Raw genomic sequence first — 60,948 nt, 5'->3', positions numbered from 1 at the left:
TATTTGAAAAGGTTAGAAATGGAACTTGACAACATAGTCAATGGCCATTTTCAACTTACTGATAACAATCTCTTGTGGTCTGTCTTTCCAATTTTTTTTAAATTTGAGTTATATAAATAGTTTTATTCCATACTTCAATATCTTTGATTTTGAATAATTAATTAATGTTATTGAAAATTTGATAAATTTCCCTGATCACTTTTATTACATTCTACTATATACAATATTATTTGTTTTCCGTAGATGGTATTCTTGCCAGCTACTCGGGACCTTCATTTTATACAGAAACGAACTTTACAACAAAGAGGTATGTTTCAATACAGAAAACTTAAACGTTTAGTGTACTGACAAATATTCTATGTTTGCAATTAAGCATTGAACTTTTATTTTTTGAAAGAGGTAGTCACAGAACTGCATTGGTGTGTGTAAAGAAACTGAGTAACGCGCATTGCGGGAATTTGTTTGCACACATCACACCTTTGCAACTATAAAACTACATCTTTCAAAAAAACTTATTCAATGCTTATGTTTACATTTTTGTAACTCACTGCCTGTCTGCAAATGTGAATTGTATTTCAAAATTCCTGTATTATCCTCCAGGTTAGTTATATGTAATGATATAAATTTCGCTTGTAAATAGTGCAAAACGCCCACCATACTTTTAATATGATATATCTGCTATGTATAGAGTTTCTGTCCTTGCACCAGGTTTTACGCTAAAATTCATGAAAAATCAAATGTATTATTTAAAACTTGATTTAAGTCTTGACGCATGAACCACACAATACAAGTGCAGGGTCAAAACTGTTCTAAAACGTTTTATGAATTAAAAAAAAAAAAATCATATTTTAATACTCATATTCGTAAATCTTCATTTATCTTGACTGCCGTCTAAAACTTTTATTGAGATGTATCGTATACTTTTGAAAATATTTACATAAACATAAGATTACATTTCGACTCTCGCCGCACTTTTTTGACGTAACTTTACGTTCCATATTTCCGGTGAATCCAGAAATTTATTATTTCTATTTGTTTAACAATTTTATCCACACTATCAACTTTTGCTAGAACCTTTATCAAAATTATCTGAACTGTTTTATACTTCAGTTCCATATTAATTTCTTTTCGTTTAGTGTCAATTTGATCGAGGTTTGATGATCTTCCACATGCTTACTTCAATCTAGCAACTGTGTTTCTTTTGACTTCAAAATACAAAGTATTCCATGCAACTTTTCGATCTTTATAAAGATTTTTGTGTTTTTTATCTGTATCTCAAAGAATCCAACGTCTGGTGTTGACATTTTATTAAGTCATCAACCTTTTCAACATTTCAACAGAGAAAGCAGAAATGAGCAGAGAATCACGTCACTTACTCTTGAATCCATTGAAATATAATATCTACGCACAGCGATAAGTTAGTTAAAAATCAATTAAAAAACAATAAAAAAAAAAAAAAAAAAAAAGGCCGGGCCCTCTATTGCAACGCACAGTTTAAGATACTTGTAATTATAAAACATGAAAATTAAGAAGCATGCAAGAAATTTAAAAGATTTATGGATGAACTGAAAATGGAAAAAATTAAAAAAGACTTGTAAAGTTGTTGTCGCGCGCCGATAAGAAATATAATTTTGTGTTTATCTATACTTATAAATTAATACATTTTGCAAATAAAGTCCGAAACTCCTGCACCAGAATTCTTACTTACTCTTCTAAGAATACACACGATACAAGATGATGTCCGTAAACTATATTTAGATTTCACTTGCATTGTAAGTATCGTACATTAAATTAAAAGTCTACTTTTATTTTCTATAAACAGCCATGAAATAGCAAAAACGTGAGTACGGTGGCATTTCCGGTTGGCGGATCTAAGTTACTGGCTATTTTTAATGAAACTGACAACATACAATCGTTTATTTATTTCATTAAACGTCATTACTGTATAATTCAATCAAAACTTGATTTAAATGATATAAAAGAAATAAGTTGTGATAACCGATTAAAAAGGAAAATGTGCAAATTATTTCCGTCATTCACCGATCGTAATATTGACGGAAGCTTCTAGAACATCATGTAGCATCGAGCCCGATGTTAAAAAGAAAATAGCTGCTTTAACAAAAAAAAAAAAAGCTTTTGTGTGAATGGTCATTGAAATCATGGTAAATCATTGATAACACTGTAAGTTGTGAATATATTTATATATCGAAAGATTATTACTTATATTTAGTAGGTTTTCCTGATAAATTTATCGGTAAAATTTGTATATATTCCTCACTGAGAGCATCGTGGCAACGAACCCGAAGTACAATTTGTACTTTGTAATAAACTTGCTTACATGAAAAGAGAAAATTAATGAATAAGGCATTGTTCAAATACAATTATGCTGTTAAATTTTGTGCTTTAATCAATACATTTCAGTTTTTTCTGAATATAGTCTTTTGTGTCAAATACTCGGCCTATTCCAGTGGCGGATCCAGGAATCTTGAAAGGGGGGGGGGGCAGTTTGATGATTTATTAAATTTTATGTATATTTTGGACACAAAACGGGAGGGGGTCTGCCCCCTCTAAATCCGCCAGTGTACTCATAGGGCGTTATATAAAAGCTAATTTTTACACAGGTACTTGGGTCTTGGATTATAGATATGTATGTACCTTATTGATATGTAAAAAAAAAAAAAAAAAAAAAATGAGGTAAGGTACAGTTTTTACATATCAATAAGGTACATACATATTTATAAACCAAGACCCAAGTACCTGTGAATTTTTACAAAAAAAAAAAAAATCAATTTCTCAGCAAAATGTGCATTTCTTGACGGAAATGAAATAAGAGCATCTGAAGTACAATATCCATAACACAATATATACAATATCCATACATGTAACATAGTATATAACAGGTTTCACAATAAACGTCAATTAATGAAATTATTTAAGTTTTACAAAGGTGGGGGTGGAGACGTACTTCTACTTCATGCTGGATTTTGAACAAAGTATTTCTTCCTGCTATAAGCCTGTAGGCTGTCAGTAAAAACTATGTATATTATGTATATGTATAAATGTATACACAATATATATATATATAATTGGATTTTTTCTGTCGGTAGTGGTATAAATTCAGTTCCCCGCGCTTGCGCGGGATTTCATCTAGTTTTTATAAAACGAAGGACAGAATATAGTCCACGAACTTTGTCCCAATAATTGTAAAGCAACATTGACATATGATTGCGCCCATGGGAAAAGGGCCCTTATGGCAATTTTTACACATTTTAAGTTTTACATGGATATTAATAGAGCAAGGTTAGAAGTTGCCAAATCTGAATTTTTATGGCCCTAAGTCAACTCTAAGTAGGTTTTTTCTTCATTTATATCAATGATACTTTAACAGGTAAACAATGACGTCATGTTACTTTCGCACCAACGTCAAAAGTTTTCAGAGTGAACATGACTTTCACTTTGCATTGTAATGTTACTACGGTAATAAATGTATGTTATTGAGCATTTCCAGAAACATTTTTGAGTCATTGTCTCTTTTAATAATTGTATAATGTAATAATAAATAGTTGTATTAACTATTATCCATCATGCAGTGGTGTATAGAATTATGAGTGTTTGTTCGTTTGATTGTTTTACAATTCACTATACTGGAATGTCAGGAAAACCCGAGAAGCAAGCGGCTTCTGTTCAATATCAATTTATTCTCTCAAAACCAAAGTATTTATCTCGTGTAATAATCGTTTGAGAAACCTGCAGTACTTGTAGTTAACATGAGTTTAATAGCATACGAGGGTTGTTAAAATCTTCCTACATTTTAGGTGTGCAGGGGGGATGCCTTCCCACCACCAACCCCATAACCTCAAAATACGTCATTTGGTTAGGTTTGAAATAATATTGAAATAATTCCTCAATTTATTTTTGCACCCTGAACTCTCTCCTTACGTACATGTATATGAGCAGGGTAATTTTCAAAACAAACAGCGATCATGAGCTCCACATGCCTGGAACTGGAAACTTAACTGCTATCAAATCTAGTTAATCATGAGAAAAATTGCGTCCTAGTATAACGATTTTGTTTGATTTTGTAAAATTAAATGGTTTTAGAAGAACATGTATACACTGGGTATTAATAGATATCGGGTATTTTATTGTCATTTCAACAAATTTTATCCGAACTTTGAATGAAATCAATATGTCATTTTTTAAAAATTAATATCAAATAGATTTTTCTAAGAAATAAATCATAATTGTGACATGACCCGGCGAGTTTTCCTTTGAAGTCAGCCGTACAATAACTGCGATACAGAACACTTTTAGTGGGCATTTCTTATGCAAATGAGCAGAAACTGTACTGTATCTGCAAAATATCAACGATATTTTTAGTGATGACGGAAAACTGAATCCGTATATTAAATAATATAAATAAGAATCAATCAAATCGCATGATACGCTGTTAGTATTTCCAAATTTGAAATGAAGTAAGAATAGAATTTTACAACCTAAAGTTGCCAGTGGAGGATTCAAAAATTTTAGAAAGGAGGGAGTGGGGGCAGTACACAAAATGGTTTTCTTCCAAAAAAAAGAAAATGTCCAAACTGCAAAATCGGGGGTTTCGTGGGGGGGGGGGGGGGGGGTTCATAATCAGGCCTGACACTATATGTGCGTGATCGTTTCGTGTTGATAAATTAAAAGTGTATACAAGTTAAGCAAACATAATTTACGAAAGTCAAAAAGAAAAAAATCAAAAGGGGGAGGGGATACCGACGCGCGCGAGTGAGTGCTGGATCTGCCTTTGGTTCCTCAATACTTTGTTTCAAACATGAAGGTAATATGCACCCTTTCTTACATCTGTTTATTTCAATTTGGAGCCAAGAATACAACCTCCCCGGAACATTTTTGCTTCAAATACATTCCCATATATGATTCTTATGTATCAAAATGTTTTGCACTAAATTCGTAGCTTAGATTTAAAAAAAAAAAATCAGCAACAGCTTAATAGAAAGGAAAAAACCTACGCAATCAAATATAAATTAAATTTTGCGAAAACATATTATATAATGCATCTCATAATTATAATTATTCAAATTGATAGATACCTGCACGTCGACCTCTCTCGGCATTTCAGTTGCGATTGCTTAAAATGGGGTACTAAATCAACTTTCTGCAAAATCATCTGATTGGTTGAGAGATATGTACCTAAATACACATGTAAATTAGCGAGGTCATAAGAAAGGTCATGTCACAAGTCATTTAGAATACACGTTTCCTACTGTATCGGAGATACAGGGCGGGGCCCGCTCTCGGCTTAAGCCCCGCCCTGTATCTCCGATACAGTAGGAAACTCGTACTTTAAATATAACATAATTATATATATGTTGTCGTTATGAATCAATGACATGCAGATTAATTAATAGAATTTTTTCGGCGGGGGGGGGGGGGTGTAAAAATTAATTGAAAGTTTTATATATCCAGTCAGTTAAATGCGACTGGTTCATAATATTCCTTGACTGGCTGAGTTTTTAAATGACAAATTTTTACGATGTGGCACACATTTAGGTACATGTAAATATTGTTATGTGATGGTGTGTGTAGAATCCCCCCTCCCCCCTCCCATTTCTCGCGGCTTCTTTATCGTATGAAATTCTAATGTTATTGTTTTCAAATGTTATTGTATATGAAGTTTTACAATATAAAAATTCCATTCTGGCCCCATGCCAGAGACTTGGATATGCTTATCCTTGTAAAGCTTTACAGATACACTGTAAAGTAGTTAGGTCCCGGTAATATAAAATGACCCTGGTCCTCTACCCCGGTCTCCTTGCACTACCACAAAAATAAAAACTTGCAAACATAGTCTTTTGTGCAGTATATTTTTAGAATTTAATTTAATTTGTACAATGCATGTTTAAATACAATTTTATCTTAACAAGATTTATTTCAAGAAATCGAAATAACAAAATCAGCCCGTTTACATAATTCAACGACAAGTTAAGCAATATCATACTAACCCGATAACTGAGATTATTATTTCAATAAGAAACGAGTTTTATATTGATAATAGAACTGTAATGACATTCTATGAATGACAAGGATTACATATATTTGACTTTTAAGTGACTAAAAACTGCAGATAAAGCTAAAACCTTTGAACTTTTTTTATGCACAACACGAGTACCAAAATGTTATATTTTCGAGTTACTGAAAATAAACAGACAGCAAAAGAAAAAAAAGATAGAGATTTCTTTTCATAATACGATATTGTTGTGTTTTTGAAAATTCGCCTTTTCATTAAAGTTTCACATTTCACATTGTGTAAATAAACTTGATTTAATGTAACATCTCTCTCTCTCTCTCTCTCTCTCACACATCAGGTATACATACATGTAAACTTTTTTTTAAGCTAGAACAATTAGAACAATGCTATTTCATTCGGTAGTTTTTGTTTGTTTTCAAGTACTTACATCGGAAGTGGCAACAACAAAAATAAGACGAAACAATTTTTTTTTTTAAATTTCATTTTATTTTATTTAAATTTATGATCATTATTACTGAAAAAAATTAAAAATTCAAGTTATTTTAAAAAATAATTTCATGTTAGAATAAATAGAAGCACATGTAACAGATTTAAAAAAAAAAATGAAAGTCTGGTTCAATGTAGCATCTATTTCTTATTCTATATATTTTTTTCTCTTTCACTTTGACAGCAGCTAGTTCCATGAGCTTTCAAAAATACTTTTGAAGAAAATATAAATATAATACTTACAATTAAAACGTTTTTTAACTGATGATAAGTAAGATTTTTGAAAAATATTTTTTATACTACGGAAGCAAATTTGTATGAGTATGCTGATTTTGAATGGTGTTAAAAAAAAAAGAAAATCCCTCTCTGGTACGTCTCTAGTATCTTGCTTGTCAGAGTTACCTCTCTTGTTTTTATTTATAGTTCTTAAAAATAATATCACGTCTGTCATTCGTTCGTACTTTTGCTAGATTTGTGAAAACTTACAAGAATACTTTTCATTTCTGTTGGAAGAAGTGTGATCAGTTTCAAATTTTTGGCAATTAAAGCATTTTACAACAAAAATTTATGCACGATGTACCAATGCTTCAATGTTTACATGATCGATGTGTTGAGAATGGTGGGGCGGATCTTATACAGGAAAACGACTTCCTCTGCAATATTTTGATAATATACCCGTGTCTAACAAATAACTTCAATTTGTCTATATATCAAAATCGCATTCGTTCATCCATATTCAATTATCCAGAAAATCACCTAGTCTGAAGCTTCTATACATGTATGTGTATAGGAAATGCATAGCCCAGATCAGAGACGTATAAAGCTACAATAACATGTAGTAAAGAAACGGGTCTCGAATAAAATTCTAAATACATGTATTTTAATTAATATCAGTGGACTAGAAGATCAAGACCTGAATTAAAGATATAAATGAAAATAAATAATTATTTCAATGTTGAGAACAAGACTTGAGCTGGACGTGTCAAAACGTAAATAAACACGTGGATAAAAAAATCTGCGTCGACGCTCACCGTCTGCAACGTCATATCTTTATGACGTTATTTCTCTGTTTTAACAAAATTGCCATAAGGCCCTTTTGTCATGGGCGCAATCATATATGCTGGACCAACATTGAACATATATTTTTTATGTCATCATTTACTCAAGAATTGGCCAAAGTTGACCCAATCATAATGCAATATCATGCACTGAACAATAGGCCAACGTAGACACACCATACAAAACTAATAACTATTTTGACAATGCAGAACAATGGGCCAACATTTAAACTATTCGACTTCTTAGGGTCAACGTAAATGTAATATGCGCAAGTGCATTGTTTTTAATTACGCCATAAATGTAAAAATACTGTGCACTGGGCCAACGTTGACCCAACCGTATAGGACCAATTAAACTTTATTACTATACATATATGATAATAAGACACACTGGACCAAAGTTAGCCCAACCACATGAGGCCAGTTATCCAAATATCACCAATAAGTGTACGTTTTCAAACATTTGCCCAACATTGGGCCGTCTTTGTTATGTCGATATCAACTTACAACCAACAAGCCAATTAGTTACCAACGTTGGGCCAATATATGCATGCTGACTGGGTATTTCTCTCCAAAATAAAGAAGAGAGAAGGCCTCATTTTGTATATTTTGATCGTCAAATATACTTAAATATAGAATCTCCTACAACTGGATCATACAAATAAGCATCCCATCGTGCTGTAATTTTTTGACTTGGTTTTGCCTCTCAATTTCTAGGTACAAGAGAAACATTTCTCCTGTCATCCCTGGGTTACCTGTAACTGTGCTGTAGCTGTGCGATCCGGTCGAGATATTTTTACTGTAGACGTTTGTAGAGGAGAAAAGGCAATAATCAATTTTCCACTCTGTGATGACAAAATACTGAAAGTCAGAAAGCAAAGTGATCGTGTGTATAAGGTAATTAGTTCATTAGTAATTATTTCATAAATTAAATTCTTTCAAGTGACTAGAATAAATAAGAGTATGTAAAACAGGAAAACTTAAATGCTTCAAGAGCTCGATTCAATGTACGCTTTTATTTGGGAGCTTACGTTAACTATGGACTTGTGCTTTTTGCTGATCAGAATATATCCATTGTCTAATTCTTCAATTTAAGATAAACGAAGTTTTTTCCATTAGCAGAAAACTTTTCTCCTCTATAGCCAAAAGACGAATAATGTTATTTTAGTCTCGCAGACTATTAGGAGATCTCGCTTATGATAATTATATGTATTCCTAGATATATAATAAGACACCCTGAAAGGGACTATAATAACATTCAAATCCCACAAAAAATTACTCTTCGCTTCAAGAAACACTATGAAACATGAAAAATAACATATTAAATGACTAGGTGAATATAGTGAACAGTGAAATACAAATATATTTCATAATTAATTGCTCAATATTCAAATCAACCTAATAGATTTTTTTTTCCATTTAGCAAAATTATTCCATTTATTTTATATTCGTTTATCCAAAGAGTTTTGATACTTGTTATATTTTGCTGATAAATAAAATATTGGTCATAATGTTATGAAAAATTGAGGTATTTCCGAGAAATACTCAGGGACACTAGCATGAAAAGTGGGTCATTGACCTAGCTAATTGAAAATGAATAAAAATGCTACAATTATGGGTTTACACTGTACAGAGTTGGTTTTTCATTCTTATCAGTGCAATTTTTTGTCCTCTGAGTAAAAGTCATCTTCAATTCGAATACTGGGTGACGTTTTTCATACTAATTGTTAGGTCATCATTTTAACACTGAATTGTCTACAGATTTTACCGTTTGCTCAATCATGATAATGAGCACACGGCGGGTGTGGGGTGTGACCGGTCGGCAGGGAATGCTCACTTCTCCATGGCACCTGATTCCACCTCTAATGTTTTAGAGGCCCGTGTTTGCTCTGCTCCCGATTTGTTTTGTTTCAATGGACTTTTGAGCTTTATTTGCGTTAGGTATCTCCATAATTCTTTTCAAGCAACTGTTTAATTTCGATAATAATAAACTGGCTTAAAACAAAGGGGGGGGGGGGGGGCTGAATGACAAGTTGAAGGTAACGAACAGTGATGAGTAAAATATCAGAAAACCCTTTTACCTCATAGTTGAGGGGTTTGAGACTTCGAAGCTTTGCGATAGTGAAATCGACATACTAGAGACAATTTATCATTTTTTGTCTCTGTTAGGATGATTTATATATTGTCTCGTAAAGCAGCCAGTGTTTTACAATACTCTTGAGGAAGGGAAGGAAAATCAAAAGATTTGTTTTCTTCTGATATTGTAAATCACTTTTTATAAGCGAGAACTTTAACGATTTGCGTTGTTGGTGACGTAATTTTCAAGCAATTTTACGAATTTTAGTTTTGGAGCATCAATACTTAACAAACTTAACCCATGTTCTCGTTTCCACTTGAAATACTAGAGGCATCAAATCTTGGGCAGACAGCTTACAAAAATATCTGAATTTATTTTTTTTTTCTTTTCAAAATGTGTATAAACATGTTGCAACCAGTTTTGCCAATGCATGCTAAATATTTTTCACAAATTTCTGTCTTAAATATTTTACCAAGATGTCACAAATTCCATCGTCATAAATAATCATAACATTAAAGAGTAACATAATATTGTGAAAACGTATCAGCATACAATAAAGACATATAAACACATTCCAAGAAAGTGTCACACATGGATAACTTATGACCTGACATTTTAGCTATAATTATTTTATGAGAAAATTTTTTTAAAAATGTAACTACTGACTGCAACTTTCCCATTTTGAATGCTTTCATCAACTAATATAACAAGTTTCATAGGAAGAAACAAGACCTTTCAGTTAAAGCTAAAAAGCGGTTATCAGTGACTTTTAAGTGGTTATTCAGTCACTGAATAGCAAGTACATTTCAGTGACCTTTCCGTTCCCTTTCCGTCGTTCTTCAGTCGCCTTTCAGTCGTAATTTAACGACTTTTTGTTAATTTTTCAATACTTATTCCATAATAATTTAATAAAATTGTTCTCATCTTTATATGTGTTTCTGTTTCCTAATTGAGATGGGAATATTCAGGTACGTAGAACTGTAATGACGAGATGTTCAATTGTCTTAAAATTGTTTACTATAATGTTAAAATGTTAAACTGTGATTTATAAGACTATAACATTTATGTCTAAATATAATTTTATTGATACTAAAGATAACAGTTTATCTGTGAACTCAAAATTCAGAATGATTTTCAAATCTCTACTTTGTAGCATGAAAATTGATTTAGAAAAAGAAAATTATTCAAATGATAAAAAATAATGATCCATTATTCGTATCTGAATTTAATTCACTGATATGGAATTGTCTAATATTTTCTTACTGTAAAATCTCTAAATCAGTGATAAATATTTTCACAAGCTTATTCAATTTAATAAGTTGTGAATAAACAATCAGTTAACTTGAAAAAAAAAAAAAAAAAAAAACTCGAGGATATCGGTCAAAATGCTCTTAATATAAACAAGGAAAAATTTTTCTTATTTTTTTTCTAGATCTTACATATAATTTTTCACTATTCTTATGTCCATCTAACACAGTGTATAATGCGGTTATTTTTCATAGAAATATCTATATATAGTTTATTTAATACCATTATTAGAGAAAAACGTGAAAATAAAATCTCTTAGTTAAAAAAATAAGCCGATTATATAATAAAAAAAAAAATACAACTAAAAGATAACTGAAAGGCCGCTGAAATGTATCTGCCATCCAATCGACTGAAAGTTCATGGAAAGTCACGGGAAAGCATCATTTCAGTGACCTTTCAATGACCAGTCAGTGGGCATTTGGTCATCATTCCGTCGACTGAGTGGTGTAATTTCATCCTGTGTTTATTTTCATGATTTTTTTTTTTTGACTTGTCATTTTGAATTCATTGTATTCATTGTGTATCCATTGTATATTTATCATTATATATTATTTATTCATTTATATTATATTAAGCAAGAGATGAAACATGCTGATGAGATTTTGTGATGCATCCAAATTTTTTAAAACTATTTTTTTTACTTTTCAACCTTACTACAGTTAGATGCTGATATTTATTTTTTTAACACATATGAAGGTCGTACTGCCAACAGGAACCATCGTTGAAATTTCAATTAGAACTTGGAATAGAGTTTTGATTCTAGACGTAATAATCACAGCGTCAGCATCGGATGTGAAGAACAGTCGCGGCCTGTGTGGAATATTAGATGGAAGCTCTGATAATGATTTTCTTGGGCCAGACAACGTTACCACATACTATGACAGTGATAGTTTTTCCAGATCTTGGCTGTAAAACTTAATTTGTTACATATTTGTAAAATGAATTCGCAAAATTTACATAATTTATAAAGACAAAGAAAACGGTCTTGGTCTCTAAACATATTAATTCTGAAGAAGTTTAAGTGAAGTCCGATATTTTTCATATCATTGTATGTGCAGTGCAGGTTAGGTGTAGATTTATTGCAGTATAATGGCTTTTGTTTTAAAAAAAAAGATACCATTTCTTGTTACAGGGTGAACGACAATGAAAATTTATTAATTGAAAGCAACGCCATGTACAAAGGACTGAAGTCTATTTCACATACTCTGACGCGAGTTTGTAACTGTACAAATGCTACTGGTGAATGGAAAATATCCTGCAATTATGGAACACACAAAGATTGTAAATTTAACACAGGAAAACAATTTTTCTGTGTCTTGAATCAAGAGGGATCACGACGGCGGAAACGGGACCTAACTTATCTATATTCAAAAGCTATTGCGGAAGAAACTTTTAATTTTGGACCATTGAATGCAAGGGTACATTTATTACATGTTTCATTGGACTTTGAGCATGATGATTATTCTATATCTTTGTATTTTATAAAAGTGATTTTTTCACCCAGTGTGAAAAATATCAATAATATTTTTTTATAAAGTGTGAAAAATTATCAGAGGAATGGCAAAAATCTAGAGTGTTTTAATTATACTTCCTAGTCTGTCATAAAAACGTGAGAATATCTGTAAATAAATCGTCCTGTTAGAAACTAACATGATAAGTTTCCGAAATGTTTTGTTTGTATTTATGATAACAATATTTTATTTCAAAATCGCAACCACTTTTATGACATCATAGACATTGTCTTACAAAAGAACAGAAGTAAAATCAATTTAAATTTTATAAACAGGAAATTCAATACTATGTGGTTGAATATGAAATTTATGTCAATCGTGAGATATGATTTCTTTGTTATTTTTACTTGTGCTACACACTCGGGAAAATATGAATAAATTAACCCTTTCCTACTCGTAAAATAAATTCAAAATCTAACTACAAAACATTGAAAATTATAAAATTATCCATTTTTCTCAGGGATTGATTGATTGTATGTTTTTAACGTCCCCAAAAGACCTATTCTGGGCACGTACGGTCATTGAGCAGTGAGGATTATTTCTCATGCCAGCGCCTTCCATAACACCTTTGTTTTTAAGGTCATACCTGAAAGGCCTGTGATTTTCACTTTTAAATCCGAGCTCTTGACGAAGGAACAATAACCACCTATGTTTACACCGCAGGTTTAATGCAGTGCGGCGATCTATTGAACGAGGGTCTCGCCACAAAGCGAGCGCCCTAGCACTATGCTACCGTGATCGTGTTTTTTTTTTCTTTCATGGAAATAACGACATGAAAAATAAACAGATTTGCATTTTAAAACCTTGAACATGATGCCTTGAATGATTTCTGGAATGTATTTAAACATATACATACGCATGAGTGTCAGGATTGGGAATCGAATTTGATTTGACTTTATGTATCAGTCCCTAATAAGGTAAGGCTGAAATGTAGAAGTAAGAATTTTCTTTTGTATTATAGAGGAGGAAAAGACAGACAGTGATGTCTTTTATGGAAGCAAAAAATGTTTGTCTGACGGCGTTTGAGAAATCTGTACCGTTTAGGAACTGCAAAAAGTATGTCTCAAGTTTGGGCAACTCTTCACTGTCTAGCTGTATTTCAGATCTCAGAGTGAGTGTTCATGACAGACAAAACAATTCTCCAGTTATTTTGCTTTTGTAATGTTTTTGTTAGAGTAAATAAATCTTTCATGACTAGGATGTGCATACTTTCCATTACTTTGGCTACAGTAATTACTCTCTGTACTCAGAATTTGTCATATTCAGTTTACAGGAGATGCAAGCTTCACGGCAATTCACGTAGAGGTGGCCCTAGAACAATGTTCAACGTTTATCGTACTTAATTCTACCTTTCAAGAAGTCGAGAAAGATATAACACACCAAATACAATCATTATGCCCTTCAAACTGCAGTGGAAATGGTGTCTGTAATAAAGGTAACCAAAATGTAATATAAGAGCTCCTAGCATATATTGGTATTCCTACTACAACAATTAAGAAATAAATAACAATCAAAAAGTTCACTGGGAAAGGAACTTGGTTGATCACGTGATCAAATCTACTGAGAAGCCCGAAAGGAACTTGGTTGATCACGTGACCAACCAAATTTCTTTCCCAGTGAACTTTTTAACATTGCTGTTATATGTACTTATATGTACATTTGAGACGAATATATTCTGAGTAGAACTACATATATTACACGAACGGTCCGCCGTATTGCTATGTTGTGACGCGCATTGACCTAGAAGTTGTTTGGTCTTGAAAGTTCCCCTAGCTCCAACATTTGAAAATTTACATTGATGTTCAGCAGTCCAATGCAGGAAATCTCTATTTATAATTAAGAACAGTAAGTGCTACTGAGAATAATCTTACTATTTTAAAATTTATAAGTTCTTTATATATGTGAAGTCAAAAGCGGTGGTATCGTCTGTTTTAGTTTACATACCTTCAAAGGAATTTCGGGTTAAAAAGGTAAGTGCGATTTTAGGCAATTATGTAATTCAAAACATTCTTCACATCGAAGGAAGATATAATGAAGATCTGTTGATTGAAAAACGTCCATATGTTTCAATTATTTTATCTTTGTCAATGCTTTCAAGTTAGAAGTTTTGAAACCAGTTTCTCTGTGACAGAAAGGTGACAGAAATGTGTAGGCAAGATAACATCTCATCGTGTGATTCTGTCACGATATGACCTCTGACCCCGTAATAAGTTCATACAGAATTGAATTTATTTTCTCTTCAATAAATTCATCTATGAAAAATATTTGCAAATGTAAATATCATGAGTTATTGCACAAGTATAACCCATATTTGTTGGAGCTTCCGTATATTGTTCAAACAAATTTCAATATCAGTACTCTGCATAAAGTATTCTTGATCGAAAGTTCATTCTGCAGTCAGTCACCGGGTCTAACTTCCTGAAAATACTATGAGGGGTGAAAACCAAAATTAAATTTCCTGACAAAAATGTGCTTTATCAGTGTTGTTATAATAAGTTATATTATTATTTCCAATAAATGAAAATGGGAGTAAGTATACTTTTAAAAGAATAAGGTTTAAAATTAAATTGAAAGCATGGCATAGAAAAGCTATATTTACAATTAGGAATTAAGGAATAATAGTTTATGATGAGCAAATTTCATTGAAAAAAAAAATCCGATCATTTCAAAGTGTCTTAGCAAAAGCTTAAATATTGGATAGGGAGAAGTACAAGGGGGTGGGTTTACCAAGACATCTTTAAAGGTTACCTTTTCTCAAACATTCTTTGAAACAGACATTTTCTAAAGGTAACAGAAAGAATTGAGACATGGACTTTATCAGAGTCATTTTTTGAGGCGTAAGCTTCATTAGACATGTCATAAAAAATCTTTGTTAGTATGTTGAGCTGCTAAAAAGTACTCAAGTAGATTAAAATGCGAAAATTTACTAATGTTTGATATTCCTATGATTATTTTCCTTTCAGGAAACTGCACATGTAACCCTAGATATGCCGGAAGTGACTGTTCCTTTGATTTACTCGGTCCTCCTACAATAACTCTGATCTCAAACTTTGGCTTCTGTGATAAATCAGAGGAAGATTGTGATGAAATAACTCTCTATGGCAGATATTTCTTGGAGAATATGAATACACGTTGTTACACAACTAGAAGAAGGGTAAAATCACAATTACAATGAATGCTACTTTATAATGTTGTCTTTAAGAAATGATAATCTGGATAGCATTGAATTAAATACATATAAACACTGTAATACAGAAACCTAAGATGTATTAAAATGAAATGTAGTTAGATAACAAAGAGTATTCAAGCTCAAAAGTCCATTCAAACAATACAGATCAGGCGTAGAGCAAATACGGATCTCTAAAATATCAAATGTGGGATCAGGTGCCATGGAGGAGTGAGCATCCATTGCCGACCGGTCACAACTGATGAAAATTTCACAGTTATGTATTATATGCATAAACGAGTATAAACTAGTTTTAGACATGCATAAATATAAAATTGTAATCGATCTAGGTTTAAAACCTTTTACCAGTGTTGATAACCATTGTGAATTTAAGATCCAAATGATGGGCAGAAAATATTGACACATTTACTTTTATTGAAACGGATAAAAGAAAAAGATTTCAGTTAATTAATTTTACTTTGGTGTAATTCTTTACTCTGAGAAGCCAAGGAATCAAAAGATCGAACGTAGAAGTAGATAACTGAATTTCAGCATAGCAGTTTAAAGAAATTAATATGCTTATATAATCATTTATCATTATATTGATATTTTGAAATATTAAACCAGATTACTTTTTCTGTTTTCAATTTCTTTTTGAAAAAATCTCATTAATTTTCTTATGCTAGTCGGTCAATGCTGATTTTAAGTAAGGTCAATTGTAGATATTCTAGTTCTATCTTTTGCTTGCTGATGCTGATCCTTGGAATTCCGTTTTTTTAATGCTGATCCTTATGCTATCTGGATGCTGATGCTAATTTTGCTGATGCTGATTTATGTTACAAAATCAGTCTTTGTATAGATAATGATGTCTGTGGCTAGGTTGGGGCCCTAAAACGAATTAAAGTTTTATAACGGGAAACAATCTCTTTAAAAAATCTTATATTATCAATCTGGCAACATGTCCCAGTACTTAAAGTGTGCTAATATCATAATCTCTTGAGTTAGGATTGGCCAATTTTCACATTTAAAAATAAGGGGGAAATTTTTGAATTCTTTTGTTTGGACTCATACATTAATAGATTAATAGTTAGTCGTTATTGAAATGAAAAAAAAAAAACCGTCAATTTAAATAGTTAAATCATGGTAACTTGGGCTCAGATAGGACAAATTAGGGAGTCGAATTATTATGTTGGAATGTTTTTCTGACTATAAACAATAAGGGTCAACTAACACGAAACTGTATGACAAACAAGATGACTTTTCCATCACCAACTTTCCATATTTAAATAGCAATATTAATTCCCCTGCACATGGCGTTGACTTCTCCCAACTTATTCGATACTCAAGAGCATGCTCTGATTACGATAGCTTTTTTAAAAAAGAAGAAGGCTACTGGAAGATAGGTTGATGATTCAAGAATTTCAATGACTCCTTTTGAAATCAGCATTTCGTAAATTCTACGGTCGTTATAAAGACATTGTTAACAAAAATAACCTATCACTGGCTCGTATTTTGGCTGACGTGTTTTGTATCGATTATAAGGCCCCTTTTTGTCATATTTTATTTGATTTCGGAATTTTACGTCTACCTGATCAATACAGAGGTCTTACGGAAGGTGTTATCGATCAAACAGAGGATTCTTATTCCTCCTAGGCACCTGATCCCACCTCTGGAATTTCCGGAAATCCATGTTTTATGCCCTGTTTACAAATTTGTATTGTTTGTAGATTTTTTGAGGTCGATCACAGTTCACCTTTTCACAATAAAATAGCATTAAATTCTAAAAAAAAAAGGAGTAATAGGTGACCTCTTTTACTTTTGCAAGACTTGAAGGACAAAGATGTCTTAAATGAACATCGATATCGTGAATCATGGATCTATTAATTTTCGAAATGTTTAATTATACTGTATTACTCCATATATTTTTCAGATCACAGAAAATGGTTCCTCTGTGATGCTTGATTACTTTGAAAAAAATTTAGAGGAGAGAACCCTGTTTGAAGGATATTGTCCATTGGAATATGCCACCACACCAACTTGGGTGACATTTTTTACGTTTAACGTCTCAAATGATGGCAGACACTTCACAGAGAACTACAACGTGTACACATACCAATCTTTGTGTCAGGAATTCCATAATGATAGTGGGAAAATATCATTCACTTTTAAGGTTAAAACAGAAACTGAGTAGTTTACAAGTAATCTGATGTAATTGTTGCAGATAACTACAATGAAGAATTTGATAACTATGATTAAATTGGCATTTTAATTCATTTTAACAATGTATTATTAATTTATATTGCATTATAGGACGGCTACTGTTTTGTTGATGGCCGTTGCATTGCCAATGGTAAAAGTAATCCTAAAAATGAATGTGACATTTGCAATGTTGCCAAGGATAAATACAGCTGGACATTTAATGAGGGTACGCTGATATGATGTTAACAGATAAATCTTCTTTAACGATATGTTACAGTAAATAAATGAAATAAGCAATTACATGCAAATCCTAAATATATTTGTAAATACATTTGCTGATAAACATCAAACCACAGTGAAAACTGAAGAGTCCATAATTGTATATTATTTAATGGTAATATTACGAATTGTATGTAACTAGAGTGTTCCAAGGAACGCATGTGTCGCCTGCTTTGTCGCTTCTTTAAAGAGGTAAATAAATCTAAGTGTAGTTAGCTATTTAATTACTACTAGCATGATAGTTCATAAATGCATAAAAAAAGCATCCACGCATAGTATAAGACTGCGATAGAGTCTGACAATCAAAGAAAATATTATTCCCAACCCTCAAATGAATAATTAAGTTGAAATAATTATAAATAACAATTAAACATTTTACATGTTTTAATACCTGTTTCAAAGTCTTTACACCAATTGTCTCTCTACAAGATCTGCTGTGGGATACCGATCCAAATGTATTAACATAATATTTAAATTTCATTTTTTGTGGTAACTGAATATCATACAGTTTCAAAGTACAGTATTATGAGCTCATAAACATGTGTTAATGCTAATTATCAACAACCCGTCTCTCAAAAATTCAAAAGCCTTAAGTTAAATTAAACTGTCTGGGGTATTTTTATGAAAAGTATGTCAAAGGTCAAGGTCAAGTGAATTGTAACGCTGGTATTTTTTCAGAATGTTTTATGACAATCAGTGTACATGCTAAATAGCATAGACTTAACCCTTAAATGTCAAAAATATGCTGTACATTGGCACTTTTAACTTTTTTGTAAAGTAGGTCAAAGTTTAAGGTCAAGGGCCATGAGATCGGTAACCATGGCAATGCACAAATGAAATGTTCTTGAGACACAAGGTGTGAGAGACGGACAGACAGCTAGACGGACAGACAGACAGACAGACGCCGGGTAAAGTGATCCTTAAGTGCCGCTCTGCTCTGTAGGCGACACAAAAAGTGATATTGATAGGAATTTCATACATTTACCGGAAAATTTAAGACCCCCTTCAAAGTCTGAGGTGTAAAACAATTAAAATAAATAAAAAAAAGAAGGTTGACGTCATATATAAAACTTATTCATTATAAGATTATTATTGAGTACAGATTTTTTAATGATAAAAGTAAAACTGGATATTTTAGTAACATCGACAAAAGTTCTTTCGGTGTAAAAAATATTTTCTTTTTCTTTTCTAAAAAAAAAAATACTTGCATCTTTCTTATTAATTGTTAGTCCATTATATCAGCAGTGAATTGTCTAAAGATTTATTACATTTCTAGGACATTGTTATATAAAAGGGAGATGCATTGCAGACGGAGAAGTGAATTTAGCAAATCTGTGCGAAGTTTGTAATACGTCAAAAAGCTTAACATCCTGGTCAATTAGCTCAGGTAAAACACTTTTCATTTTTTTGTAAACGTCAGGGTTGTCCCCTACATTATTTTAAACATATATATGCAAATATTGAATTCTTTACCATACATGCAGTAAGCGTTCATTGTAATTTTAATCAACTGTTATTTTCAAGAAATAAGACGTAATCGGTAATAATTGAAAAAAAAAATATTTTAATAAATTCGAATAGCGCTAATACTGTCCGCAGTCATCGATATTTTCTATTTTTTTTTCCTTTAGATGCTGAAAAATGTCTTTGTTTAATGACTAATGATTTTTAAACATGAAATTAATGTTTTAAGTCTACCCTGAGTATTTAGAAAACCATATAAAATGTTAAAGAATTTTCTGAGTCTCTATTTCTTTCTTTCTTTCTTTCTTTTTTCCCTTTTTGTTGTTGCTCTTGTTGTTGTTTAATTTCATGTGATGTGAGGGTTCCTTATCGTGCCAATGCGTATTGTTACACGGGAGCTTGGTTTCAAGGTCTCATCTGAAATAATATTGAATATGGTATAATTACATCCGAATTTTAATTGATATATTTCAAAACAATTCTTTTGTTTTTATTTTTATATTTAGGATTGGATGACATGTATTTATAGGAAAGCATTGTAAATCAATTGTAATACAATCATTGAAATTAAGCTTTTGTTAATATAACAGAAAAAAATTCAAGAAATATAATATTCACCTATATTAAAATTACCTTGCAAAGGAAGTACAGTATAGTTCAGCTGTTTTAGTAAAACTGCTTATGTTTACATTTATATTTGTTGTCTTTATGTAAATAAACTAAAATTCAAGAATTTTTATTTAAACCAGACTTTTGCTTCATCAATAACACCTGTAACTTTGATGGCGAAAATAGAGAAAACAAAGAATGTGAAATTTGCAACATCATTAAAAATAGACATGGATGGACATTTACTGAAGGTAATTTTTGGAAAAGCATATTAACATTTTTAAATTAACATGTGTTCAATGCTTGGCCTTAAATAGCAACCAAAGTTATGCAGCATAACCTAAGGTTTTGGCAGTTTACGCTTTATACATTGCGACACCGTTTATAAAAAAAACCTTAAATGTTCCAACCAAGGTAATACAAGTATGACTTGGATAGCTATTAAATTCATTTCTTATAATTTTATTTTCTATCATTAAATGTAATAAAATAAGACGTTTTTAAAACCAAAAAGACCTTCAAATGGTTCAAAAAACTTTATACGTAAGTATAAAATATAACGAATAGTTCTATGTAATCAAATGACGTGTTACAGCCAGAACTAAATTAAAATATATATAAAAACTGAAGTTGTAGAAAATATTACAACTATAGTTTTATTTTCCTTGAGATGTAAAGCGTATTGTTGAAAATAGTTACTACAAGTGACAATGAAGCCTTATTATCTCGAGTAGGGTTATTTAAACAACTTCCAGGGGCCTTTGGTTTTGATTAAGCCCTAATATGGAATAAGTTCCCTTTTTATTGGAAAAAGCATGTTCATTATGGGAAAGACATATTTCAAGACATGCAATAGAATCATAAGATTGCAAACAAAATTTGATTTAATTTTTTATGGACCTTGGGTTTAGGTTTGGTTGAAAATCGAGGAATCAAATTTTACATAATGGATGAATACAAGAAAATATTCTTCTTAAGAAAACTATGATTACTTATTCATGTCTATGTTGAAGCTTCCCGAAGATGAATGGATTCAATGATCCCGTAGAGTTGGAGTTGGGTCGGAATTTGGATCAATTTTTCAAAGAAATAAAGATGGGTCAAACTTTTGTCAGATCGTCTGAAAAATAGCCGGGCTAAGGTTTCCCATGTGAGTGATATGAAGCATGGGTTTCTTTCTTAAAAGCATATGAAACAAGGATATTTCAAAGGTCTGTTCTCTTTAGAAAAGTGGACAAGAATAACCCACGCCCATTTCTCTTCGCAAACCTTCATGTTTTTTTCCAGAAAAACATAATTTTCGAACAGGTAACGGTCTATTATAAATTTAATTTAATTGTCAGAAATTCTTTACATTTTATAAAGTTCTTTAAATTTTGTTGATTTTTATGTTTTTTTTCAGATGGTTATTGTCTAATAAATGGACATTGTGTACGCGAGGGTAACCGTGATTCGAAAAAAGAATGCAATCTCTGTAATCCTCTCTTAAACAAAAGAGATTGGTCCTTCGATTTATGTACGTTATCATCAAAATGAATTATTGATCGTCTAAATCGTCTTTTTAACACATACTATTTTAAGCATTGAACACAATGCAATTGATAATATATTTTTTTTATTGTACTTCTAGAAAACTTTATTCTTAACTCCCCAATTTGTATTTTTCATTCAACCTTTACACCAATGATTTCGTTATTTTTTCTTATGCATTCTTATTTTTTTTAGCAATTACTAGTAAAATTGACTAATATAAGGCACATGTCGTGGTTATAACGAGATTTTTCATGAAATTATAGACTTTTAATAATATCGTTTTCCCCAACAAGACACTTCCAAAGCGTTATCATAATTTTTCAAATGTTTTCTCCAGATAGGGATAACATTCAACCACATTTGAAAAGTCTGCATCTAAGTTGGAAAGGTTACTTCTTGAAGAATAAAATTAATTACCTTTATTCTAGCAGCAACAATTAGAAAACAATTACACAATCTTTTTTATATTATTAAATTATGATTATATAACATGAAATAACAATTGTATACCCATGTCTACATTTTTGTTACATTTTTGATTATTTTTCCTCATATGAGAGAAATTAATTGATAGATATTGGCATTTGAGTAAGTAAAATATCTCCATTTATAATGACTTGACAAAGTAAAAAAAATGTGGTGGTTCAAATATCTCAAAGATCATTTGTCAATATACAGTGCTTCATGTATTCTTTCATCTCTTTGCAGATGAATTTTGCGTTATCAATGGAAGTTGTGTCCGTAAAGACGAACATGCTGCTGAACAAGAATGTAAAGTTTGTAACCCCGCATTAAAAATAAATGACTGGTCATTTGATTCAGGTATGAAAATTGATAAGGAAGAAAAGAAGAAAGGTATAGACGTTGTTAATATTACAAATATTACATGTAGCAACATTCTAAATCATATAAAAATCAGTCTTATATTTCACCATATTTTAGGTTGAAGTCTACAATTTGTATTTCCTACAGATACATGTATTCCCCAACTGTTGCATCTTAATTTTTCATTTATAATAAAACTCTACAGTGAGTAGATATTGAGCATCTAAGACAAAATCCTCTTAAATGTTTTTGTGTTTCCTCTTCTGTCAAATAAAATCCAGCTCAACACATCATTTCTGGTTATTTAGGTACAGTTCATAATGTCTACCTGAAAGCTATCATTTAAATCCAAAGGTCCTAAATTCAGGGAGCTCAGATCTTTCAACTGGCGACAGAATTGCATTAGAAATTACAGATCACAATGCAAAGTATTTCTCCTTCCGTTTTCAATGGACAGGAAATGATAAAAGAATGACAAGGAAAATATATTTTGGTTCCTGCTGACAAGGCTTGTAACAATATAGTCTTTGTTAGACTAAATATTTCAATTACATTTCAGATGAACTCGGTTTTAATTCCACATGTGGTAATTCAGGCTATTCTTAAAAGATACAATTCTTCAAAGTCACCTTTCAGTTTTAAATACATTTAACATTCCAGAGAATGGAAGTGAGTTCGAGTTATCGTACCTATACTGGATTCCAAAACTTCATGAAAATTTTACTAGCAAAGATATACTAGTATTGCAGGGTCCAGTAAATATTTAACCAAACCCCTTTCCTTACTTCACACCAAAATATTAATTACTACGAGAACCTTCAGATCTATTGTGCAACTATACTCTTTAAAAAGCATTCTCACGATAAATTAAAGAGAAAATTTTTGACATTTAGACAAATGCTTCCTCAAAAAGAATGGGATTGACAAATTTTTACATCTTTTGATTGGTTTTCTCCAAAACTACTTTGTAAAAAATCATTATGATTCTACACGTAAGTAGTCCAAAGTTTATATTAAAAAGTTGTTGGAATTTCTTCATTGACAATATCTAAGTAGTCTTTTGAGACCAGGTCTAATAATCAGTTGGAAATCCGACGGGGACTAAGCATACCCCTGTATTAGCGGGTCTTATTCTATATCCTATGAAGCGAGTTTTATTCAAAGACTTTTACATGAGAAGAAGGAAACTTGCTGTGGCCTTCACTTTGACCTTTAGATACAAGTATATTGACAACGTTTTATCAATTATTAATAGCTTCATTCATTTATATATCAGCTAGACATATCCCGGTAAAATCAAAATAGAAAAAACACTACAGAGCTCACCACACCTTTTTCATATTTGGATGTTTTACTGACTATAGAGATTAAGGACCAGCTAACAACAGTTGTATGACAATCATAATAAGAAACAGGATAACAAACTCTCTTCCGCTGTCAACTTCCATTATTTATGTTGTAATATTTTTAACATCACCTGCATATGGTGTTTATGTCTCCCAACTGATTATAATTATATACTAGTACGCAAGAGCATGTTCTGAATACGATCAAGTTTTTAACCGAGGCAAGCTCCTGACAAATAAGTTGATTTCACAAAGGTACCAAAATCCCTTTGAAAGTCATCTTTTCCCAAAAGCTACGGTCGTTTAAATGACTTTGTTTGAAAATACAAGTCATAGTTGGGTCGTATTTTTTATGACATGTTTAATACGATTTGTTAGGTCATTGCTTTTATACTTTATTTGACTACGGAGTTCCCCAGATACTTGATCAATACATAGAGCTCATGGCTGGTGTGACCGAACAACAGGGGTTGCTTACTCCTTCTATGCACCTTATCCCACCAGTGGTATTCATCTTTTGCCCTGTTCACGATTCGTTTTTGTTTACTTGATTTATGCGATTGATCACTGTTTGTTATCTTCACCTTCAACATTCTATGTTGTGAAGTAATCATTACATGTCAAATATCATTGCGCAAATGCTTTATGCAAAAAAACTACTTGAACACAAAGTTATGTTGTACACCCATACGTTTGTATTTGATTTGTTAGGTGTCCAATAATTACAGTTCCAGCGATGCATCCAATTAAGAAACTTGTCTTCGAGTGTTCTTTTGTGTAGAAAAAACTCCTGACATGACATTGCAGATCTGATGGTCTCTGATGCAGGAGTCTGATTTAATCTACAAATTTTGCTACTTTGAACAAAGACAAGGATAGTCAATTTTTCAGGAATAATAAATGTAGACTGATATAAATTTAATAGACGATTGAAATATTGATGCCTTGTAAAAGTTTTAAATTTTCTAATAATAAAATTTCTTCTATGCATGAATAATGTGAAGGGGATGTGATGACCATTTCTCCTGATATTAAGGTATACTGATGTAAAGATTTTGTGAGTTTCTACGTCAAGTCGTAGATTTATTTCTGTGTTTTAATTGTAAGGTGTTTAAATTGCAGATGTTGCCTTGAGAACTATTTCTGATAGATGATGATGTACATTTAAAAAAAAACTGTTCAGGTTTTGGAGTTTTATACGATTATAAATAAATTGGTGACTTGGAAATTCATGCTTAAACAAATAACAACGCGACCAAATGTAAATTTACCATATAAGCCCCTTAATTAACCAGTAATTTCTTTATCAGAGAAATGCAAGACTATAAGATATTAACTTTATTTTCATGAATTCAAGTTTCGAATTAAATTCAAATATATTTTTAAATTTTTTCACTGTGTTTTAACTGGATAAGTGGCAGGGACGAGATTACGATAATATAGTCATTTGAACTTATAAAACATATAGACAGATGGTTCTGTCAAGATTTGACTTATTGAAATCTAAAACAATTACTATTTGATCTTGTCTTTTCTATGGTTTGTTTGATAAAGTATGCAAAATAAGGGGGAAAAGCAAACATTTGAATGCATGGTACACCATTTATGTCTATTTAATTTCTAGTTGCAGACACTTATTGCTTCATAAATGGAAGATGTGTCCTTCAAGGGGAACGTGACACGCTTATAGGATGTAATATGTGTAATCCTGCATTAAATAAAAATGACTGGTCAATAGAATCAGGTACGAGGATCATCAGTTTATACATTTATTTTATTTATAATATGAAGTTATTTGTCGTTTTTTAAGAGCATTATGAACATTTATCTAAATTGCTGCGTTAAACAAAGGAATTTACATTCTCGATTTTAAAAATATATGTTTACTCAGCGCAGTCTTTCACAAGCACAAAATTGTTGTAAAATGACGTTCTAAGTGCACAGTAATCTAGTTTTATCTGTGAGGATGTATGAACAAATTTGTCAGATTTCGTCTAAATCGTTATCGAATGTTCAATATATTCCTTTTCATGACAAGAAATACAGGTATATAAATACTTGTTATCGATTGTCATAGCTGCATTCTATTATTTATGCTTGGATTTGATTTCGCATTTTAGTTTAACAAAAATTGATTAAATTGGCTACAAAGCGTACTGCTTGCTTTGCTAATAAGGTAGCGAATCTGCCACTTTAAATAGTCTTTCAATAATATTTTCTTAACCCAACCTCGATGAATATTATCTACTGAAAGAAAAGAAATAATATCATTAGAGTGTTATCAAGCTTCCTTTATCCACGGTTTCTTCTTACAACAATGAATCAGACATTGTTTTGTTTAGCAACCATCTTAGCAATATTCTTAATATATACATTCTTTTTGATCACCGAGTCACTAAGGTTAACTATTCCAATCTGTTTTGTCCTTTGTTGTACGTCAAATGTCTTTTGCCGTGAAACGGTCGTAAGTTAAAAAAAAAAAAAAAAAAAAAAAAAAAAAAAATCATTTACATATTTTTAGAACTGCTGAACAAATTTCATCAAATTTTCGATAAAACAATCCAAAGGTAAAGTGGATTAAAACTGAAAATTTCATATCCCCTGCTAGCTGCTGGAACGTAGACCAATGGTTAAAAACCTTTGGATAGATAACTAGAGAGCTTACAAATGTACCCATTAAAATGTTTATTTACTGTACATAAAAAAGTGTTCAGGTTGTTAAAAATATTTTTGTTTTCCAACGTTTCGGCATGAGCATCACTGAAGAGACATAAATTGTCGAAATGCACATCTGGTGCATCAAAATTGGTACCGTATATGATTTACATTATGACCCCCTTGGTCGAGGCCTCTGCTGGTGGACTGTTAGTCTCCGAGGGTCTCTACAGCACAGTAGCTAAGTACTTTGGTACTTGCTTGAAAATACGGATATATATTAAATTCCTGTGGTAAAATTTAGAAATTTTTTTCAAAATTTAGGATTATCTCTTTCATGCAAAGCTCTGATCCTTCGACGTATTTGGCTCCAGTCTTTGGCACATTTTTTAGCTCTTCAAAATCTTTTTTAAATATTTTGTTTTGGATTTCCATCGTATCAGCATGAGCATCACTGAAGAGACATAAATTGTCGAAATGCGCATCTGGTGCATCAAAATTGGTACCAAATATGATTTACTTTACAGAGATGTATCTTTGTATGATTCACTGTGATCTCAAAATGATACTAACTGTGTTTTCATAAAATGTACTGTAACTATTTCTACTAGAAAGCATTACCAAAACGTTGTTTAAAAAAAGAAATCCATGGTCTTAAATTAATACCATCAAAAGTTTCGGCTGTTTATACTACCATTGTGGATGTAAAAATAATTTATACACTATCATTTTGCAAGTTGGCTTTCAATGAGACGTAGACCAGGTTAACATTTTTGAAATATAAAAAAACCATTTTATTTTACTTAGCCAAATCAAATTTCAAAGAAGTAGTTGTAAGGAAAATATTTTTTATTTGTAAAATTTTAATTGATTTAACGTTTAATGTTTACATGGTTGGTGTAAGGATTCTACTTGTTCCCAAACTTCTGAATACTTCATAAATCATGTAATTTTGAACAATTAGTTTAAAAGTTAACTTGACTAAGAACGTCAGATTAGAAAACAAAATACTGAGTCTTAAAAAAAAACAACAACATCGCTCTAAGCAAGCCTGTATACGTACACGTCATGAAGCGCGTTAGACTAAGCTTGATCACCCTACTGGGAAACCAAATTAAAGGATTTGAATGAGCACTGTTACAACGCTAAATGTAATAACAACGCAAAATGTAATAAACTGGGATTATTACATTTTTATACATTTTGCATCAAAATCAACGCGGAACGTAATATCGCATAATGTAATAACAGACTTTTTAGGATAATTACATTTTACGCTATTCCTTTTTGCGTCGAGATTAACGCAGGATTTAATAATTTACTTTTTGATTATTACATTTTGCGTTATCTAATTCTTGCCTTGAAGGCAACGCAAAATGTAATAAAATAAAATGTAATAACACAAAACATTATATATTTTTTCCGATACTGTTCAACGCAAAACATCATAAATTTGATTTCAACATATCTTTAATATTATAAAATATGAATAGATATTGTGCCGAAGTGGAGTCGGTTAGGAGTCTGAAATGCTTTTAAAGGTGCTTAGACACAGATTTGAAGTTAATATTTTCTCAAAATTTCTGTATAATATCACGACTTATATATTGCAATAGCATTTCACACGAAAATATAATTAAAAACTTATTTTATCTGGAAATTATTGGAACTACGAATTCCTGGACGCGTTTGATTAACACATCCTTGTACTTTCACAAATTTTATCTTTATCCTTAGTATTTAAGAAAAGAAGCGATTTTGTTTTGTATTAATGAAAAACATTACATCTATAATCCAGAAAATTCAGAGTAGAAATGTGCGAAAGCTAACCCCCTCACTAATATCGTCAGCCCGTGCTCAGTGTTGTGTACAGAGTTTAACAAATTGAATACACCCGTGAAACGTAAACTGTTTCTGTAAACAGGGCACGAGCTCTGTTATTGTTAATGTTTACGATTCACCGGGTGTGTTCAATTGTTAAAGTCTGCACACACCACTGAGCACGGACTGACAATACTGTGCGTGGGTTTCCTTTCGAACATTTCAACTCTGAATTTTCTGGATTATAGTTATAATACTTTTCATTAATACACAACAAAACTGCCACTTTTCTTAAGTATTAAGAATAAAATTAAAAATTGTGAAAGTGCAAGGATGTGTCAATCAAACGCGTCCAGAAATTTGAAGTTTCAATAACTTCGAGATGAAATAAGATTTTTATTATATTTTAGTATGAAATGCTATAGCAACATATAAGTCATGAAATTATACAGAAAATCTGAGAAAATATTAACTTCAAATCTGTGTCCAAGCACCTTTAAGGTCCTTTATATAATTTTCCTTTGTTCATGTATATAATAAAGCTTTGTCCCATAGAATTTGAAGTTTTTGTTTCCTACTACATTTTTGCATTACACGCACTCCTATCATAAAAATTGTATATCCTTTGCATACTTGTGGTACTGAACGCAAAGATGATGTAAAATAGGTGGAATTTAATTAATGATTTTGATGGCGAACAAAATACTAGTTTATCGAATATACGTAAACACAAGACATGGGCATGTCCTTTTGCATTTCAAAAAAAAAAAAATAATAATAATAATAATAATAATAGTAATAATAATAAAATTGTCATATTATAATATTATTATATTATATTATGTTATATTATTATAACAATCGGCACATTATATCTTATCCCTTGAAATGGAACTTGCATTATTTCGTAGATCAGGAATCGGCTAATAATGAAGCAATATATAATCATTCGTGTGATTATTATTCTCAACCTAACTGACCGAAAAAGTGTGTTTTTACATTTTGCATTGTTGCATTTTGCTTAATATCGACGCAAAATATAATAACAAAAAGTATAATGATCCAAAAAAAAAAGTTTCTTATTACATTTTGCGTTATTACATTCTGCGGTTATTACGACGCTAAATGTAATAACGCAAAAATGATAATCCCAGTTTATTATATTTTGCGTTATTATTACATTTCGCGTTGCAAAAATCCTGAAATCCTTGTCCCCTGGCTTTAGTATTCAGGCCCTAGGGTGGGGCGAAGTTGGTTATATTTTGAAAATGCATAAATGATTAAAAAACGCAATCCTCTACCAAAATTGTTAAAACTCATAGCCCTCTGACACTTGGTTCAGACTACTGGGTGTTGCTAAATTGGTCAAACTAGTATAACGAAAAATAACCTTCAATTTCAATATCATTTTTCTTTGCCCATTGACGGGTATCAGGTAAACTGATTAAATGATTACAATGAGTATTGTTTTTAACCTTCAACGAAATTTTGAAATCTTAGCCTCCTTTTTCTTGTGTTAAAAAGTTAGGGTTGGGCTAGGTTGATCATGTTGTAAAATACATCACACTTTTAAAAATCAAATGCACTTCTTGTCATCTGACAGATCGGTTTAATTGATTTTAATAAACGCTTAACCTTATATTAATAACTAGGCAAGTCAGAAAAACTTGCTTTACCGAAGGAATTCTCGCGACACCACTTAACACTACACGGTCACTGAGAATGGAAGTGAGTTTGTTTGTTTCTTTGATTGGTTGTTTAATGTCCCTTTTCACTCATATTGTGACCCCGCCACTTACCGGTGGAGGGCTACAAATTTGACCTGTACTCGGCATTTAAGGCCTTTGAGTAGTGAGGTATCTTTTTCTTTGCAAGCATTTTCATGCAATTCGGGACCTCGCTTTTATATGGTTTCATCCAGAGAAACCCCCCTTCCCCCTTGTCACACAATGGATTCGAACCCGCGACGTAAGAACGAAATCCTGTGCACGCCGCGATTTTAGAGAAAACGTATTAAGCTTAGTTGTAGTGCTAGATGTTTTTGTTTCCACCTGTTTTGTTTTTATGACTTCTTAAAATCTTCTATGTCCCGAAAATTTGATAATTGTTGTAATCGGTTTCGGCCGATCATAGTTGATCTCATATGCATATTCGGCATTCAATAGATTTAACTACCTGTGCACACATTACGCCCTGCACCACTTTGTTTACTAAGCACTGACGGTGTCATGTAAATCTTTCATATCACGTTTAGTACTAACGGGCAATGTTTTTGGTCATTTCCATTGAGATTAGAAAGTTTATACAGCTATATGATGAATGTACTCACTTTTTCATTACATGCGCAAGAATTTCATTTTGAAGTACACTCCCCTTAATAGTGATGTTATTCGTTCATTGGTTTTTTGGAGGGCAACAAAAATGTTCTAGTCAAATCAAATTAAGAAAGTCTGAGAAGTTTTTAAAACTCCGTCAAAACCTGTTGGTTTCAAATGTACATTGGCTTATTGTTTTATCTCATGACACTACATGTATATTTTCAAAAGAAGCATTAATTGATGAAAAAGAAATCAATAATCAATGTGTACACAAACGTATTCTAGGCTGTAGTATAACACCAAAACGAACAAGTACAGAGTTTACAACTAGTGAATCTACGATTGCGACGACGGAATCGTTTATATCCACAACAGCCAACGAGTCAACAAAATCCCAAAAAATCACAACCGAACTTACAAAGTCATCCGAAACACCTGTGTCAACAGCATCTTCCGAAACAAGTACAACTGAAATTAAATTACCAACAACAAAAACAACAACACAACCATTGACAACAAAAGCGCCAACGGACGTGAAAAAAGAAACAACAGAGATTGGTTTAAAACCAACAACAACAAAGGAACCAATGAAGAAAAAAACTACAAAAATAGAAATAGAACCAACAACAACTAAGGCGCCAATGAATAAGGAACCAAAAGATACAACTGTTGAAATAAAAACAACAAAGGCACCAATAGAGAAAACAACGAGAAATACAGAGAGAGAACCAGCATCGACCAAGGAATTAATGAATAATGAAACAAAAAAGACAACTGTCGAACCGAAAACAACAAAGGAACCGATGAAAGAGACAACAAAAACAGAAATAGAACATACAACAACAAAGGCATCTATGAAGAAAACAACAACTATGAAGGAAACGAAAAAAGAAACAACAGAGACAATTGTAGGAACGACTTCAAGACATGCACAAATAAAGAAAGAAACAGCTAAGAAAGAAGTATATCAGACAATAACAAAGGCACCGACTATAGAATCGACGAAAATAACAAATGCACCAATGAAGAAAGAAACAATAAAGGCAGAAATAGAACCAACAACAAATGCATCAATGAATAAAGAAACAGTCAGGACAGTTGTCGAACCGAAAACAACAAAGGCACCAATGAAGAAAGAAACAATAAAAACAACTTCTCATATCTCAAAAGGATTCTCACGACAAACAAATTTTACTGAAGTTTTAACTTCTTTTTCAACATGTAAGAATTTTAAGTTTATTTTATAAAAACATATTTAAGGACCCTCTCTACACTGCACCCTAATTTTAGGGTACTTTTGTGTAATTAGACAGACCCATAATTTGACACACACAAAAATAAATTATAATCTGCATTCTATGACATAATTCAAAATAAATCGAAGTATTCTACACATTATATTAGACCAAGATAGAGTAGTTGGAAACTTAATTTGCTTGGATTTTCTCCATTTGAAAAAGAAAAATCAATTTTTCAAGATTATTACTTCATTGTCTTTGAAGATTTTTCCTGGATAAAAAAGGTAGGCTCCCTACATTAAAAATGAGTTAGTTAATTTCAAAATAATTTAATTTTGTTTTTATTCTAGCCTCTGATTGGTTAATATCCAAAAAGGAACACAAATTATTTCTGTATAACCTGGTTTGGTATGGGGACACACCTACCTGACAACCAGCTGAATCATCTGTATCCATACAATCCTCTCATTTCCAGTCCTCGAGATTCATGGAAAATTCCAGATTTAATAAATGTACCATTAACTTGAAACAATAATTCGATCTTACCACATGTAAACAAACAACAAGGCTGCTAGGCCTATGTATCAGTTTTTACCTCCCCTCGCTTCCCATCACTTCCGTTACTAAGGTTGTATTATTGAGCGGCAAATTTGAAATAATAAAAACAAACGAAATTTTACACCCATAGTTATTTAATGATTTTAAAATTAGATTATAAGGAATGCCTCTAATTCTTGGCCAAATTATTCGAGTATAACCTGGTTTGGGTCAGTTTACGCTGTTTTATAATCAGCTTCGCGGATTATAAAGCGTAAACTGACCCAAACCAGGTTATACTCGAATAATTTGGCCAAGTATTAGAGTCATTCCTAAAATATCCTCCTTTAAGCTATATAATTTTAAAGTCTAAAAAAACATTTTCCGTCAGTGTATAGAGGGTCCTTAAAAAAATCATCTACACAATTTTTCAAGTTTTTATTCTGACGTTTTTGCGTACCAGAAACATATTAAATGTAGATACTAGTGTGACTTGTTTCAGGTTGTGCTACGACAACAAAGTATCCAAAGTCGGCGATATCGAATGCTGTAAGTCAGTTTACCGTTTTAGCTGTATCTATTGTGGCTCCAGTTGTTTTTGTTCTTGCCATCATAGTAATTAGTGTCATCATTTGCTATCGAAGGTGAGTACCTGAATATTGATTTCTTTTTTTCTGATTTTAGTCTTCATAGTCTTTAGTTAATTAGATTTAATATAATTATGTAGGCACTACTTCAGAGGTAAATCATGGAAAACAATTTTTTTCTATGATTTTACAACATCAATTTCATATTCAAAAAATGATTTTGAAACATTTATGTATGAAAGAAATATATTGATAACTGAGTTTTAAAATATTATCAAATTGGGTTTTTTTTTAAGTGGAGTTTATATCAAATGTGCACATGGATAGATGCCTCCATCTTGGTTCGTGCTGAAGATCATTCATTTTATACCGCCTTCAAAGAAAATTACTCTGTGACATTTTTACATTTTAAATATTTTCCTCGTTAAATCTAAAGCTGCAATGGTGCTTCATGGCAACAAAAAAGCAAATTACAATGTGAAAATTTAAGGACCGTTCTGGATGTGGGAAATTGGAAAGGAGACTGTAGAGTAATTTCAATCTCTTAGTTTGGCCAGCAGTTATGGGAACAATTCCTCTAATTTCAGTGAAAAGGATTACAAGTTCTCTATATAATTAGCCTCATAAATATCAGAAAAAAAAACATTTTTCTGAGAATATATTGGTGAGGATGAGAGATGGTTGAAGAATTCAATTTTGTATTTGTCTAAATACAGAAACATCCCATTATTAACATTGCTTTCCTTTAATTATATAGAATATATATATTTCATACAATAATTTGTATTTTTATATTTCATTTATATCCTTATTCATTGAATATATTTTGAAAAGCACATCCTTAGTATTTAATTCATTAAAGTAGTGATTTGATTGACACTCCTACAAATGTAATATGAGGAAAAAGCGAGATATATTTTTTTGTGTACATAAAATCGTCTGTTGTAATATCAATACTTACGTTTTCTGTAAATATATTACATGATAATGTCAGATTTTAATTATGACTACAATTATTCATTATCAACGCTTATTATTAAACTTTGAATGACTTACCATTTGTTTTTATGTTGTCAGTATGAATCCTGTCGAAGATGGGACAAATATGAAATGGAACCCCTCGACTCTTAGTCAGAATGGATAAAAAGCGTATATATTAAGAATCGCATTAGAAAATTAAAGGACAAATGCAAACTATCCATCCCTCCGTTTTCGTTAGACCAAAACTGATAAGAAATCAGAAAAAAGTACATGAGAAATATGTTATTGTTCCAGCTGACAAAGCTTGTAACAATATATTCTTTATTGTAAGGCTCATTACTTTAACTGCTTTGAAGCAGAAACAAGAAGTACTGTGTATCAACATGCTCAAGAAGTGGTGAAAATCAAATGTGGATTCTCAAAGATATCGAAAGAGTTTCCTTTTTTTTCTTTTTTGACTTAAATCGTAACTTTTTTCAAAACCCATATCATCAAAACATATGAATTATCCTTACGATAAGATAAAGAGAAGGCTTTTTGACATCATAGACAACTGTTTCTTCAATAAAAATTGAACTCGTAATTTCTTTGCTTCTTCAATCAAAATAGAAGTCGGACATTTTCCTATCTTGTAATTGGTCATCAACAAAATCACCTTGTTAAAAAGCACTGATTCTACACAATATTCTGAAGTTGATATTAAAAGGATGCTGGGGTTCCTCATTGACAACATTTAAGAAGTCTTCGGAGACCAGGTCCCCAACAATCTGTTGGAATTGCGCTTGGCACTAATTGTGCTCCTTTATTAGCTGACCTGTTTTTATATTCCTATGAAGCAGAATTTATTAAAAACTTCTTGACGAGAGGAAGAAAACACTTGCTGTGGCCTTCAACTCGACAATTAGATATATCGACAATATATATTATCAATTAACAATTAACATTAAGTTCATTTCCTTCATATGTCGATTCGATATATCCCAGTGAACTTGAGATAAAAACACCACAGAGTCTGCCACATCTGTTTCATATTTGGATGTTTTACTGACTATACGAAAAGGGCCAACTAACAATTAAATTGTGTGACAACGGAGATGACTTCAACTTTTCCATCATCAACATTCTTTATTTATGTAGTAATATCCCCCCACATGGTGATTACATCTCCCAACTTATTCGATACTCAAGAGCATGCTCCGAGAACGATCAATTTTTAAACCGCAGCAGGCTACTGACAGATAGGTTGATGTTACAGGAATTTCAACAACCTCATTTAATGTCAGCATTTCGTAACTTTTATTGTTGTTATAATGACCTTGTTAGCAAAATGAAAATTTTACGAAGTAGCAAAATAATGCATGATCAACGCCCTTCTTTACATTTTCAATTTCAAAGACTTTTTTTTTTCTTCAAAAGCATATATATGGGAAGAAATCGCAATTCAACATTATTTCGTAATATTATTTATATTTCTCTTACCATTTGTTGATGTAATAGAACAGGCAGATTAAAAAGTATAAATATGCTTTATAGATACTGCTGCCACAACCGAGTCAAAATGTAAAGCTAAGGTGTTGGATTTTATACAAAAGTGTGGAATTTCATTTGCATACTATATAGCATTATGTAAAAAAAAAATTAAATACAAGCCCGTGGGAACCGGGAGGGGGCACCAGAACATAACTTATCAGTACATGTATGTAATTTACTTTACAAAACAAAGCTATATTAATCCAGTTGTGCCCTTTCAGTATAATTTTGGGAGTATATACTATATATACATTAGAAAACAGTCTATTTTGTTTTGCTTGTCAAGACCCCCCCCCTCCCCCTCCCGCCCAACTGAAATTGCTTCCCACGTGCCTCAAATAATCTATATGAATGTTGACGTGTAATGAAGAGACGTAACCTGCATTATAATTGTTTATTGATATTTGGCAACAGTACAGTGTTCAGTACTCATTACAGATTTTTCGGTATCTACTTGTATCTAATTTGCATGTATATATCAATATTTAGAGGGGGAAAATGTAGACTGCTGATTTTTCATTCTATAAAATAGTTGTTACAAAGTAGAGATTTTTAGGTCACCTGAGTCACTCAGGTGACCTATTGCTCTGTTTTCGTCCGTCATCGTGCGTCGTCCGTCGTGTGTTAACATTTGAACATTTTCAGCTTCTTCTCTGAAACCGCTGAACCAATTTCAGCCAATTTTAGCATATGTCATCTATTTGTAAAGGGAAACAAAATTTGTGAATTTCATGGTCCCTGCCCCCTGGGGCCTGAGGGGTGGGGCTAAAACCACCAAAATTAATGCAAACCTAAATAATCTTCTTCTTTACTCCTGGACATCAAGCAGTCAAACTGTTGCCATGATTGTAATAAGTGTTGAGCCCTCTACCAAAATTGTGAAATTCATGTCCCCAGGGTCAGGGGTTCTGGTGCTAGGGCGGGACTATATAGATCATATAGTGAAAGTGCATTATTTCTTTGAAAATCTTCTCTAATCCTGGGTATTATTGAAACAAATTGAATACATAGTTATGATAAGCAAGAGTGACTCTACCAAAATTGTGAAATTCATGGTCCCAGGGTCAGGGGTTCTGATGCTAAGGCGGGGCTATATAGATCCTATAGTGAAAGTGCATTATTTCTTTGAAAATCTTCTCTACTCCTGGGTATTATTGAAACAAAATTGAATACATAGTTATGATAAGCACGGGTGACTCTACAGATGTGCTGGTATAAGGGTGGGGCTCTCGATGATATGGTGAAAATGCATTAATTCTATTAAATAATCCTGTCTGCTACTTAGAGTTAAGTAGATAAACAAAGTGATTACTTATGATGAGCAGACTTCTGGTCCCAGAGTGAGAGGCTGGTGTTTCTCGGTGGGGGTGGGGTGTGGGGGGGGGGGCTCTATTGATAATATAGTGAACCTGTAGTAAAAATGCATTATTTCTTTAAAATTCTTCTCTGCACCAGGGCATATCAGAGGCAAAAAAAGTAAAAGTTTTAATAAGGAATGGTATTTTTACCAGATTTTTTAACATCAGGACCATTTTGTCAAGTATTCTGGTCCTGGCCATGGCTCTATTAATTTGTATTCTACTGAGGGGAGTTATTTCCCTTTGCCATTTACTTTTGATAATTAATCACTGTAAATAATGTACTTATAAAGGTTAATAGAATAAGAGAATTATGCAAGAATTTTTATTGTATAATACAAAAAGTACTTTCATAGTTTTAATGATCAGGTAGACTTGTAAGTAATAGATAAATAAAAATGAGACAAAAATAACTTATCTTATTAAATGTTCATCAAAGACCAAGAGAGGTCAGTGTAAAAGATTTCTACAAGGAATTCTAATAGTACAGAAGCACTGATAGTTTGTTAAAATACTGTATGGTGATAGTGATAAATGGGGAATAGATTAGAACCTAATTTATGAACTGTTAATGAATACTAGACTAATTATTTTGTTGATCTGATCACCCCAAATTTCTTGCTTTTGGGCAACAAAGCTTCACCTTTCAGTTCATTTTATACTCTATGGATCCTCTAGATTGTTGTATTATACTCAAGTGACCGTTTAGGCCATTGGGCCTCTTGATAAAAGCTTTTACTCAGTTCACACTCTTAAAATGAAAAATACTACAATATTATGAATTATGAATTATGAATCCATTAAAGACAAATCTAACCTCTTTTTTAGAAGATAAAGAATTCTGATGAAATTGAAATCAAATTTATTATTTAGACCCTAAATTGTGTTGCCTCCTAAATTTATTGAGATAATAAGACATGTTTATGGCTTAGGGTAGGGTAGAAGCAACTATACCTTTGATGAGGTCGTAGAAATATAATTAATTTAATTATATGCTGTTGATTCAAATAACACTTAAAACTGATATAACATATAGTATGTGGTTAAAAACTCTATTTAAGCTATTTTATTGTGTCATTTAATCGACTGATCAAACCACAAACCACAATTGTACAATTGTATTAGGGACTTCTAAGGTGTTAGTTGGCGTGCTTTCGAATAATTTTCCCTCAGCCAGCAGGAAGTAGACATGCAGTGGGATAAACATTTCAAAGCTGTTTGTATTATCCGCTTCACCTCTATCTACAGATTTATGACAAGTGCATTATGCACTGGACTATTCTTATGCTCTTTCAATTCTGCGCCACGTAAGTTGACCTACTGTATTTTGCAGTGCAAAGTTGATTCAGTCATATGGCCACGTATGGTACTCAGTACATGTAACTCTCTCTCTCTCTCTCTCTCTCTCTCTCTCTCTCTCTAAGTAATAAAATTACTCACACAATTTTTTTTATTTTTAACATCAATATGCAGCTTTTGTATTTATTTATTCATATATAAATATTCGAAGCAGGGGAAAACGGTGCAGGCGCGAAAGGGATTGTTTCAATGCTTCATTATTACACCGTCTCATCGTCTCATGCCACGGTCCGCACATAGCTCTCTCCAGAATGTGAGAGGGTCGTACATTTTGGCCGTGGCTTTCGACGAAGTATTTCACGGAAAACTGAGATAAGGCGAAATTGAGTGTTATCTAAAAGTGTATTTGTGACAATGCTTCAGATGTCATTTCTTTTCAATATAAAAAAAATATGTCACACCGGGAGAAGGTGTGCTTTATAGAGAAAGTAGCAGCCCCCCCCCCCCCCCAATTAAACCTGCTCTCTAAATTATACGTTTGAACAGCTTTATCCTTTGTGGAAATCTTCATCCTGACAATTATATATTCATAAAAAAAAAATATTGGACCCCACCCCACCCAACCACATTGCAAATTCAAATTCACTTCTGGTATTGTACTAGCACCTGCATAGCTGAAACAAATAGGTCAGGTTTTAATTATCTTTTAATTTAAGCAAAAATCATCGTCTACATGTATAATTAAGCAGGTATAAACACATTGTCGATTATTTTCAAATAATTAATCCCTCTATTCCTAAGAACCGGTACTTATTTATCATGGAGAATATAATGACTGTCTAACAGTTTTAACTTTCCTTCATATGCAAGTCCTGTGCCCTGATAAAATTTGGTGGATGCGAATTGCTTTATAAGGAAACTGTAAAGACGGCGTGAAGTTGATTGCTCTGTGAGCTTGCTTTCCCTGGAAGGAAAAGCGCCATGTCTAAGGAAGTCACATTTTCAGCAGATAAGAAAGGAGGGGGCTTCCTTCCGTTTAAGGGAAAACGGAGTTCAGTGCAGAAATGATCACTGGCTTAAAATTATATAATATAATATAATATTATTTAATTTAAATTAGCGATATATTTTATTTGCGTTATAAATGCAGTTTTTCTTAAGCCAGTCTAGTTTATCTGCTTAATTCCTGTGATAAGTGTATAAGTGGTGGCTAGAGAGGATGACTTCCTTATAAAGTTCTTCGGGCCATTTGTGCGAGGACCATTGAAAGATGCAATCGAATCTGCTCTTCCAAAATGCTCCAAAAGAGGATTATAATTATCATTTGTAAAAGGGGGAAAAAAAAAAAAAAAAAAAAGGACTGAAAGTATTTTAGACGAAGGGCTTGATTTAATATTTATGTGAAATAATATATTGTTGGACATTCTCTCTCTCTCTCTCTCTCTCTCTCTCGTTAGGGAACTGTGGGGCCGGTTTCCTCTAAAATTGCTCAATTATCGATCATAAAATGGCACAATAAAACTTCTGAAACAAACACATACAAACAAATAATCTCATCTGAACCGTGTAACCTTTTTTAGGGGGGGGGGGGGGGCGGGGGGGGGGGCGGCTGCCATTAAAGTCTCTAGTATTAGATGAACATGAGTTTTCCGCCGAGATTTTACAGTTCTAGATCATAAAAAAGGCACAATAAAGTGACAAAAAGAATAATAAATTAAAAAATTAGCAACAAAAAGAAAAAAAAATATCTAAACAAATCGTATCGAATCAACTGGGAGACAAAAATCCAATAAGCAGGTGATAAGGGTATATTGCTACAAAAGTAAGGGAATTTGAGGATTGAAAAATTGAAGTCATCACGTTTATCATGAGGCTTTGTTGTTAGGTTACCATTAAAGTCTTTTCTAGTAAAATATCCAAATATGAAACAGATGTGTCAGACTCTGTGGTGTCTTTTATTTCAAGCTCACTGGGATATATCAAGTCGACACATGAATGGAAGTAACTATTGTTAACTGATAATATGTCGTCGATATACCTAAATGTCGAGTTGAAGGCCAGAGCAAGTGTATTCTTCTCATGTAAAAGTTTTTGAATAAATTCTGCTCCAAGTGAATACAAAAATAGGTCTGCCAATAAGAGGGGAGGTGTGTGTGTGTGTGTGGGGGGGGGGACAATTGGTACCCATGGGAATTCCAATAGATTGTTGGGAGACTTGATCTCCAAAAACTACATAGATATTGTCAATCACAAACTCAAGCATCTTTTTAATAGCAACTTCAGAGTACTTGTGTGTACAAGCACAATGTTTTAAAAAAATAATTCTGTAAATATCCGATGAAAAGGTATAAGTAAATTTACGAGTTCCGTTTTCATTGAAAAAGCAACTGTCTATGATGTCAAATAGCCTGGACTTTAATTTATCTTGGGGAATGGTTGTACATGTATAAAGTGTTGAAAAATCGTACATTTTAGTGTTACTGTTTATGGTAAAATTTTGTAATTTCAAATTTTTAAAAAGTTCCTTGGAGTTTTTAAGTATCCACATCTGAATTACACCACTTCTCGAATATACTGTTGTACAGTACTCCTAAAGTTTTTCCTTCACTGTTGTTAATATTTTAGTGAAGAGTAAAGAAAGAGGCTTGGTAGAACATTTACTAGAACCCGCTAAGTATTTTTGTTGGTAAGGATTTTTTTTTCTGGAGTCTTGGAATCCAGTATAGGTATAGTAATTCAAATTCATTTTGATTGTTTGGAATATTTAAAATATTTAAAACTAACATATTTTTTGAAGAATTTCCTCCTTCGAAAAGGAGCTTTGGTATAAGTTGGACTACCACTTGCAGAATTAAATCTTACTTCCTCTAAAATACAATTCAAATAATGACCCTCACATACAAAGACTATGTTGTTACCTGTTTGACAGCGGGAACCACGCAACTATGTTAAGGCTTCCCGAAGCTTTAAAATGCGCTCAAAACACAATATGTCATTGCGAGGTCGATTTTGGTTTTAATTTATAAGTATTGAACTTCAGTACTTCCAATTTATATAGAGGGTTTCCTTGGTTATATATTAACATACTTGTTATGATCTCACATGACTGTTGATCACGTGACGGTCATTTATAATTTTTTGAAGTGTTTCATATAAATCGCTTCGGCGCAGCTGATTAACACAATAATTATTAACATTTTGTTATATAAATAAACTCATCGTATCCTTGTGTATCCGAAATGTGCTTGGGAAAAGTCAGAGTATTACTTGTGTACAAAATATTTCCTGAGAAATTCAACTTACCTACAAATTTGAGGATATTTTCCACACAATATCGTGATCTGTATTAAAACAAAGCCAACACACATTATTCAGTTAGAGAACAACTTCCTCTTACAGATTTCCACAAAAATTCTCAGATTAATCCTCATTAATCACCTGCGCCAGACTCTTTTATACACACAAAATAAATTCTACCTCCATCCACGGGTATAAAACAGAGTACATTTCAAAAGTACATTTTTCATAAGCATTTTGAACATGCTGAATTTCAATCAAGAGTAGGTAAGCAATGTTATTTTAAAATATTCGGACATATAAGACTTAAAAAACCTCTAACGACCCGTGAATTTTGCAATAGCTATCTAGCATTTTACAAGCAGTTTAAAATAAAGTGTAAAGTTCATGACACTCTCCCCGTCATGACACCTCAAGTTTGCAGTGACTTGACGTCATTTTCCATTATGACGTCATATTTTGGTAGTTCAGAGATGTGAAGGCATAGAGTGCACTGTGATATTCTACGGGAAGCCTTAACCTACCTGCGCAGTACATTCTGATCGTGTAATCTATCTAATTCTTGTTTTCACTTCTGCATTGTCGAAGACAAAAGGATAGATGGTTTTCATATTGAACCTCAATCACTTGATGCGCGACTTCAACATCCATCTGATACATTTAATCCATTCTGACAAAGTGTCAAGGTCTTCTTTTTCATATTTTGCCCATCGTCGGGTGTAATCTACTGAATCATAACATTTAGGTAAATATGACGCCAGGTGAAAGATCGGGGTTCCCTAAACTTTTGTCTTCTTAAAGTAAGTGATTTAAGGTCCTCATTATTAACTATATTTACGTCACCAGTAACGACGTGTCCAGCAGGACTATAGTCGTAGGGTGAAGAAAAACATGAACACGTTGGGGGATTATGTTAAAGATGCTCGATATCTAGGCACCTTATGTACGACAATTTTACACAAAATAATGAGTGTGACGAAAGTTGTAGAAACGTAACATTAACTTAATTTAAAGAATATATAATGAAATATGTGGAGATAACGAACAGTATTCGAGCTTAAAAGTCCATTAAACATTACAAAACAGAAGCAGAGCAAGCGTATGCCTCTAAGACATCAGAGGTGGGATCAGGTGCCATGGAGGAGTGATCATCCCCTGCCGACCGGTCACACCCGCCGTTTGTCCCTTATCATGATCGGCAAAAAACGGAAAAAATCCGTCGACAATTCAATGTGTAAATAATGGCCTAACAATTAGTATGAAAAAAGTCAGTCAGCATTTGACTTAATGAAACATTGTATTTTCTGACAAGGTTATCGTATCGACCATAGCTTAGCGTAGATTTTGTATGTATGGTTTATTACGCTTATAAGTACGAAAGCCCAGAAGGCTCATTCGAGATTCGAGTTTCGAAATTCAAGATTCGAAATTCGAGATTCGAGATTCAAGATCCAAACTAACCAATCAAACTAATCCAAACTAACCAATCAAAAGGCGGTTTAAGATTCAATTACTCCCCTTTGCTAAGTTTTGACCTTCAAGAAATAGTTGAATATATTCAAACTGAAGAGATCATTTGATTATATCACAATACAAGAAAGAGTGTTATATATATCAGAACGAAATTAGAAAAAAAGATTGGGTTTTTGGTCTGCAAAATATGCTTTAATTTATATAATAACTTCTTAGATATTATAATAGATTTATATCAAGAATATTTATATCGTATTATTAGTTTGTTTACAGATTTGAGGTTATAATAATAAATATTGTTAATCGGATTCAAAGAGCAAAAGGGGGGGGGGTATTGTAGTCGATGAGAATTACTAGAGTGCAATTAAACAAGTGACTAGCGATTAGTGATAAAAAAAAAATACGGGTTTCAAAGTCGATATAGTTTGTGACAAGGTATTAGAAAGTGACCAGTGACCAATACGGGTTTCAAGTGGATATGGTTTGTGACAAGGTATTAAAAAGTGACCAGTGACCTAGTTTGTAAAACCAAGAGACAGCCCCTTAAGTGCGGATGGCTGAAATATACATGCTTAATGAAGATAATGATTTCTGCTTGTTCAGGTCCGTAGAAAATAATAAAAATGTAATGTAAAGACCCCCCCCCCCAAAAAAAAGGAGGGTTATCACGGTTATAAGACGTTATTTTTGAAAGGACACAAGCATAAAGTTGCTATGTTTTCTATAGTATATTATATCGGTAAAAAATATAAGGGGAATATGGGGGGGGGGGGCACGTGCCCAGGGTCCTATGGCTATGCTGGTTATTTTATTTCAACGGTAGACAAATGTTCGGTTATCAAAATTCAGTGTCAATCATGCGATGCATGTGCAAAATAATTATATATTCGATAATTATTTATAAGGAAACCGCTCGGATCTCGCAAGACACATAACCAATCAATACACAAGTTTCAATACAAGATATAATGGCCGTAGAGAAAAAAAAAGATATAAAAATGTTTAATAATGATAAAAAATTAATTATTTTTACAAAACAATGGACCCTCTATACACCTTTAGGACTCCCAAAGGGGTTCGTATTAAAATTATTTTGTTTATGTGTGCCTTTTTAGTGTACACAAGAAATCTTGAAAGATATCGTAGTAGAGATAAAGAAAACTAGCGTTCGCTTTCTTAATGGCGTATATTCCACATAGGCAATAGGGCTGTAGCTACACATCATTTTCTTGATGTTAAAAAAAATATATATTTATTTATACATGTATTTGGTTGAAAAATGGGAGAAAGTTGATCATAAATCTTATTTATTTACCAGTTACAAGAATATTTTTTCATCAAATGCGATAAAAGTATTTTTAGCAATCCACACTTTTATGCATATCCAATTTTTACAATATACAAAACTTTTGATTTTTATAGCTGGTTAAATCTAGAATTGAAATGTTATCTTGAAGTTGATAACAGACTATTAAAAATGACAGCAGCAGGAGTCTACGATTAGGACAAGGAATAGAAGTTAGGAAATATGTTTGGAATAGTAGGAAGTAAAACATAAAACATTTTAAAAATTATATATATTATTCAGTAAAGAAGTTTCCATAATTTCCGAGCACTGTGTAAGGATTTTAAAATTTCATAATTTTTTTCAGAGTGGTCATGAAGATTTCAATTTCTGTATCATAAAAAATATGTTTAAATGATTTATAATTATATTAACTGGAGAAAATGACAATGATAAATGTATCCAAGGTCGCAGAAAGTGGTCCTCCGACACGACCCCCCCCCCCCATTGAGAGGGGGCGACTCCCTCCTTGCCTATCCGCAATTCGGCAATGATGCGCTTTTGGTAAAATCTGTGACTACACATTAGCAGAAGGGAATATACACCAACTGTTTCCCAATAGGAGAAATACATAAAAATTAAGTTTCCAATTACTTATCTTGGTCTAAGGCTTTGAATACTTGAATTAATTAATTTTATTTATTTATTTATTTATTGATTGATTCACCAAACATGTTGGCATACAACCATGTTACATACAAAATGAAAAAAAAAATACTGTGTGTTTTCGGATTACTAAAACACATACTAAAGTACATACATACATGCAAGTGTACAAATCGGTGAAGTCAACTACGTTTACAACTTGAAGTTATACATAATCATTATGCAAATATTATAAACAGTATAATATGGACAGAGATGAACTAATTAATGCATTAAATATATATTATTGCGCTCTTTTTTAGAACGCAATTCAAAACATTCATGTAAAAATTCGCATAGCCTTCTAGAATGAACTGCATTGTCAGGATTACAAAGTACTTTACAAGATTTTCCTTCAACATGTTATCATTTAAATTATAGATGTTTAAAGGGTAATATTTTAATTATTAATTAATTAAAATTTTTATTAAAAATTTATTAATTAATTAAAAATTATGTATACAATACAAACTGGAATTTTATTTTATTTCCTATCAAATTGTAGATCAGTCTAACTGCACAAATGCACCTATTAATGTAATTAAATGTATCCTTTATTAAATTACTGTGCAGCGCAAAGACGATCCTTAGTATTTCTCCCTCATATGTCCTTATTAAATAATTAACCGACCTACTAATTTCGCAATTCAACGATAGTACCATATAATATTTTATATACGTATCTATTGTTTTGTTTAATGAGGAAAATAAGATTTTATATATATTTATAAAACGTTACCCCAAAATTCATTTTTATTTCGTTTTGATACATATAACATTTTTTCTTGCATTATTATTAAAGCAAATGACCAATTTGTTATAAATATTCAGTGATTTCTTTATAGTAAAAACTTAATAAAGGGGAGTAATCAAATATTGAATCCGCCTTTTGATTGGTTAGTTTGGATCTTGAATCTCGAAACTCGAATATCGAATCTCGTATTTCGAAACTCGAATCTCGAATGAGCCCTCTGGGCTTTCGTATATAAGACACAAAATATTCAACTATTGAAATTTCATCTGAACTTGCCTCAGATTTATTTGAAAAGTCATAGCATCCAAGAGAAAATACAGAACATAAATTTGAGAAAATATCTATGTAATTAATTTTTACACTTTATCTTTAATTGATAAACAGATAGATACACGACCCTTTCGGTACGAAACAGCAAGAAATCAGTCAAAATACTTGCTTAAATACATGTAACTTCAACTATTCATTCTATCATCATTTGACATGCGTTATATTATATTTAAATATATATATAGAATAAGGTAATAATAAAAATCTATATGTGCTTAAATGTACACTGGTAAAAATCGCTAACGCACCACTCAGTATTTTATTAATAATCTGCAAAAACGACAACAACAAAAAAAATCTAAATTGCCGTCTTCCCTACTGTAGCTAAATTTGCCGATGCCTTTATTTTACCAAAGTACCAAAATAACTTTTGTGCAAAGTAATTTTCTGTATCCAATTGCACACCTTTGTGCTGGGATAGAACCGGGTGAAGAGCTTCTGGTCCGGTATGGGGACGGATATGGGAGGTTTTTAGGGGTAAACCGTATACATCCGGGTAATTATTCAAGCTGTCACTTCACATACCTTGATTTACTGGGAAATTTTTAGGGGTAAACTGTATAATTCCGGGTAATTATGCTATCTTTTTATCATATACCTTGATTTATTGGGAGGTGTTTAGGGGTAAACCGTATACATCCCGGTAATTATACTATATATAACATCACGTACCTTGATTTCTTGGGAGGTTTTTCGGTTAAACGTGTACATCCGGGTAATTATACTATCTATAACAATATACTATCTATAACATCAGATTTTTTAGGGATAAACCGCCTACATCCCGGTAATTAATTACGTACTCCTTCATCACACCTTTAAGTACCTTAACAAACGTTTTATAAACCTTATATTATGATAATTTGATAAAATTCTCTAATTTGCAACTGGGTAGAAGTAAGAAGTGCTTTTTATCTATATCAATATATAAACTCCTTATATTTTTTTCTTTTTTCCTTTTTTTTTTGCATTCCACAAATTTAAATTTTAGAACTTTTAGTTTACTAACTTCATTGAAATCTGGAAACAGAGATTATTGCAGTGTATGAAATTTGTAATTTTGTAATTGTTTTTCCATTTAAAAGACCTTGGTTATGGTTTTAAACACCATCCAACGATACTTATATTCCTTTGTTCTTCAAATTGAATTTTAGTTATGCCTAGACTGGCTTATGCTTACATGTATCAGAAAATTGTACTTTTGTACCTAGGTCGCAAATGGGATATTTCCCCTTTGAATGTCTGTTGGTTTTCGATACATAAGTTCAATTTTATCAATTTATAAGTTTTTAAAGGATATGGGTGTAAAACAACAAGCAAATTATATAAATGGAGTTTAGAACGTTTATATATCGATACTTCAATAATGATATTATTTTCTTTCCCACTTCTGCAGAAGTTGATCTCAATGGCTCTTTTGCATTCCGTGCCAACGTTTTGACATTTGACGACAATGAAAGACTAATTTTTTGATAATTGGACACCTGTGACGTATCAGAACTGGAACCCAAACGAGGAGGGTGAGACAGCAGTTGATCCTGTCTTTGGCCTCCTTTTGACTTATAATAACGACGGTAGGTGGCGCTGGGTTACTGAGAGGAATTACACCTACTATACAGGAAAAGACGGACTAAAACTTTCCTTTATTTGTGAGAATTCTCCGTTTTATTTGGAGCCGGAAGAGTGTTCTATTACGTAATGTTTCATTTCTTTAAATGAAAAAAAAAAAAAACTTTTGCCATGCACCATTATATTTTTAATTTTTTATCATTGAAAAAATGGCAGTGTTAGACTAGTGAGTAAAAATGTAAATAATTGAATGGAATCTTCTAAATTTTATGTAGTATATCTGTTTTCTGGGAAGAGATTTACATGTATCCTCAAGTTTTTAAATAAACTATGGATAGCATGTAGACAAAATGTACAACGTGGCGTCTCGTTATCTTTGCACTTCTTCATGGAAGCTTACACTCAGATCTCTTCTTTCCAAAAAAACTTAACACCAAGTGTTATTATTAATTTTATGCAACCGTAATCGAAGACTCGAGGACATATATATTTTGCTCTGACCGTCCGTCCGTCAGTCTGTCTGTCTGTCTGTTGGACAGTTTATCTGCTTGTCTGTTAGTTCGTAAAAAAAACTTTAACTTTACCCATATATAGCTTTTTATTGGTTTGAGGTATGGCTTTTATTTCTTTCAGAGGTATTCCGTGTGAAAAGTCCTTTCCTAGGGTATAAATAAGTTTGACATTTTGACCTTGATCTTGGAGTGTGACCCACTTAAAAATATACCTTGGACATATCTATTTAACGGTCAAATCAGGTAATTGTATGCTTCAAATGTTCATTTCTTTTGACAAGACCTTCTAGTGGGTACCGACAATATTGACACTTTGACCTTGACCTCATGAGTTTGACCTACTTTTGAAAAAAAAAAAAAAACTTTAACCTTGGCTGTAATTTCTGAACGGTTAGTGCTAGGGCTTTAATACTGTTAATGTGTTATATTTTGCACATACTATATTTAGCGGAAGTTGTTTTTCAACAAGTGAGCGTAACTTCGGTCATAACTTTTAAAGACTGATTCTAAAACTTCCACATTTCACCTGTGTATTTCTTCTGAAATTCATTTGTGTACTATTAATTTTGGCCCTTTGGCCTTGACAATTTTTGACTCACTTTTGAAAATCTTTAACTTTGGCCATAATTATTGAACTGTCGGTGGTTTTATAGCTTTTAGATTTCAAAGGTGAACTCATTGTGACAAGACCATTTTTTTGAGTACCAACAATGATGATTTCTTGACCTTAACCTTGGAGTTTGACTTGCAAATGACAACCTTCGCCATAAGCGGCCATACGAGGGCATCATTGTTTCCCCAAAGCATCTTGTTGTTTTAACATCAGCTCCTAAAAAAAACTTTTTCACTTTATTGGACTACAAGTACCAAACTGCAGTCTATAAAATTTTTGGAAATATTTATCATAGTCCATACACCGCATAATAGAGAATGAATTGTCTTTACACACACTTCAGCATTGAATCATTTTTTTAAAGATGTTGTGTCATAATATTAATGGTGAGTGCAAACAAATTGAGAAACGCGCGCTAGCGCATTATGAAATTTTTTTTGCACACACCTTTGCAGATTCAAGACTACATCTTTCAAAAATTATGATTCAATGCTTATATATACTTTTTTAACTCCTTGCTTTGATTCTTTTTTAAAATATTTGTATTATCCCTCGGGTAAATTACAATTAATAGAAGTAAACGTGAATTTTGATTTTCGCTTATGACATTGCACTTACAAGGCGTTGAACTTTTGTGACGTCAACATATAATGCATACTATAACCTTTTGCCCCCCCCCCCCCCCCGTCTTTGTTATTGTGTTTTGAATGCGTAGCTATCAACACACTTTATAAGCAAAATACTTGTGAAATGTAAATATATCTATCTGTTTTCCAACTCGAACAAAAATTACAGTTTCGATAGAAGTCTTCGATGACAGATCTTCTACATTCAACAGCGGAAAACTCTAATTTTTATTCTTCTTGAATGATTATCTGTAGCAATAAAAGATATTTATTTTCAGAAAATGTGATGTTTTGACTTTAACCTCATAACATACTCTTGCTAAAAAAGTTAGACCTGTAAGACTTACGAATCAGGCATCATTGCGTTTCTTGCCAGAAAAATTTACACCAAATAAAGATATTAATGGTATAATTCAATTTGTTGAAAGAAATATGATGTACGTCTGACGTCAAATATTTAGCTCATTTTTTCCCACAAAATAAAAATGGAACAAGAGCATCCAATTAAGCAATTATTGTTATGTATACAAGGTATATTAAGTATATAATAGATTATGTCTGCTCATCTATTGAAAATACTGCATGTATGGAAAAAAATGAGGGAATATCTGTTTGAAGATGCATAATCCTGGATATATTGTACTGCAGTACATGAACATCAAAAGTAACTAATTCGGATTAGGTTATAAAATATCTTTAATACAATGAAACCTATTTTATCCGACATGCACTGGGAGAAAATAAACATGATGTAAGATTACACAGTGTAAAGATAATAGAAATTAGTAGAAGAATTGAGAATGAAATTCAAGTCGGAATTCATAGATTCTACAGGTGTCGGAGAAAACAGTTTCCACTGTAATACTTTTTATAATAGAACAATCTTTATCCCAATTATCCATCTAGGCACCTTCATGTGGCAATGTTCGTAAATAAGAACGAACTATTTCTAATTTCCAATTTATTACAATACATATTATGTACAACTTTAACTGGGTACATTTGGTAAGGAAAATTGATAAAACATTATTGCTTCAGCAAATAGTTCAACCACAAAAATCCCTCAGAACACAATCCTTTACAAGTTTTCTCTCTTAATATATAACATTATCTTAAAAAAAAAATTGAATAGAATCCCGTGATAAATTTAAAATAATTTATTGTCTCTTTTATCAGAAATGTTTTCTCTGACTGATTGGTGGTCGTCGTCAATTTGAGGCCTGGTCTCTAAATTTTGAATGTCCATCTGTTGTAAGTAAAAAAAATAATAAAAGTATTAAATAATGTTGAAGAAAAATAAAATGGTATGTTTTATAAAAAAAAAAAATAAAAGAATTAAATAATGTTTTATGAAAAAATAAAAAAAAATTAAATAATGTTTCAGAAAAATAAAAGGTATGTTTTATACCTTTAACGGATTTTCTAATAGCCGTTTAAAATGTTCAAGGAAATATCAAAGAGTAAATGGTTATTAAGGTTTAATGATGTGTACCTAGTGACGCCTGATCAACATCAATGTCTCCTTAACAGTTGGCCCCCTTTCTACTGTAGGATACCAAGGTCCCCACCAGTATGCCGGGGACCATGGACCGTTGAGGAAGGCGTAGTGACAGGAGTTAAACCACCAACCTCCTCTAAAGTAAGCAGCACAGTTATCTCCCCAGGAACTTCCACTAACCCTGTCGTTATCTCTGTCTGGTGTGCTGAAGTACATCCCAGACAGATCACGAGTAGAATTCCCCGTGTTTAACAAACTGTCACCTGTAGAGAAAATACATCACAGAGATGATTGATTGATTTAAACATTGAATCATTATTTTATGTAAGATGTAGTCTCATAACTGCAACGGTGTGTGCAAACAAATTGAGTAACGCGCGTTTACATTTACATTTATAACCCCTTGCCTTGACTGCAAATTTGATTTCAGTTTCAAAATCCCTGTATTATCCTTAAGGTAAGTTACAATTAATGGAAGAGACATATGTTCCCAATCAAATCATTTTCTTTGAACATCAAGCTTTCATAAACATTTTGACATTACATATCAAATACGCACTGTAAACTTCCTTATCAGTAGCAGTTAAAAATGTAAATTATTGTAAATCATCAAGAAACTCAAGCTGAATAACAATAGCGGATCAAACGTAGTTACTGGATATACACGTTACTGGATATACGTTACTGGATATACACGTTACTGGATATACACGTTACTGGATATACACGTTACTGGATATACACGTTACTGGATACACGTAACTGGATATACACGTTACTGGATATACTACTTACTGGATATACACGTTACTGGATATACACGTTACTGGATATACTACTTACTGGATATACACGTTACTGGAAATACACGTTACTGGATATACACGTTACTGGATATACACGTTACTGGATATACTAGTTACTGGATATACACGTTACTGGATATACACGTTACTGGATATACACGTTACTGGATATACAAGTTACTGGATATACACGTTACTGGATATACTAGTTACTGGATATACTAGTTACTGGATATACACGTTACTGGAAATACACGTTACTGGATATACACGTTACTGGATATACACGTTACTGGATATACTAGTTACTGGATATGCACGTTACTGGATATACACTTTACTGGAATTACTAGTTACTGGATATACACGTTACTGGATATACACGTTACTGGATATACTAGTTACTGGATATGCTAGTTACTGGAATTACTAGTTACTGGATATACACGTTACTGGATATACTAGTTACTGGATATACTAGTTACTGGATATACTAGTTACTGGATATACCAGTTACTGGATATACTACTTACTGGATATACACGTTACTGGATATACACGTTACTGGATATACACGTTACTGGATATACTAGTTACTGGATATACTAGTTACTGGATATACTAGTTACTGGATATACACGTTACTGGATATACTACTTACTGGATATACTAGTTACTGGATATGCTAGTTACTGGAATTACTAGTTACTGGATATACAAGTTACTGGATATACAAGTTACTGGATATACTAGTTACTGGATATACTAGTTACTGGATATACCAGTTACTGGATATACCAGATACAAATAATTGAACATAATTTTCTTGGTTTTTAAGATATATAATTTATAATTTCTACTACTTAGCAGTGACTAATTCAATGCCTGCGGAATTTGTGAATTGTACTCACAAATGATATCGTAAAACACAAAAAAAAAAAGAAGTTTGCTTAACGCAGAATCAAAGACATTTACAGAATACTAGAAAAACATGTCTCTTTGTCTCTTTTTTCAACAACTAAATAAACATTATATGCGAAGAATTATATGACGGTGCACTTGATTTGATCCCAATTTTCAGATCTTACCTAAAAAAGCACTTACCTAAGGTTCCCGTGGCCGGTCCTGCAAGAAAGAGTTGATATTTTTCTGTTTCATCGGAGACAGAGAAGCGACCGTACAACTCATGCAACATTGTACCATTGTGGAGAGTGATGGCAGCATAGAGGAATGAGTTGTTTGCTTTTGTTAACTGATGGATTATATCATTTCCTGCATTAAGATATATTTAAAATCAACTGTGAAGTGTATTGCATACAATTAATTTTATTTTGAATATGAATATACCTTGATGAAAATCAAATTATTTTCTTAACCTGTAGACACTAGTGCTGTTTTTCGTCTCTTTAATACCATGCCACTAAGTGATTTTTAATTACCTCTTGCTTTCATTATTTTCTTATTATTTAAGATACAAATTAAACAGGATAAGTGAGTATTGTCGAAACATACTACTCAGTCTTAAAACCAAATCTTTGATAAGCTTCAATTTTATATCTGCCACAATAAAGAAATGTTGTCAAACTTCATAGCGGGTGATAACCTTTATTTGAAAGTGATTTACACTTACCAACCCAGACGTCCTGTTCAGGTGAACCAAAACCATTCTTATATTCCGTCCAGGTCCTGTCAAAACTCAGGGATCCGTTTACGCGTTTCTGAATTGCCTTTGAAAAATAATATGTATAACAATACAATTCATTGGTTCGAAGAAGAATTGTAGGATCAATGTGTTATGATATATAAACTCAAAATATTCATTTTTTTTTAATTTTACAATCCTTTAAACAACAAGAACACTGACTGTAAATTATTTTTTGTACTTTTAATTTTGATATAAACTAGATACCGTCCATCCTCCGTCCATTGTCTCCATGTCGCAGAAAACTCTGACAGGACTGGTAATGGTGCCATGGGGGTAAATGTCATACACCCCTGTATCCGTGTAACCATCTGCGTGAAGATCCTTACAATCGAAGGGAATAACTTAAAAAGAAAAAAATATACTGGAATCACATTATGCCTAAATACAGGTAGTGAGAGGATACATTATACCTGCAAGATATATTAAGGTTAATTGTTGAGGCTAAATTGTGAACTACAGTGTAGATTATGTTAAGCTCTCCCTAATTACATGAAATTATCTTGGTTTTCTAATTGTTTCAGATCTTTAATCTATGATATGGTTAAAAGTATTTTTAAAATTTAATACAATTAACCCCAATACTCTGTTTATAATTCGAACATTATTTGTATTTCTTATAGGAATGTTAATGAGGAATACATTTATAGATCAGATGGTGTACCGCGTGGACAGTGAAAGAGAACTAATTTTACTTCTAAAAAAAACATGGCAATGATATCGTTTCTTTCAGCTGATATAAGGTATGTTAAAGTGAACATTTCCTAAATTCTTAGGTACGTACAATGACCTTGTTTTCAAATACAGTCTGTCGTTTTATTGAATGTAGACTGACGTCTTTAACACAGATTGTAAGGCCTTTATTTTCACAATGAAATGTCCACGAACTTTCCGTTTTCCAGATCAGGACAGGGGACACACGGTGGATCTGACCGGTAGACAGAGGGTGCTTACTACTGCATGGCGCAGGATTCTCCAACCAGCTTTCAGGACAGTTATTTGCAAGATAGCAATTTCGAGTTCCTAACTAAAAGTGCTCTCTTTTTCGATTATTTAGTCAATTACAAGCTATAATTTTCTAATGGTTAAGAATGATACAGTTTCATTAAGCTAAAAATTAATATAATTACTGTAGAATCACCGTGTGAAAAATTTACCTTATATTTGTCACTAATGTGCTATACAATAGAAGTTTAATTTTTTTTTATCAAAGTTAATGCTAACAGAAAGTAAAGAAAGATAAAATAGTCTAATCACAAAATATAATTCCATCAACCTCAAATTAATTTTTAATTAGAAATAAAAATAATAAGAAAAAATCAGTAAAGAGACAAAAATATTATTTAGAATTAATAATGTTGAAAACAAAATTGTTTATACCGCATAAAACAATAATCTCAAGGGAAAAATCGTATCGTGAATAGTATACACTTATTTCATGACTACAAGAGAAACAGTCAAACTGTTGTCCCAAGGTAATGGGGAAGACCTGGAAACTGTTACCCGAGGCCGAAGGCCGAGGGCAACAGTTTCCCAGGTTTTCCCCATTTTCGAGGGACAACAGTTTGACTGTTTCCCGAGTTGTCATGAAATAAGTGTTTTATTACCTAACCTACTATATAATTTCTTAAAGTAATGATATCGACATAATAATCAATGGCTTTTAAAATACATCGACAAATGTTTGTACATGTATTATTTTTTAAAAACAAACTAAACAAGATGAATATTAATCAAATTCTCACACCGATTGGTGTTCAGAAAAAATAATGGATGTGATATTATCATGCACTAATAAATTTTAAAAAAAACATGTAAACAACATAATGATGTCTTGAAGATTTGAATATTACACGTTTATGGCAAAGAACTATACTGAGTGAAAGTGGCCTACATTTTTCCCAAATTACCCTCAGAAAAGGTGTTCATGGCCTCTTCTTCGAAATGATATTAAATTGATTATATATCAGGATTACTTTTAAGATGATAATTTCAAATTGAATGAAAATGCTTTAATTTTAAACATAATTCAATATTAAAGCTGTAAAGTACGGGGAATTAATTATGACGTCATAATGGAACTGTTCAGCCATGCAACAGTTCATTCTGTGACCGGGTAAACAGTTTTGACTGTTTCATGATTTGCAAAAACATTAAAAAGAATCAGGAAACAGTTCAAAATGCCTAATTACAATTTATATAGTAGGTTAGGTAATAATTTTGACTGTTTCATGATGTGCAAAAACATTAAAATGAATCAGAAAACAGTTCAAAATGCCTAATTACAATTTGTATAGTAGGTTAGGTAATAATAAATATTGATAAACCTCTTCGACCTAAAAGGAGTGCGATAAAAGCAGATGAAGCTTTTAGAGTGTTTTTTTTTTGTGATTTATGTATGACAAAAAAGTCGCCCGCGTGGCGCAGTGGTTAGAACATCTGCTCTAGAGTCGCCGAGTTAGGAGCTAATCCTTACGTCGCGGGTTCGAATCCACCGCGGGACGTGGACACTGGACCTTCGGATAAGACTGCATAAACCGATGTCCCCTGTCGAAGTAGGTGTTGGCATGAAAAAGATTATTCACTTCCCAATGGCCTCCGAATGCCGAACATAGGTATAAATTTGTAGCCCTCCATTGGCAAGTGGTGGCCTCTCCATGTGAGTGAAAAATTCTCGAATGGGACCTTAAAAAACAAACAACCAAACAAGCAAACAGACATAAAAAGAAATAACAATTATGCATACAGTTATCAGAGTAGTATCTCCAACCGGCCTCATCAGACATCTCAGACGTTAATTTTTTCTTGTGGGTACGACATTTCTTCATTTGAGAGTTGAAACCAAAGAAGACGCATTCCCTTTGACACATCGCGGCACACTCGGTCAATGAATGAGAATTATATTCTCCTAAAAGTTCGTTATTTGATTTCTTATCATTAAATTCCAGCATCGCGGTATATTTCTGTGAAATAATGATAGGTTCGGATAAAACTATGAATCCGACTATAAAAGAGATAAGACACTGACTGCTCATTTTTTCTTCTTTTTTTAAGGAAAAAAAGAGTAATTGCTGCGTTCCTGTGAAAGTTTGCTAAATGGTCTTTCAACCGCCAAATATATATATATATATATATATCAGAACCTTAATCAATGCAAGAAAAGTGATTGGCTAACTGTTACGTACTCTGTATTTTACAATCGTTTAAGTATCGATTTTATTGAAGTTAAGAGCCATTCTCTGTAATGACTTGAACTTTTATATAGGAGCTGTGGCACGCATAGACTCAGAATTTCTCCAAACTCTCTGTGGTAAAAGTCTTTGATACCGTAAACTCAAATCAGGCAAAAATTGGTTGCTACGTGTCATGGTTACCATAGCAACATGTCCTAAAGTTTGAAAAATGGCATTTTCAACATGTTCATAGTCTCACAGTTAACGTTTGCAGCAAAGCAAACAAGTGGCAATGACTGTTTCTGAAAGTTGAAGGCCTCGTGTCTTAAATGCATGATAAACATGTTTGGTAAATCAACTTTAACATACGTTACTATGGAAACAAAGTATTCAAAAGTAATAATTTTGTTTATTTAATTTTATAAAGTCATACACATAAGAACAAAAACAATTAAAGGTTGAAATGCAAGCAAACAATAGACAAGAGATCTTTGTAACGTATACCAAGGACGAAATATGATATTTCTTATAGGTTGGCAATGGTTGCCATGGTTTTAATACCATGAAGGGATTTTAAATTTACTCTCTTAGTGTTTTAATCTTATCCTATCTTTTTAAAAAGCATATTTCTATATAACTGATGATCAATTTTTAAAGGCATTGGTGTGACCCTTATTTTAACATTTCAAAAACTTCAATTTCAATTCTTTAAATAGTGCGTTGCTATGGAAATAAGGCGAAAAAACATGAATAAAAATCTGAAAAATACTCTGTTTCCTTGGATACGTACCCTTGTATGAAGATTCCCAAAACTTTAATGATTGATATATGTGAACAACTGACCTGACTTTCAATTTTGACTACCACCCAATCTCTAACTGGATGCAAAAAGCTGGCACATAGGGTCTAATATTGACATAAAATTAAGATAATCGAACATTTTCTCTTCTTGGTAACCATAGCAACAGTGTTGTATTTTTCAACAAACTTTATCAATATATGATATTCAACTTTAGTTCTATCAGATAAGAACTATTCAAGGTGAGTCAAATAGTATGTTTTCTTGATTAAAGGGTTAGTAAATTCCTAAAGCAGCAAAAAAATATCACTATAAACATCTAGTACATTGTTTCCATGGTTACACTGCAAAGTAACAATTAATCCCAATTTTTCTTATGTTGTTGGTGTTGCAAGGTCCTAAGGATGTATATGTGCCAGTCATGAATTTTATTGTTTTTCCTCAAGAGAGTAGCATTAACCCAATCATAGCAACATATTTTGCATGGTAACACTGTGTTACCATGGCAACCACGGAAGTTATTTTTAGAATAATATTGCCAATACCTAATTACATAAGGTCAAATATTTTTCATTGTTTTTCTTATGTTGTTGATTGAGTTTGATCATGTAACACCTATCATTTGTGAATATTGAGCATTTTTCAGCATTTTTCAGCATCTAAAATGTATGTCAAATGTACCCATGGTTACCACTTACTTAGAGATAAATCCTAAATAGTTTCTTTATAGCATAAGTGGCAACAAGGTGTCATGTTTTTGAGAGAATGGTTTGTTTGTTTTTCTTAGTATTCATTAAGGGTTAATAAGGACTTGAAGTTGCTGAAAATCTCAATTTTTTTTTACTTTTTTGGCTGTTACCATGGCAACCAAGACACATAGCAACGAAATTTTATTTGATATATGTTTCTGGTGTCAAGTTGTAATAATGGGCAAAGTTTCATCAAAATCGGTGACCATGCGTGGCAAAGAAGTTTAAGTGGTTACAGAGAATCGCTATTAATATGATTACTTCGAATTGCAATTCAAATATCAAAATGAAAAGTTTGCTGTTTTTTTCACATAGTTTATGCCTCTAATGTTAAGCTACTGTTGAGCATTTTTTTTAGTTAGCTGTCTTGAAAATATCGAATTTTTATACATATTTTCCTTTTTCATTATTGGCCTCTTACTCAATGCAATTAAAATTCTGCGATTTCGGTATTCAAGTTCAAAGAAACAAATATCCTATATTCTTGGAATTTATTAAGAATTTATTGAAGTGTTTCAACTTTTATACATTAGCCTCCAAATGTCAGTGTAACACATTACATTATCAATGGTTTTTTTTTTTACTTTTGAATTTAATTTTTCGGATTAAAATCCTCGAGCACACCTTAGAAAGACATTATGTAGACTTTGTAATATACAGTAGTAAAAATGTTCTTTGAGTCGTTCTAAGACGTGTTAAAAATCTTTCAAAAATGGCAAGATTTTACGATACATGTTCTAAATAAAGGGTACAAAATACGTTGTTTTTACAAAATACGAATCATGGTAAATAGATATTATTTGTAACTTATGAAGCTCATACTCATTATTTTAACCTCCAAAGTGAGGCGCAATAATTGTTTGGATTGAACAAATAATACTTAAAATGCACATAGAAACAGACGTGTTTGCGGAGTTATTTCTGTTTTATTTATACTGCTGAGAGTGTTGCTCTTCATGTTTTGTTTTAAAAACATGTCACAGTTCACATGAAATATGTTTTTCTAATAGAGTAGGAATGTCTTATAATAAATCAACCAACGAACGATACCAGAGGGATAAAAATCATCCATGATAAAGTAATTGGACCTTAATGCAGCTATAAACCAGCTATGAAGAGAAATTTGGAATAGCTGACTTATCATATTATAATATTTTTTGGTCCTGGCAGAGCTCGGTACCAATTTGTTTAAAAAAAGTTTTAACAAAATCGGTGATTATAGATCCGCTTACGACGTCATCATGTATTACAAAACCCGGTATACTGGGCACAAGGAACCATGACGTCATTCCATTAATTAATATATCACAAAAATTGTGACCTTATTACAGGTATACAACAGATGAAATACGTGAAAATGTGAGAATAACACTCATATTAAGAAAAACTTAGTCTAAGGTCGTTTTATTATTTTAATATTTTCATAAACTTCGTAATAAATGTTTACATTTTTTGTTTTCAATTTGTACTAAAGTCAACGTAAATTGTTATTTGGAAATTAAAAATCGCACAACACCTGCTGCATTACAGAATTATATCTCTTATCATCCTCGACATTAACCAGCAATTACTTCGATAAATATTCATTTGAATTTTTTTTTCCACTTAACAAAAATTTTCATTGTATAAATTAGAAATAGAAACACATGATTAAAACATTTCCTTTAAAACACACAGAGAGAAAAAAAAGATTTAGAGAAGCTGAAGGTAAAACATAAAAAGAATTGTTAATCATGCTTCTCAACAAGTTTATAACATAGTCGCATTGAATTTGTTATTGCACAGACTTATACGCTGATAAACATTATACCACAACGTACATTGAAATGTAGTTCGGGAACTAAATATAACTATATCCATTGGAAAATAGAAAGAAAAATCCGTCCGTAGACATACATCAGTTCAAATTGATGAACGTAAGGAAAATCGAATAATTATTTCTATTAACATCTATAAAAAGGATGTTTAAGACCCCAAGACCCTACAAAATAAATACAAATAACTTATCACCTCAATTACCTTGACTTTTCATTGTAATCGATATAAGTATAAATATGTATATAAAACAATTTACTCCTCTCACTTTTCTTACTCGAAATATTTACATTACCAATATAATACTTTTTTTTTTCTTTTTTGCCCAAAAGATAAATGACATTTAGTTTATCAACTTGATCTCTATCTTCCGATTATATAAAAAATAATCTTATTTATAATTTAAAAGAAAATAAAAAGTAACTTTTAAATGATTTAAAATTACAAAAAGATGAAATTCTTATAATCTTATATATATAATTAACAATTTGTTTAGTTTTTATTTATCCATTTTTTTAAACTGAATACTAACATACGATATCAAATACATATTATTCTTTTTTACCTATCCATTTGCTCCTATTTTCTCACTAACACTAATTCATTTTGGTTCATGGAAGCTTACTTGTTAATTTATTTTAAAATTAAGAGAGAGAAAAATAGTTATATATCAATATAAATACACTAAAATAAGGAAAATCTCACGTATTGTAACAGATTGAAACTTAATATTATTGTCAAATAGACCTTCCCATTTATTCCATAAATAAAATTTTTGCATTTCCAAATTCTGGCTTGCAATATATTTTTCAACCCTATATTAGTGTATAAGTAAAATAGAAGTTCCAGAACTTTTGGTAGTTTGCCTTTTTAAAACATGAAAAATATATTGATTTGTATACAAGACAGAAAATTTACAACTCTATAATATTTTGACAAAGGAAGTTCAACTGACAAAATATTAATTACATTAAAAGTCTGTCCGTGCAAAATTCAAAGAATCGTCCAAATGGAAGGTTGCAACCT

At 32.0% G+C, this 60,948-nt stretch overlaps 2 protein-coding genes across 2 annotated transcripts; one reads left to right on the top strand and one right to left on the bottom strand.

The window, feature by feature from the left end:
- Positions 1–249: 249 nt before the first annotated feature.
- Positions 250–31,933, top strand: LOC133185680 (uncharacterized). The gene is made up of 13 exons (XM_061320986.1): positions 250–307; positions 8,293–8,472; positions 11,657–11,868; positions 12,093–12,378; positions 13,433–13,582; positions 13,738–13,906; positions 15,435–15,625; positions 17,568–17,807; positions 17,948–18,062; positions 19,392–19,502; positions 20,329–20,439; positions 22,430–22,543; positions 30,972–31,933. The coding sequence occupies exons 4-13, from the start codon at positions 12,133–12,135 to the stop codon at positions 31,931–31,933; spliced, it is 2,409 nt and encodes an 802-aa protein (XP_061176970.1). The 5' UTR covers positions 250–307; positions 8,293–8,472; positions 11,657–11,868; positions 12,093–12,132.
- A 20,886-nt stretch (positions 31,934–52,819) lies between these two features.
- On the bottom strand, positions 52,820–53,673 carry LOC133185679 (fibroleukin-like; the record flags this gene model as incomplete). Its single annotated transcript, XM_061320985.1, has 3 exons — positions 53,594–53,673; positions 53,315–53,411; positions 52,820–52,956 (listed from the first exon to the last, which is right to left on the bottom strand). Coding segments are annotated over exons 1-3 (261 nt in total), but the record flags the coding sequence as incomplete, so codon positions are not given.
- Between the last annotated feature and the right edge of the window lie 7,275 nt (positions 53,674–60,948).

The sequence above is a fragment of the Saccostrea echinata genome, unplaced genomic scaffold (assembly GCF_033153115.1).
Source record: "Saccostrea echinata isolate AGI-Se365-2 ecotype Australia unplaced genomic scaffold, CSIRO_AGI_Sech_v1 ptg000012l, whole genome shotgun sequence".
Taxonomy (NCBI): domain Eukaryota; kingdom Metazoa; phylum Mollusca; class Bivalvia; order Ostreida; family Ostreidae; genus Saccostrea; species Saccostrea echinata.
The sequence above is the reverse complement of the archived record's forward strand: the minus strand, read 5'-3'. Positions and strand labels throughout refer to the sequence as shown.

Bases quoted from the DNA above. Each gene is read 5' to 3' on its own strand.
- LOC133185680 (XM_061320986.1), top strand. From the start codon at position 12,133: ATGTACAAAGGACTGAAGTCTATTTCACATACTCTGACGCGAGTTTGT. The intron at 15,626-17,567 runs GTAAAATCACAA...TATATTTTTCAG, and splicing joins GTTACACAACTAGAAGAAGG to ATCACAGAAAATGGTTCCTC. The intron at 17,808-17,947 runs GTTAAAACAGAA...ATTGCATTATAG, and splicing joins AAATATCATTCACTTTTAAG to GACGGCTACTGTTTTGTTGA.